Raw genomic sequence first — 72,089 nt, forward strand, 5'->3', positions numbered from 1 at the left:
GGTTTTCTTGGATTCTTTGAGGGCGTCTGTGAACCATTGAGGTTTCTTGGTGTTGGTCTGTCTTGGGAGGCGTCTGAGGGGGGCGAGGTTGTCAGCGCAGTTGGTGATCCACTGTGTGAGGCTGAGGGCTGCGTTGTTGGCGTCTGAGGTGATGGTAGGTTGGTTGTGGTTAAGAGTGGAGAGTAGCTGTTCTGTGGAGATTTTGTTCCAAGGTCTGCGTGAGATCGGTTGTGTGCGGAGGTGGAGAGTCTTGCATCTCAAGGTGAAGTGGACACATCTGTGGTCGGTCCAGTGTATTTCGGAGGAGTGGCTGAAGGATACGTGGTTGCTGGCGGAGAAGATGGGGTCGAGCGTGTGTCCAGCGATGTGAGTGGGGGTGTTCACCAGTTGCTTGAGGCCGAGGTTGGCGAGGTTGTCGAGCAGGGTGGTGGTGTTGGTGTCGTTGTTCTGCTCCAGGTGGAAGTTCAGGTCTCCGAGGAGGATGTAGTCTGGCGAGGCTAGGGCGTGCAGGGAGATGAAGTCTGTGATGGATTCGCTGAATAGGGCGCGTGGTCCAGGGGGCCTATAGACGAGAGTTCCTCTGAGGGTGGTCCTGGGGTCGGTGTGGATCTGGAAGTGCATGTGTTCGGCGGCGAGGGGGGTGTCTTCGGTGGAGGTTGTGACGTTGATGGAGCTCTTGTATATGATGGTGATTCCTCCTCCGACTTGGTTGGTGCGGTCTTTCCTGGCGATCTTGTAGCTGTCGGGGATGGCTATGGCGATGTCGGGGGCCGATGAAGCGTTCATCCAGGTCTCAGTGATGAAGGCGACGTCCGGTGCGGTAGAATCCAGGAGGTCCCATAGTTCAATGGCGTGCTTGTGGATGGAGCGTGCGTTGATGAGGATGCACTTGAGGTGGTTGTTGGCGCGTGGGCTGGTGGACGGGGTGCAGTCGCGGTGGAAGGTATGCTTGCAGGTTTGACAGGCGAAGGGTCCATGAGTGCGTTTCGGGCTGGCTTGATAGCAGGTTGTGGTACATCCCGGGTTGAGTGCGTGGAGGGAGGCGGCGTCATAGCAGTGCTGGGGGTTTTGGGAGCCCTGGGGGCCAGGGGTTCTGGCGCTGGGCGCGGTCCAGGCGTAGACGGGCGCAGACGGGCTTGCCTTTGGTGCGCCTTCGGCGCGCCAGCGGCGCAGCCGTGCAGCGGCCGCCATAAGAGGAAGGTGGGGGGGAGGAGGGGTCAGCTGGGGGCGGGAGGCGGGAGGGAGGGTGATGAATGGTAGCAGGGGGGGCGGGGCTGCACGGGAGGCAGCGGCGGGAAAGCAGAGGGCGGGGGGCGGGAGGCCAAAAAAAAAGGAGAGAAAGTGGGAAGAAAAGGGGAAAATCACAGAAGACAGAAGAAAAACGAGGAGCTGGACAAAGAAGACAGAAGAAAAACGAGGAGCTGGACAAAGAGAGAGAGCACAGAAGACAGAAGAAAAACGAGGAGCTGGACAAAGAGAGAGAGCACAGAAGACAGAAGAAAAACAAGGAGCTGGACAAAGAAGACAGAAGAACAACTAGGAGCTGGACAAAGAAGACAGAGGAAAAACGAGGAGCTGAACAAAGAGAGAGAGCACAGAAGACAGAAGAAAAACGAGGAGCTGGACAAAGAGAGAGAGCACAGAAGACAGAAGAAAAACGAGGAGCTGGACAAAGAAGACAGAAGAAAAACGAGGAGCTGGACAAAGAAGACAGAAGAAAAAACAAGGAACTGGACAGGGGAGAGCGCAAAGGAGCACTTACGGTCTGCTGGAGGTGGCAGGGGCCTGGGCAGGTGGAGCTGCAGCGGGGCGGGCCAGTACTGTTGCCATTGTCTCCTGGGAATGATGGTACGCTCCCATGATGTTGGAGAGGGCCTCGTGGAGAGTGGGTTCCCTGGGTCTGTCCTCCCCCTGTCGAAGAGCAGACCTCCCAGTTCCCCGGTTTTCCTGGGCCTCGGTCCCCTGAACCGTGTGCCCACTGCCACTGCCCCCAGGTCCCTGTTGTTCTTGGGGTGGTGGGTTAGCCTGGGTTCCCTGTAGTGGTGGACACACTGATGCTTGACGTGTCCTGGGGACAGAGGTATGGGCCCGCTGGGTGGGTGCTGTGCTGGTGTTTCCTGAGGGGGAGGCTGTGTGGTGGCCTGTGACTTTGTCAGGGAAACCGACTGTCCGAGGTCCCAGATGGGCCAGGCTGGTCATCTAGATCCAGTTGGACAGAGCTGCTGTCATCACTGTGGGCCTCTTCTGTGGGTGGAGTGGACATGTCTGGAACCTCCTGTCCGGTGACGTTGGGTAGGAGTCCTGCAGGGGTGTAAAGGCATGATTATTGCATCTGTGTGTGCCATGGTGTGCAATGGGTGGGTGACTCTGTTCCCCAGTGCTTACATTCTTGTGTAGGATCTTGTGTGTTAATTGTTTATGGATCTGTGTGGGTATGTGTAGTGGACATGCATTGGTGATGGGTGTCCATGCTTTGTTGTTGCATGCAGGGCTTGGTGTTGGGATGGGTGGTTTGTGATAGTGGGAGGAGTTTGAGTGATGGGGGTGAGGGCGAGGGTGGGGGTATGTGATAGCATGCAGGTAGGGTGGGGGATGAAGTATTTAAGATTTGACTTACCAGAGTCCATTCCTCCAGCTACTCCTGCGAGGCCCTCAGGATGCAGTATAGCCAAGACCTGCTCCTCCCATGTTGTTAGTTGTGGGGGAGGAGGTGGGGGTCCGCCTCCAGTCCTCTGAACCGCAAGGTGGTGTCTTGAGACCACGGAATGCACCTTCCCCCATAGGTCGTTCCACCTCTTCCTGATGTCATCCCGTGTTCTTGGGTGCTGTCCCACTGCTTTGACCCTGTCCACGATTCTGCACCATAGCTCCATCTTCCTAGCTATGGTGGTGTGCTGCACCTGTGATCCGAATAGCTGTGGCTCTACCCGGATGATTTCCTCCACCATGACCCTGAGCTCCTCCTCAGAAAACCTGGGGTGTCTTTGCGGTTCCATGGGGTGGTGTGGGTGATATGTGAGGTGGTGTGTGTTGTGATGTGTGGGGTGATGTTTCGGGCTGTGTAGTGTTTTGTGCGTGGATGTGTATGTGTGATGGTGTTGTGTGCCTCTATCTGCTGGTGTGGTCTTTGCTTTGCTGTCTCTCTGCTTCTGCCAAATTTTTGGTTGTAAGGGTTTGTGGGTAATGTGGGTGTGTGTTTTATATGGTATTGGGTGTGTGGGAGTGGTGTGTGTATGTGTATCAGGTGTGTGTATTTGGAATTGTCCAATGTGGTAGTCTTTTGTAAATGTGTGTGTATTTTGAGCGCGGCGGTGTGTACCGCCAATGGAATACCGCGTTTGAAAGACCGCCGCGTGGACTTGTGGGTCGTGATAATGTGGGCATATTCCTGTTGGCGTGACGGTGGAGGTTTTGTTATCGCCAGTTTTTCACTGACCTTTGGTGTGGTGGACTTGTGTGGCTGTCTAGATTTTGGCGGATTCTGAGCTGTGGGTCGTAATAGCTGTAGCGGATTTCCGCGGCAGTGTGTTGGCGGTCTTCTGCACGGCGGTAAGCGGGATTTACCGCCAATGTTGTACTGAGGGCCTTTGTTCCTTATAGCTTTATGACTATCCTTGATCCGTAGGTATCATTGGGTTCCCTTGTCTATTTGAAATGGTAACTGTGGGTAAGGCATTGATCCGTAGAATTGCGGTACAGCTGCGAGCCGCAGAGGGGACTGCTTGGCAGGCTAACCCCTCCTGCCAGGACATTCTTGCGGGCCGTGAACAGGCAGGGCAGGCGAGCAGGAGGCAGACGGCTCTTCCACGGGAGCACTGACGAAGGACCCAGAGGTGCAAGGCACAAGCTGTGAGTGACTGCGCAATTCCCCAGCAATACCCAAGCAGGGCAACTGTTTTTCCATTGCAGAGGCCTACAGGTGCGTTGAAGGCATTCCTGCATTCAGCCACCAACGTAAGGGGTTAGCTGGGAATTCAATGGACTTACCCTCCCCGGAGGTCAGACCCCCGGTAATAGCTGAATCTCCGAGCCTGGGCTTCGTATACCCTCTTGTCCACTCTGCCTACTGTACAATCAGTGCTCTATTGAACAAACACTGTGTAAACCCACAAAGAAGGCTAACTGGGAGTGTGAGCCACGAGGAGTAGGCGGGGTCCCCACTCTGTAATAGACACGGTTCAGGGGTGCTGGTGGGCAAGGGTACTGGGCGGTACCCCCATAGGGTCCCAAGAGGTGCAAGATGGTTGTCTCTATGAACATTAGACCCTTATAATGTTCACGTAACACAGACTAGGCAGGCCTGTAGAGCAAGAGCCATCTTGCTGCTAACTAAGCCTCTTTTTAGCTGTGCCCCCTCGAACATGGCATCCTCCATGCACAAGAAAGGTCACAGCCTATATGACATAATTACACAATCTGCAAATTCTTCGTCCAAGGAAAGTGGCTTCCACAGCATGAATAGTTAGGGAAAGACCTTGAGCGTGAAGAGGCACTGGTTACGAGGGTGTTCATGGCATATCTATTTGATTTCCTCAAATCCAGATTACAGACAGTGAAACGTGACCTGCCCCAAGAACTCAGATAAATGGAACAGGACCTCTGAACCCTCAGCAACAGAGTATCCTCCCTGGAAGACAAGAGATTTCCTGTGGAGAGGAGATTGAACAGATGCAACATGAAATACTACATCTTTGAGAATGGCAAGCTGATCTCCAGACGCACACTGAGGATTTAGAAAATTGTTCCTGCTGGAACAACATTAGAATATGTGGCGTCCCCACCAAGGCAGAAGGGAAAGATGTTCAACAATTTGGGCAAACATAATTTAGGCAAGCAAAGTGATGCCGCCCAGTCGGAATAACTGGAGAGAGGGTATATAGTGGGCCACCCACAGGGAAGAAAAATACCCATCCTCCCAATATCCTGGTGTGTGTACATGATTTTCAGCTGAAGGAGTATATTCTTAAGAAAGCCAGAGGCTCCCATATACTTAACTTCCAAGGTCACAAGCTGGCATTGCTACAAGATTTATCTGCCATTACTCCACAGTGTTGCTGGGACTTCAAACCAATTAAAGACTTTCTATGCAGCAAGGAGGTTTCCTATGGCTGGGGCCACCCTTTCTGGATTGTCTTCCATGGAGCAGGCCAGCTCCATCAAGTTAAAACTCTTAGTGAGGCCTGCCGCATATTGGGCCTCTCTGTAGCGGGTTCCCAAACCTCACCAGTGAAATCCTCCAGACATTCACCGCAGCAAGCACACCAGTGGAGGCGAGTTTCAGGTATGCTGTAGCAATTGCAGCCAGACCTGAACAAACCAAGAGCATCAAGTGGTACTGGACCGGCTGCTGGAGGAGACGGATCAACGCACAGTTGAACCACTCCCTTAAGTGACTCTGACAAAGTCTCTGCCATTCTCGCTTGGAACTGTGACTGCTACTCCATTAGGAGGACCCGAGGGGTGGGTGTGTCTGGCCCTTGCTTCAAAGAATAGACATCTCTCATGCTTCAGCCTTGGCACTGCTCTATGAACAAGGTAAGAGACTTCTGATTGATGATGGACCTTGTTTGGATAATTGTTATGTTTTTTGTTTTGTCAGGGGTACACACTCACATATGTCACCTTAACCTCTCCCGGTAGTAGCGACCACCAGCACTTTGCACTACTAGCATCACATTGCAGATGGTACTGGTATGCCTGTCATTGTTCAGAGCTTGCTGAGACTGACCCAACTGTCAACCTCTTATGACCACCAACCTAAAAATACTCAGCCTCAGTGTTAGAGGCTTTAATCACTCAAGCAAATGGACTCACTCTTGTCTCTCCTGAAATGAAGCGGGAGAGATATCTGCCTTTTTCAGGAGACACACCTTTTGGTGAAAGACAAGCCATGGATGAAATCGAAATCACACTAGTTTCTCCATCTGCTGTGGTCATCTGGACTGGTGAAAAGGAGGGGGTAGCCATTCTATTTTACTGATCTTTCAAAGGGACTGTTATCGCCAAGATAGCGGAATCCAAGGGATGCCTTCTAGCCTATCGCATACAAGTGGGTGGCCTCTCCTTAACGTTGGCATTGATCTATATGCGTAATGAGCAGTGGGTGAGCTTCAACACAAGTGCTATAGCAGATCCTATGGGCCCCAGATGCAGACATTCTAGTGGGCAGGGGGGGCTTAACCTGGTTATGAATCCCAACTTCAACAGATTTGGTCAACAGTATGGCCATACATGATCATTCTCCCCAGGGGGCCTGGCCTGGCTTCACAACTGTCATCTTGGTGACCACTGGAGAAGGGCACACCCAGATGTTGGAGACTACATACACTATTCCACAGCCATCAAAATCTATGTCTGCACTGATTATTTCCTGGGCACCCTTGCAATACAGACCCTTACTCACAGTGTGAGCATAATACTTATGTCCCTGTTGAACCATGCACCGATAGCTGTAACCTTTAGGGTACAGCAGGACAATTATAATGGCGGTGCACCACTCATAACCGGTAATCAAATTGTATATGAAAGAAGTCCAGGTCTCTTGTAATATGAATACATCAAGTCTTCTCTTTATTTTCTTCCATTATTTTCTTCCATATTGGTCCATTTCCGGGATGATATCGCTCACCTGTTCGAACGCCGGTGAAACGCTGCTGGTTTTCTCGGGTGACGAAAGGCTTAATTGTATCTACTCGTCGCTGGAATTTTCCCGGAAATGGATTCATTAGGAAAATAAATTTGAAGAATTTTTATCCATGACTAAATGGAAACTGCATAGCCCTGAAGAAGCCCTAGGTTAAAGGGTGAAACGCGTTGGCTGTTTTCATTCTCTGTACATTATGTTGCACCCAGACCAATATGTAAGAAAATAATGGAAGAAAATAAAGAGAAGACTTGATGTATTCATATTACAAGAGACCTGGACTTTTTTCATATACAATTTGATTACTGTTCATGAGTGGTGCACCGCCATTACAATTGTCATTTTGGTTTCTTTTAACCTCTTGAGCACCTTTGCAGCAGTTGCTCCGGTGGAGTTGCACACCCCGATATTTAAATATTAATTGTTTGATAGTTGGGAACCTATAGGGAATGGTGCATCTCCTATGAGCCTGCTGCGCTTTGTTGTTGTATAAGTACAGCAGGACAGGAGGACTCCTGCCACATAGTGATCGAAAGACTCCTTCCTCCAGTGCCTAGAGAACATACATAGGCTTAACACAGTCATAGCGCAATACCTGACTGACAACGAAGGGGCCAAGACTGCACTCTTAACATTATGGGAGCCGCTGAAAGTGGTAGTTAGAGGGGAACTGATAGCTATGTCAGCTAATGAAAACAGGATCAGGTATGACAAGTAAACTCAACTGGAGATCGAGGTAAGAGAGTTAGAGGCTATACGTAAGCGCACTGGAGCTACCAAAGCCTGGCAAACACTGGATAAGGCACATGCACAACTGCAAAGCTTAGACTTAGGCAGAGCTGAATACGCCCAAATACACCTTAGACATAAATTCTATGTGAGCAGCAACAGAAGTGGAAGGGTGCTTGCGCATCATCCATGCTCTAAAATGAACTATGACAGAGTCCAGCTGAGGCTTGACATGAAGTCACTGATGACACACACATTGCATCTACTTTGCGAGACTTCTACAGTACTCTTTACTCCCCAGAGGACTTGAATTGCTAGTTGAAAACACAAGTGATAAAACTCACATCAGAACAAGCAGACTACATCGAAAGGCTGATTGAGGCTGCTGAGGTGATCTCTGCCATTACTTGTTTGAAACCCTTTAAATAGCCTGGCCCTGATGGCTTCACACCCCATTTTTATAAAACTTTTTGCCAGGCTCTGGCTCCTGTCCTCACCATAGTCTTTAATTCCTTTGCAGGCAGCAGTACACTGACACATTCCAGGCTGAGCGTCATTTCCAAACATGGGAAAAATACCCAAATCCTTAGCTATTACAGACTTATCTTGTTGATTAATATTGATGCTAAGCTCTTTATGGGCATCCTGGCCTCTAGGTTAAACTCATGTATGTCCTGGCTATTAGACCCAGACAAAGCAGGCTTTATCCCAAATAGGAACTGTGGGGACAATATGAAAAGGATACTTCATCTTCTAGACAAGGTACACAGTTCCAGGTAGATATGCTCCTGCTGGCACTTGACACTGAGAAAGCGTTTGATATAGTTAACTGGCCCGATTTCATTACTATTATGAAACACAATGGGGGTCATTCTGACCCCGGCCGGCGGCGGCAGCCGCCGGCCTGGCTGGGACCGCCAGAAGACCGTACCGCGGTCAAAAGACCGCGGCGGTCATTCTGGGTTTCCCACTGGGCTGGCGGGCGACCGCCAAAAGGCCGCCCGCCAGCCCAGCGGGAAACACCCTTCCACGATGAAGCCGGCTCCGAATGGAGCCGGCGGAGTGGAAGGTGTGCGACGGGTGCAGTAGCACCCGACGCGAATTTCAGTGTCTGCTGAGCAGACATTGAAATTCAAAGTGGGGCCCTCTTACGGGGGCCCCTGCAGTGCCCATGCCATTGGCATGGGCACTGCAGGGGCCCCCAGGGGCCCCACGACACCCCTCACCGCCATCCTGTTCCTGGCGGTCGAAACTGCCAGGAACAGGATGGCGGTGAGGGGGTCGGAATCCCCATGGCGGCGCAGCAAGCTGCGCCGCCATGGAGGATTCCCATGGGCAGCGGAAAGTCGGCGGTACACCGCCGACTTTCCGTTTCTGGCCGCGGCTGTACCGCCGCGGTCAGAATGCCCGGCGGAGCACCGCCAGCCTGTTGGCGGTGCTCCCGCCGAACCCGGCGGTCCTTGACCGCCGGGGTCGGAATGACCCCCTTTGTCTTCTAGAATACATTTTGCTGCTGCCTTTCATTTGGGCACAGCTCCCCCAGGGCCTCAATGCAGGTAAGCAAAATCTCATCTGACCCATTTCCCATATGTAGAGGGACACGGCAGAGATGCCCTTTTCCCCACTTTTATTTGTTCTTTACATGAAGCTGTTGGCCCAACGTAACTGAGATGACTGTCACCTTTGGAGATGTCGCCCGCACCATTAGCATCTATGCTGATGATGTGATTATTGCACTGTCCAATCCCATGACCTCCCTGCCTGCTATGCTTCAAGAGATCCAAAGCTTGAGTCTGGTGTCAGGATTAGAGGTCAATTTAACAAAATCCCAGATCCTAAGCCTCACAGTCCTATCACTTCTCTGAGGTGAGCTCAGTTCCCGATACCTAATCTCTTGGACAGAGACATCTATACCATACCTGAGGATAACACTAGCCTCAACAGCGTCCAAAACATCAGAAATGAATTACTGCACACTGGTAAAACTAGTGAGAGTGGACCTGTCCACCTGGAAGCAGTCCCAATTGTCGTGGTTAGGCTGCTTAGCCACCCTCAAAAAGACTATCCTATCTAATATGCTGTTTATGTTCGAAGCCTTGCCCCTGTCCCCTCACCAGGTCCTGTTGCAAGCACTGCAGACAGATATAAATAAGTTTATTTGGGATGTCAAAATGCTGCACATGAACTGTCTTCTTACTTATTGACCACCATGAAAGGATGGGCTGGGAGTCCCAAATGTTACACAGTATTTCCAAGCAACACAATTAAAATTCATGTTGGAGTGGACCTGAGAGGCATTGGAGAAACACTGGTGTTTTATTGATCAGCCAGTTAGGAGGGTTCATATTAGAAGGACCCCTGGTTGGCCCACAAACACACCTTTACACCTCCCCCGTGACTGAAGTTGAGATGGCGGTCTGGGACATTGTTGCTATGCTTAGAGGCCTAATGACCTTACCATTCCTGATGACCCCCATTTTCTATATTCCTGACTCTTCCCCGGGCTCCACTCGGACTGGTCCATAGATGGACTGGGAGTTGAAAGAGATTAGACTGTCTGTTTCATGTAGATCGGATGTTCCCTTTACAGTTTTAAAAAAGATGACCTGCCCGAAGCCTCCTTCATGACATACATACAGATCAGACACAGGTGATGCAACCTACATTCAAACCGTTTGCGAGCAGGCATTTAACTCCCTTCGAGAAATGGTCTTTGGTGAAGGACAACGACAGGAGTCTTATTTCAGGGCTGTACTCTCTCTTGGCATCATCACCTCAGGAGAACAAAAGTGCTGGCATGGCTAGATGGGAGGCCAAGCTTAAGAAAACGCTCACTCACAAAAACTGGACAGACATATACCACAAAGCCCGCCATACCTCCTACAGTGTATCAGGCACTGAGAGTACTGTCAAGATAGTCTCCTATTGGCATACAACCCCCCTCTGGTTACAGAGATGGTGCCCTAAACACAGCAAAGTGGGCTGATCTGGGACTGTCCTGAATAATGGGAACAGGCACTTGATGCCATCGGCCGCTCCTTTCACACCCAGATACCACATTTCCCCACATACCTTGGCCACCCTATTCAGTTGACATTCCAGCTGAAACTTCTCTGAGGGCGACAGTTTTCCCTAGCTCTTGGTGCGGTGCAACAAATGGTCCTCTCTCTATGGCGAACAAACATGAACCCAGACTACATTAATTGGCTGCACAAACTATGGCATCTGTTAGGTTTGGAGGAACTGTCACTCTCCGAGACACACAAATTGGAGGCATACCAAAAAATATGGACTCCTTTCATTTGTATCCTTGCTTCAGCGTTCAATGAACTGACATGTCCTAAATATTTTAAACTCCTCCACCTGCTACCTATTGATTCAGGGGTCGCAGAGCACTGGCACCCTAAACTGTCTGGCTGCTGCCTCGTTTGTGGGGTGCATATACCACACCATGCTCAGGGGGTAATATTCTTACCATAGTGTCATGACAGTGTATGGTGGGAGAGTTTTCGTTAAGGGTGTGGGTACTTGGGATTTGTTTTATCTTATTGTTAATTATTATGACTGAGGATACACATGCTGCCGGCCTTTGCTTGTAGGCAATAAAGCTTTGTTTCCTCTCCACTTTTTGTTTACTGTGTTATTCTTATGGTTTCATTTTCTCCCTGTTCTTTTAAAATCAATAAAACAGAATTGATCCACAAAAATCGGAAGTATCCCACCTGATTTGAGTTTATTGACATGTATGCCCCTGATAGCTATTTAGGTAGCAAAATATAGCAATATTTAACAGTCAGTGAGCCCTCAGACCTCGGGGACCCAGTGCTACTATATGTGCTACACCTTTGACAGCCACGCCCCTATCTGAGTGCCATATTAGGAGCAAGGGGTACTTTTCAATTCCTACACAAACAGAAGTTTCTTTTGACATGCACTTTTAGTCGAGTTTTATTTACAACACATTTGCCACCTGGTGTTCGGTACATTCGGAAGTCCAAAAAATCTTTGGTCCTCATAAGACATGTTGTACAGACCATTGATTTTAAGACATGCCGGGGCCTAACCCATCTATGACCAATACTAGTCAGAACATTCTGCACCTCAATAAGGGTTTCCAGAACAGCAGTTAGAGCCCCATGGACTCATCTTGGGTCGTCAGGCGTCACAGCTGCGACCCCTAGCTTGCCCCTTGCGACCCCTGGCACTGCATTTGCGCCTCCTGGACTCAAACGTGGCAAAATCAGTGCCAGAAACAAAGAGGCACCTCGTCCAGATGGACAACGGTTGGTGCTCCAATCTCCTTGTTTTTTGTCTTTTTTTTTTTACTATTCTAATATTGTATAGCACTACATTATTCACTATTAGTGTAATGAAAAAATGGAGTACTGTTAGCTAGACTATAACCCAACCTGGCATCTGCGGTAAGAATTAACAAGCATTTGAAATGCAATGGGTCTCGTGCTTGCTCGAGTTACAGCTATTAGCGGCATAAATTACTAACTGGACTTTTCTTGCCATACAAACTGAAAATAAAAAGTGAAACAGTTGACATAAGCAAGTCGCTTCAGAGTGCCGCCGTGGGTATGAAAGAGACACACAAAAGGAAAAAGAAGTTCGCTTCCAGTCAAAGTTATCAGCAAATGTGCACTTATCCATGTAACAAGGTTGGTCCCCAGGGCAGTAACAAAACCGCCGTAAGGAGGGACAAACGTAAAGCAGTTACCAATGAAAAGAAAGAATTTTTGAAAGGCAAGCCCACGAATGAGTGATAGTGATGGGCGTGCAGTGGGCGTGGTTAAAAGCCCACTTACATACCAACACGTCGAAAAAGCAGAGCCTGCGCACTGCTATGCTCGACCTAAAAATGATGTTAAATATATGTTGTGTGCATGCATGCAGGTGAGAGTGTGTTTATGTGGGAAAGAGCGCGGTTATGTGTGATTGTGTGTTAATATGTAAGCATCTGTGGGTGAGTGAAAGTATAGGTCAATGGGGTGTGATGTCACTTCCGCTACCCCAGGCGTTTTGTTGAATTGGCATTCACGTACAGACTTAGCAAGAAAGCCTGTGTTTTTAGTTATACATTTTCCTGCATTTATAGCAGGGAGGAATGACATTTGCAGGCACCAGAAAATGTTTTATGTCAAAATAGTGATGGAATGAAAGAATTAAGGAACAAAGTAGACAAATACAGTTTTCATCTTTGCTTGTTTTCTACCTGTCTCCAGGTTGTACCAAAGGAGCTCTAGCAGAGTTCTCTTACCACATTGAAAGATGGAACGGTTGAGAGTTGGACTCCGTTCGGGGATGTGAATTTGATACAAAACGTTTCAGGTCAGGACATTGCCTCTTTTAGATGCAGACGTATCTCTTAGCCAGACCGATGCATCATGCCATATTCTCCTGGCAACATGAGCATTGCAAGGTTACCCATTGAAATGATTTTTTACCATTTAATAAAAATGCATTCTTACTATCCCTTGCGGCCTTTTTTCTGATTAATAGATCTAAATTGCAAACAAAGATGAGTTTGATGCAAAAAATGCACCACAGCACAGCACCTTCTCACTACTATTGGCACTAGGAGCAACCTTCTATTTTTTTAACTGGTTATATCAAAAGGTATACATAGGACAATACAGGAAGAAATGAGAGACAACATAAAAAGAGAACAGTACTGAGCAAATGCACATGAACGTTTGTGGGCCATGGGCAGATGGTAAATAAGGCAAGTGCATTGATCAAAAAGGAATAATAGTAGGTGGAATAGGCAATGATAAAGGGAAATGCATCCTGGAGAGAAAAAGGGTTGCAGGAGGAAATCACAAACAAGAGAAAGGGAAGAAGTGAAGGAGAAAAGAGAAAGGAAACAATATATCAAAAACAGAACAACAGAGCAATCGGCCACTGGACAGGCTAGCATTTGATTAGGAAATTAGAAGTTAAAGATAATGCATTTGTCCTGGGGGTATAGCAGTTGCTCGTCAGAGCCCATTCAAATACTAGACCTATACAGACAACGCCTGGGAAAGACTTAGGGCCAGATGTACGAAAGGATTTTACCCATTCTGTGTCTATGTGAAAAAGCTTTCGTACATATGGCCCTTAGTTGCAACTCACTCACAAAACAAACCACACTGGGGGATCGCAGTGTCCCAGCTCAATTGACAGTGGAATCCTGGTCGAGAGGAAGGAGCAACTGCCCACTATGACCAACTGTTGGGCAGTTGAAGAGAACCTGTTCCCAGGTCAGGGCATGATCAGGAATACACTGGCCCCTCTGCCTCAACAATGTACCCTCGCACTGCACCCATTGTTCAATTTACGCCACCAACTATGTAGGAAGGAGCGTGTGGCAGATTTCCAGGCCAAAGACACATGTTTTCTAGCAGATATAAGTGCTAGGTCGGTAAACCCAGTAGTGATCAACCTACCCTTGAGCCTGGGGTGTAGACCAAGCAACCAAACAGTCAGAAACACCTCCAAAGATCTGTCAGTAGCCAAGTTCACAACAGCGACCAATTACGTGTAAGCACTAGACAGTCCCACACCATGTGGTGAAAGGCAGCATCAACCAGATGGCAGCGGGGGCAAGTGAGGTGGGCCCCAGGAAACATCAGATGAATGCGCTTGAGGTCAAATATACTCAATGCAAACAATAATATTGAATCAACTTAAAGCAAGCATTAAAGGAGATCTGGGGTGTAGAGGACAGCACATTAGTGCAGTCCGAATTTGGTAGTGGTTGGCTCGTATCAGTTGATAATGCTCACAGAGGTTTCCCAAGATGCCTTTAGCATGGGCCTGGAGCACTTGGTAAAAAATGGTAATCACATGTGCGCATCCAGCAGTGGAACACACAAGCTTAAGGCTCTCATGTTCCTATGGCTTTGAGTCTTCGCAACCTAAAAATCGGCGGATGGACGATGTGATTGTGCAATAGAATAGATAATGACAGGGAGGAAGGTCATATTCCTCAGATAGGTGCCAGGACACTCCTCGGAGTAACAGGATGCTTTAGAAATAACTATTACATTACATAAGTCCTTAAAGGCTCCCTTTTGAATAGCAGTCACCGAGGGTGGCTTTGCCAGGATGACACCAATCATGCAAAACAGACAGACAAGTCTCCCTGATGAGGCAGGTGCAGTGGGACCCCTAGTGGGAAATTTTTAGCAAATAGAAGTGTTGTCTGGGTGCGCTGAAGAGCACAGCCCAGACAAACCATTGTACGGCCAATATCGGGTCTACCAGATGTGCACAAACACCAGGTCGGGTAGCGAGCAGAAGGCTCAGTAGGTCAGGGTGAGAAGGGATGAATCTGGAGTGTGGGGCTTGGATGCCCCAGTGTTTATCTCTCCAGTGATCTGCCCACTTGAGCTGTGCTGCTAGGCAATACAGCAACGTTCTGATCCCCAAAGGAGTTGACCTGGTAGACCATCTGCTTCTCTAAACAAAGATCTAGGGAGTGGGAGAGGTAATTCAGAGAAGTAATAAAGGCGCAGAGGGAAGAAGACCATTTTAGATTGCCAGCTTCACCGCTAAACAATAATGATTGCCAGATCTGTACCAATTGGTGCAATTAGGCCAGTGTGGCTTTCATATTGCCCTACAATAGAGCAGTCTTGGAGTGGTAGACCGTGACGTCACAATACTGAAGCATAATCTCCTCCCAGTGAAAGACATAGCTATGTTCGGGGGTGGGTGTCATGGGGTGCCTGGCTGAGCACTAGATAGGCGTTTGACTTGCCCTAGTTCATCCGTGGCCTTGACAGTGCACCAAAGTCTTTGAACGACTCATACGTCCCATCAAAATTTGAGAGCTTACCATGTAAGTATAGTGGCAGGTCATCAGCATTACAGAAGACATGTAGAGGGGAGCCTCCATCTTGCAGACCTCTATAGTGGGTACCCAAGCAGTGTGAAGACCAGAGGTTCCATTGTGATGGCGAACAGCACCGGAGACAATGGGCAGCCCTGCCGCGTGCCCCTCTGCACCATGCAGAGCCTGGATATCAGTGTGCCAGTTTTGACCCTAGCCAATGGAACAGTATAAAGAACACATGCCCAGCCAATAAAACCCCCACCGAGTCCCATACTTGTCAGCATGGCATAAAGGAATGCATAAAGGAAATCCCACCTTAGGAAATTAAAGACCTTCTCCATGTCAATAGCGATTGCAAGGGCCTTCGGGGAGTTTGGGAAGGAGAACATAAGCAATTGCACTAACTGGCAGATCTTAGGGTTTGTATTACACATTGTGTTGAGGAATAAAGCCAGACTGGTTGGGGTGTATGAGGCTACCAAAAAAAGGTGCAGTCAGTCTATTAACCTAAATTGTGTAATCAATATTGAGGATAGACAAAGATCTTTAGAATGTGACATTATTGCCGGGCTTGTTGCATTTCAAAAGGGACATCAAGAAGGCCTCCCTCAATGACTGAGGAAGGCAACCCGAAGCCTTGGCAGTGTTATACAATTTTGTGAGCATAGAGGCTGGAATATTAAGGTAGGTGGTGTGGAATTCATTAGGGAGTCCATCATATCCCTGAATTTTGCCCCAAGCTAGAGCTTTAATGACACCACGGACTTCCTGAATTGTAATCTCTCCACCCAGGGAGGCCGAGTCAGGTGGGAGCAGCCGTGGACAATGTAATTATTGATAATTTGAGAAGGCGTATCAACCGACTGAGAGTACAGTCGAGTGTAATACTCATTGATGTCTGTCTAGAAAAGGCTATTGTCAGACAGATGCATGCTAAGTATTGGGGAACTTTGGCGATTGGGGTTGGCCAGGTAGGCCAATAGCCTGCCACCCATCACATTAAGTGTGGCCCGCCATGATATGAGCTTTATAGTCATATAATTTGAGGCATTCCAGGAGTAGGTGTTCTCTTTTGTCCTCAGCCTTTCCTGGGAGGCAAGGGCAGCCACATGAGGAAGTTCTAAACTGGTAAAAAGTGCCTCTTGCTGTTTAATATCAGTATGAATTAGGCCACAAATCCCACTCATTTTGGGGATGAAATGGTCACTCACCACCCTCTTGAAGGCTTCCCACTCCATCAGAGTACAGGAGGCTATGACCTTTTTTTTAAAAGTACACACAGATTATGTCAACCATTGATTCGTTAAAGACTAGATCTTCCAGGACAGCAGTGCTAAATTTCCAGGTGGGAATATATGATCTGTGATTGCCCCATGCTATTGTTCCTAATAGAAGATTATGGTTAGAGTGGGTCTTAGCTTGGGATTTGTAATGGGAGACCCATTCATGTAATTGTGGGGAGGAGAGGAATGTAGTATGTGGCGGCATAAGGGTGGTGGACCACCCATAAATCATAAAATTCCATTCTGCAATCCAGTGGCAGAAAAGTGGGTGTTCTTGTGGATTGGTGAGGAAGGTAGAGGGGGATGCGCGCGATCAAGATGGACATCTGTGATGCAATTAAAGTCACCCCCTACTAATGTTGGATGCTGCATCACCAAGGAGATATGAGGTGCCAGGACAGGAAGGAAACCCTACGTCTTTTGCTCAGGGAGTTAAGCCCCTAAAACCTCAAAGTAATTACCTGCAGAAGAGAAGGGGAAATGGCCTTGGGGAGTGCGGCCAGATCCAACAGTGATAAAACCCTCCGACCCACAGCCAGCACTCTAAGGCAGGCCAACCTCTGCTCTAAGGATGTGCCTCTTCAGTGACCATAAACATATAATAGTGTCCGCCAATGTGGTGTATCAAAACAACTACACACCAACAAATCTCTCACCACTCCCCCCGGGACAGATGCACTACAACGTACCATCCAAACCTTATTGAAAAATTGTATAAGCACACCTTACGAAAGGTCAAAATGATCCATGTGACAAGGCTAGTGGTGAGGGTGGGAATCTTGTCCGGTCAATATAGTTATGACTCCAACTCCGCCTAGGGCCCCCGATACCAAATGTAGCAACATAGAGGATCAATTGCCAACTGCATCATAAAGACAATTAAGTAAACACAGAAGAAACCCCCTTATGGTTTTATCTGCTGAACGTGGCATAATCATTGGAAGCTGGCCGCTGGAGTCCGAGCCAGTGCTGCTAACGAAGCCCTATCCTGAGTCCTCTGCAGATGATGCTCGGCTCATGGTTCGCCCCCTACTGGCCCCCACAGAAGCAGTCACTGCCAATGCCTGCGTTCTGGCGGTTCGGGCATGCTGCTGAGTGGGACGGGGGCCCCTGCTCCTCTTAGACTCGAGCAAGGATGTTTATGTCACTGGTGGGGGTGGGGCGGCATTCCCGGCTCCCAAGTCATTCAAACCCAGGCCTGGAACAGGTTATTAAAATATGTTGTTTTGCTATTCAGCTGTATTTGTAGTCTGGCAGACAACAGGAGGGCATAAGAAATAGAAAGGTCACGTAAACGCTTTTTCAATGCAGTAAACGAAGCTTTAAGTTTTTGAACGTTGTAGTCTTGATAAATGAACACTTTTACATTGGTAGGGACCAGAGGTGTGGCCCTGTCTCAGAACATAGTCATGGTCCCTGAAACGCCGATGGCAGGCCATCACAGGACGTGGTGGGGCCCTAGGGTCAGGCGGCGGGGCTGGTACCTAATGGGCCCTTTCAAGAGCAAAGAATTTGGACAGTCCCTCTGGGACTACAACGTCCTGCGGCCAGTCCTCAAGAAGGCAAAGCATGGAACCGGCTTCCTCTGCCTCAGGCAGCTCAATACGACAAATGTTGTTGCATCCTACCCTGCCCTCTTGGCCCTCCAATTTGTGCACCAGGTTCTTGAAATGCTCCATGTTCCTTTGGAGCAGGTGCCAGTACATAGACCACTGTTTCAATATTAGGGGCCCTTTCAGACATTTTTCTGTGGTCATCCCTCAACAGGCTGATGTTGACTACCAATTTTTTATCAATCTTATGTCCCAGCACTTCCCTTGTAGAACTTGTTGCTGCTAGAATAATGTCCGGTTTATTACCAGGGCCTGAGGACGGGCAAGTGACCACAGATAAGGGTAGGTGGCCCAAGGAATCCACCACCTGGGATTGCGGGGGATCCTCCTATGGTTTATGTGTGCATTCCATTATGCTGGAGGAGAGCCCCGCTGACGAGTCTGTAGCAAGTGCAGAAGTCCTTGTAGTTCAGGAAGGAGAAAGCACGCATGGGAAGCTATATCCACAGCCAGGTCATGCAGGTGCAAATCACGGTGGCTGAAAGTAGGCAATGAGGGCACCTGCAACACACAGCCAATCAAGAGGAGTCAGGAACCATCATCACTACGGGGTCCCAGACCCAGCTACAAATCCAGAATGTGGTACTCACCACAATGTTCATAAAGGGATGATCCCAACAAAGCAGAGGGGAGAGCTTTGTGTGGCAGAGGTGGCGACCCTGGTGGACAATAAGAGAATCCAAAGCTGGCCGGCTCTGTGTGGCTTCCTCCAAAGGTGCAAGCGCTGCTCTAGCAGTGGGTGATGAGTCAGTGTAGGGTAGTTGGTGCCGTGAGGGCTGGCGAGAAGGAGATACTACTCTGAGCAGAAAAAGAGGGGGGTGCCGAGTGAATACGGTGGCCGCTGCCACACCTCCACACACCAGCGTGTCCACTACGGGTGACAGGGTGGTGAAGGGTCAAGTGTAGTAGAGGAGGGCAGTGCTGTCAATGCTGTGGCTCAATAGATGTTAGGGGGCACTACACACAGTCACTCCAGTGGCCACAGGAATCCACAGAGTTGCTGCAGTGTGTGCGGAACAGCCAGAAGGCCAGACACAGCCCCCAGCTCTTTGGGGGCTGCCATCTTGCAACCCCGTCCACAGCTGCCAAAGCTACACCAAGTAAAGCCCTGCAGCGGATGCACAGACTGTCTAAAACAACACCGGGCCTCAGGGCCACAGGCTCTCTCCCTCAGTAAAAACCCGCTGAGAGAGAGAGATGCAGCTGGGGAGAAGCAGCAGCGGGCCCCGACAAACAGAGGGGTTCAGAAAGATATCTCCCCACTCCATCGTGGTTAACTCTACCTGCCACTGGGAGCAACCTTCCAGCCTGTGAAATTGGTTGAGATTTGCCTTAACAGGGATTGTCTGTTAATGTTGTTGACATTATTGGTTTTGCTCATGGATGGTGAACCTAATTAAGTAGTGATAGAGCGTTCCTCCCTAATAATTTACCTATATTTGGACGCTCTTTAGGCCGATGAATCTTTTGGCTAAGTGGGACTCTCTTCACTCGAGATCAGTCAATTTAATGTAATCAATAACGAACATAAGCAATACCCTGATCAACATAACACTTAACAATTAATCCAGAATACATTTTGGCGAACCATGACCTTTCGGTCATGAATAACCACACCAGTTTATTCAAAGTTAATGAATTTATTTCCCTATATTAACAAAGCTAGCACAATATAGATGTGTCTCAACACCAAATGATAAACGTAAATGAACATTAATAGCTGTCCATAACGGCGAAACAGGTGCAATCTATGCAGCATTTGAATAACAAGGCATTCGATGATAGCAATGCAAATCACTAAAACTATAATCTGTAATGAACTAATCGCATACATTGGTCAGCATAGCAAGGTCTCAAATTGCATCGTGCAACAAAAGGAATCCTCATCTAACCTCAAATTAGCATCGGCATGTGGGACTTCATGCAAAAACAATTTAGCAACATTAATTTAGAAAAACTCCTAACTAGGGCTCTTATCAAAAATCAGCAGTTGGTTACCTAAAAGAAACACAATGCAATTGTACAATTTCCTTTCATATTTACAAATTACAATCAGCATTCAAGGAAGTCTTCGTCTCACAGGTACCGTTTCTCGGTCAGCATGGGACGGGGCAAAGGGGCAGGGGTGGACGGGGCATTCGCCTCTCAGCGGCAAAGGGACAAAACTATTACTTCATGCAAAGGGACGAATCAAAGTTAAAGTCTCTATGGCGAGAATTTCTTAAAGTCTCTTTCTCTCGATTAGAGAAAGCATCAAAGTCTCTTTCAAAATGACGTCGTAGCAAGATGGGCCATAACAGCTGCAAAATGGCGCGATGGGTGCAATGTCTGGTAATGGCTACTTTCTTCTCGTGCACCTGGTTTAAATAGACAACAGTTCAAATCCAGTAGGGTCTTCCATTGGAGGGTTCATAGGTTGGCTTCAAATTGTCCAATCAAAAACAACAGTTCTCAAGCTTTTACTTAAGCATACATTATCCTTGGAGACGGGTACGTAAGTTGCAACATTTTATACCAATTAACTCACTTTCAGACCTTCCATTGTCCGCACCTGCAGATTGACCTTGGAGCAAAGAGAAAAATGCCAGGCTGGCACGAAACCTTAAGATAAGCATGTGAACGATCTCAGTGGAAAAGTACAGCTTCAAGCAAAAATACACGTTTATTAGCACATTGGAAAAATACGAGCATCTAAATCGTGAGACCAGGCAACTAGGCCAAAGCCTCCACTAAAGTTATGCTAAGCTAAAACATTTCAAACAAGCAAATCATAGCACACGTTTATGATTATGTCGGATTAGTGCACTTCTAATACATCATGTTATATAAAGGACGCTTATAAATGTTGGCAAACTACTCTAAGGGCACATTTGTCCCCGTACAATCTTTATTAGTTCGGTTAAAGTCACACTTGATTATTGCAATACTACGTTAAAGCGCTAATAAATGTAAAACCTTCATTTCTGCGTCATCAATCCCTCCTCTGATGACTACTTGTCATCACACAAACTATTCCCACAAATTTTATTCCATTAAAATTCTGTCAGTTCTCTTTTCCTTTTAGTTCCCCTAGTTCTTGCTTTGTATTCTTCTGCCATTCTTTTCATCATTTTCTCTTCCTTCCTTCTTTTAATTCTTTCCATAATCATTATTATTCCCCTTTTTATTCCCCAAATTCCAAATATACAAATCACTACTATCAATATTCCCTGTATTATTTTTAGTAATATTCCATTCCAAATTCCACCAAGCCAATTTCCCACTGAAGCAAGTCCTTTTCCAACCTTCTCCCACACTCCTGGTTCTTTCAATTCCTTCAAGTCTGCACTCTCCTTTGTTAGATTAGCAAGCATAGTTTTAATTTTCACACTGTTGTCGGGAATATACGTGCAACAGTGGCGCGCACCAAGCATTTTGCAAACGCCGCCATCCTTTGCTAAAAGAATGTCTAAGGCAAGCCTATTTTGAAGAGTCATAGCTCTTTCCGCTGCAAGTTCAGCATCTATCAGGATTATAGCACCTGAAAACTTTGTCAACATGTTATCCACTATAGTAGACAACTTTCTTATTTTTATGGAATTCAACACAACTCCCAATGAAGGAATCATGGCTCCAAATATATCTCCTACCACAGCAGCTGCGGTCTCTCTTTTCTGGATACGATGGGATCCAGACGTCTTTGGAATCATCGATAAGTCATCCAGTCGATAAACCTTTGGGAACACTATACCCAAATAACATCTCCCCCACCACCCTTTTGGGAGACGATAATAGGCATTATACCCGCAAATGTAATATACACCTGGTATGACAGGGTCAAGTCCGTTCATCATGAATGTCCATTTGGCCTTAAAGATAAACGTATGTTTACACTCACTCGCTCCTACGAAAATGTTATCATAATAAGATTCACCTCGATATATACAAAATTTCCCTACATGCCAAGCATCTAAAGCTATTCTCCCTTGTGTTTTTATTGCGGCAAAATCATAATGATCTACTGAAGTCCTCTTACTTAGCTCCTTTTCTAATTTCGCATTCATTTGTGCCCTTCTATCATCTGTGCGATCTAAAACGCTTATTTCTACTGCAGAGAGCAAGCAGGTAAGGTTTTCCCTATGAGCGTGAGCCGTTTCAAAAGGTTGCATTGGCTCGAAAAATTCCCTCATTATTTTAGCATCCCAATCTCTAGCAATCTGGCTTAGCTGCGCTATTATAGGAACATATGCAAAGGTAACATCATAATTTGAGTAAAAATACTGTATGTTTGTCTGACCATAAAATCTAGAAGTTACTATACTACATGTAATCCCGTATGTAAGAGGCATGTGGTGATAAGTCACCCCTTCCTTTACTGATGTCGGTATCTGTGTACACACATAACAATCTTTCGCATCCATAGTCTCAACATATTCTGTTAGCAAGCAATAGAAAACATTATACGAAAGTTCCTTCTTATCATGCAAGTGTCTCTCATCTAATTCTAGTCTTTTCAATGCAGTTAGTTCAGTGACAGTAACAGGAGCAAAAGTAGAAGCATCAATTCTCTCATTCTCACCCTTTCCACGTGTAGCAAGCACTATTCCCATTATTATTAGTACACATGCAATTATCAAGCCTATACACGCATATTTACAATATTTCACTCTACTGTTTTGTGTAGCCATGATCTGTATAGAATCAGAGAGCTAGAAGCACCTATAAAGAAACTATTTAGCAATTCAGTTACAAAGCTGAACGAGCGCAATGTTCACACAGTTTTCTTCAAGAGGCCAGTCACTTATCGGTTAGCAGCATTTGTCTCAATTCGGCAATTGTTTTTTTTTTTTTTCAATTCGGCAATAACTCAATTCGGCAATAACTCAGTCTCTATCAGTTCAGCAAGTGTCTCATCTGGTTTAGCAATGTCTCAGCTGGTTGTTTGTGTCACGTTAGATTGTAGCAAGCAATGTCATTTATCACCCTTTCAATCAACAGCGTCCATAAAACTTTTCTTTTCTATTGGTATCTCTTCTTCTTCGTTCTCGAGGCTAAGAGATACAAATTCGTCAGTCCAATCGTCATTGACTACATATGCCCATTCTGGACCGGAATATCTCCTGTTCGGTATCCTTTTCCTTTTCAATTTTGCTTCTCTTTTCGATTCTGCTTCGCTGGTACTTTCCTCTTTGGCCAAGTCTTTTCCCTCACTTGAGGTTGGTACCACGACAGACACTTCCTTTCTTTTCTCCTTTACTTTTGGCCTTTCTCCATCGTTAAAATTTTCTCTAGTTCTTAGTTTTATTGGCGATATACTTAGTCTCCTCTTTGCACCATGTCCACTTGATGGACCTGCGATCTTTTCTGTGGAAGCTTGAACAGTTTCGTTCTGTCCTGCCTTGTCCCCTCCTTCTGGGGAATCAATCACGTTCTCTTTTTCTTTTTCTGTATCGTCTGCTTCTGGGAAAGCCCTCCTCTGATCAGGCTCTCCTGCTTCTTCACCTCTTTCGAGCCCTTCGTCACCGTTACTTTCGTCAGGCTCTTTATCACTTTCAGCTGCTTCAGGCTCTTTGTCACCTTCCGCTGCTTCAGGCTCTTTGCTACCCTCAGCTGCTTCAGGCTCTTTGTCACCTTCAGCTGCTTCGTCGCTGTCTGAGGTCTCTCCTTGGTCTTCCCCAAGTGAGTCGGTCGTTTCGTCCTCAGAGAATACTTCTCTCTATTCTGTTCCTGCCTGTTCGCTTTCAGTTCGGTTTTGCTCTGTCTCAGCGCTCAGCACTGTTTTATCAGGCACTGGCAGTTTCAGCGCTTCAACTTCCTCATCTGTGGGACACAACACTTTTTTTGTGTGACTGGCGTGAATCCAGTTGGGAACTCCCGCACACTTCACAGCGGTAGTTGTCGTCAGGATCACTTGGAAAGGGCCTTTCCAACGGGGTTCCAGACACGACTTCCTCACGTGCTTCTTTACCACGACCCAGTCACCTGCTTTCAGTGTGTGTCCTGGACCTTGGATCGGTGGCAAGGTGGTTGCTTCCACCTGGTGAGAGAAAGAGCGAACCACGTCAGCCAGACCTTTGCAGTAGTCTAACACCATATCATCTGTAATATTCAAAAGCGCGTTTGCGGGAACTGCAGGAAGTCTCATGGCCCTGCCCATGAGAATTTCGTGCGGGGACAATCCAGTCTTTCTGTCAGGGGTGTTCCTCATTGACATTAACACCAAAGGCAATGCGTCAGGCCATTTCAAATTTGTCGATGCACATATTTTCGCCATTCTTGATTTCAGTGTACCATTCATCTGCTCCACCAGTCCTGAGGCTTCAGGGCGATAGCTACAATGCAGTTTTTGCTCAATGTTCAGCGCTGCGCAAAGTAACTTTATCACCTCGTTATTGAAGTGACTTCCTCTATCTGATTCTAAAGAGATCGGGAATCCGAAACGTGGTATTAACTCCCTCAGCAATAGCTTTGCAACTGTAAGGCTGTCATTCCTACGTGTGGGGTATGCTTCAATCCAGTGACTAAAAATGCACACAATCACCAACACATACTTCAAACCTCCATGCACAGGCATCTCAATGAAGTCCATCTGCATCCTACTAAACGGGCCGCTCGCCCTACCAATGTGGCTCGCGTTCACAACCGTTCCCTTCCCTGGGTTCATCTGCTGGCAAATGACACATCGATGGCAAACTGCTTCTGCAGCTTGACGGAATCTGGGGTTAAACCAATCAGTTTTGAACAATCTTATCATGGCATCTCTCCCTAGGTGAGCCTGCCCATGATAGAACCGCGCTAGCTGCGATAAGAGACTATTTGGCAAAACAAATTTTCCCTCATTTGAAACCCATAACTCATCTGGTCTCTTTATACATTGTGATTTAATCCAGGAATCTCTTTCATCCTCCCTGACGTTATTCTGTAATGCTTTTAGTTCATCTATTGTATCTACGACCTTCAAGGCAAATGCTTCAGCTGGTTCGAGTTCTGGTTCACTTATCGAATTCCATTCATCCCTGAGTAATATACAGTTCAAGGCACAAAATCTTGCGACTTGATCCGCATATGCATTTCCCATAGAGAGACATAGTCCTGTCCTTTTGTATGAGCACTACACTTTACCACTGCAACTTCGGCTGGCATTTGAATGGCGTGTAACAATTCCCTTATTCTCTCCCCGTTTTTCACTGGGGATCCTGAAGAAGTCAGGAAACCTCTCTGTGACCATAGTTGTCCAAAGTCGTGCACAATTCCAAACCCGTACTGACTATCAGTGTAAATGGTGACTTTCATCAATGCAGACAGTTGACATGCTCTTGTAAGGGCTACAAGTTCTGCTACTTGTGCGGAATAGACTCCTTGAAGCCAGGACGCTTCCAAGACACCTGTTACAGTACATACAGCATATCCTGCTTTCAAAATTCCCATCCCATCTCTTAGACATGAACCATCAACGAAAACAATTTGGTCATTTTCATCAAGCTTAGTATCCTTAATGTCAGGTCGAGGTTTTGTGCAAAATTCAGTCACCTGAAGGCAGTCATGCTCGACGTCTTCAGCGTTCTCAATTTCAGCATTTTCACCAGGAAGCAAGGTTGCTGGATTCAACGTAGTGCACCTTTTCAGCTGCACGTTCGGTGAGCCCAGAATTACCGTTTCATACCTTGTGAGTCTTGCTCCAGTCATGTGTTGCGTTCGGGAGCGGGTCAAAAGTATCTCAACTGAGTGAGGGACCATGACTGTTACTGGGTGTCCCATCACTATTCCTTCACTCTGAGTGAGGCTGATACCAACTGCTGCTACGGCGCGCAAACACCCTGGAAGTGCTGCTGCGACCGGATCCAAAGTAGCTGAAAAATACGCTACTGGTCTGTTTATGCCACCATGGGCTTGAGTCAAGACAGACAAAGAACATGCATCACGTTCATGACAAAACAATGTGAAAGGCTTTGTGTAATCAGGCATACCTAAAGCTGGAGCCCTGCACATGCATTCTTTCAATTCAATAAAAGCATCCATCTCATCTCCTTTCAGCTCAATTTGATCCAAGGCATCCTTCTGGGTCAGTTTCAGTAAAGGCTTCGCTAAAGTTGAAAAGTTGGGGATCCACTGACGACAGTAGCTCACCATCCCCAAAAACTTCCTCACCTCCCTCCTTGTCTTGGGTGGACTCATTTGAAGTACACTTGTTATTCTTTCCTTCATTATTCTCCGTGACCCTTTCTCTATTTGGTGACCCAAGTATTTCACTTTCCTCTGACAGAACTGCAACTTTGAAGGAGACACCTTGTGTCCATTCCTTCCCAAATGGTTCAGTAGCGCAATGGTATCGGCTGTGCAGCCACTTTCTGTCTTAGATGCAATCAGTAAGTCATCGATGTACTGTACTAGAGTTGACTCGAATGGCAATTCTAATGCTTCCAAGTCTTTCTTTAGAATCTGATTGAATATTGACGGTGACTCAGAAAACCCTTGAGGAATTCGACACCAACTGTAAACTCTGTCTAAGAATTTGAAACAAAAGAGAAACTGGCTGTCCTCATGAAGAGGCACCGAGAAGAATGCTTGTGACAAGTCGATGACTGAGAACCACTCAGCATCGCAAGGGACTTGAAACATTATCACAGCTGGATTTGGTACGACAGGGCAACATTTGATTATGATGTCATTTATTTTCCTCAAGTCCTGTACAATTCGGACCTTTCCACTCGGCTTTATTAGTCCCATGATTGGTGAATTACATGGACTGCTTAACACTTCTTTCAGTACTCCCTGCTTTACAAATTCGTCAATGAGTTGGGCAACTTTCATGAGGGTGTCTTGTGCCATGTGGTATTGTGGGGTCTGGGGAAAGATTGCATTGGGTTTTACAGTCACCTTCACTGGTTCCACTCCTTTCATCAATCCCACCTCTTTCCCTGTCATATCCCACACTTCCTTTCCGACTGTTTCCCGTAATTCAGCTGGAATATCTTCTTCAGTTATCATCGGGAAAAGGCAAATCAGAGGATACTCTTCATCGACAGTTTCCATCTCATCCCCCTCTACACTGTCCTCTTCTTCCCCATCACTGCTCGTCTGAATTTTAATTCCATCGTTCGAACACATAATCGAACATCCCAATTTGCACAATAGGTCTCTCCCTAACAGTGCTATCGGGCTTGAGTCACATACCACAAATTTATGTAACCCTTGATAGTTACTGATGCTGACTGGTACCGGATCTGTAATTGGGTTTGTCAGGTGCCTGTTTGCTACTCCCACCACTTGAACTGTTCTCCCTGAGAGTGGCAAATTTGGTACTTCAATGCTCTTAACAGTTGAACGTGTGGCTCCTGTGTCAACCAAGAATGAGACACGATGACCCATTACTCTTCCCTCCACGTACGGACCCTTTTGATCAACTTCCAAGGATGCTGCAAGCACACAATCTCCTTCCTCTCCTGAACTTTCACTCTCCCATACATTGTTTATTCCACTCTCACTGTGTAATGGGAACTGTTGTACAGTGCCATTTGTATTCATTACCTGACCCGAGACCTGTGGAGGAACCATCACTTGCTGCTGACTCATTGGTGCCAAAGGTATTTGCATTTGCTGATTAGGTACCATGGGAAACTGCTGTTGCATTGGCTGCATTTGCGTCATCTGCATACGGGGCATCTGCATCTGCTGCGGCTGCATAGGTTGTAATCCCTGCAACTGATTTATGGTCTGAAAATTTGGGTTTGGACCTCTCATTTTCGGTCCCCTCATTGTCTGAAATGCATTGACATCATTGTTTTGCTGACCAACACCTGCACCTTCCTGCACCACCATCGGGCACTCGCGTTTCCAATGTCCGACAATTCCGCACACGTGACACGGCATCACCTTTTTCAATGCCTGCACACCATTCGGAGTCACAACAGTGTTCAAATCCGGACCATTATTCCCAAAACCTCCTCTGCCTCTGCCTCTCGTCTGTGGCTGAAACATCATATTTCCCTGCAACTGCGGTTGCGGTTGCGGTACCTGCTGTTGGAACCCTTGCAACCCTTGCAAACCTTGCAGACCTGTCTGAGCTGCTTTAAGTTGCATCATCATCACTTTCTCTTTCAACCTTTTCTGTTTCACTTCAATTTCGTCGCTACAGTATTTCGCATAATTCAACACCTCATCAATAGGTTTCGACTGCCAACAAATCAAATGCGACTTTATCATCTGACTTATCTCTGGTCTCAGCCCTTCCACAAATCTAAACACAAAATGAAGCATGTCCTTCGCCTCTATTGTTTCCGTGCCACTGTAGTTCTTGAACGCCTTCAACAACCTCTCATAGTAACTATGAATCGACTCTTTAGCCTCTTGGGCAGTTCGATCAATCTTCTGCCAATCCACATTTTTCGCGGCAACCTTCGTCTTCAAATGCTCAATCACCTTATAGTACAAGCTCATCACCATAGGTGATGGTGCACCCGTATCCCTGTCTCTCTCTGGTTCACTTGTCGGCCAACCTACAGCCCTTTTTCAGTCTTCCCACAAATCTGCCGGAACCACAATCTCAAAGAGGGTGTTCAGATCTTCCCAAAGACATTTTGCAAGCTTCACAAACCTATCAGTCTGTTGATACCATTCAATCGGTTTCTCTCTCAGTTTGGGAAAATCATCCGTAAAAGACTGAATGTCGCTTCTGTGCCACGGTACATGTATTAATTTTCCCCCTGCTGTCTCCCTCATTGGTAACATGGTTACTGCATCACTACTCTGTGGTCTTTTCTCGTTGAGCTCTGGAACACTGTCTTTCCTCTTTTCCTTTCTCTTTACCCATCTGCTTTCCCATTTGTCTAAGCACCTCCACACTTGTGCACTCTGCAGCAATTCTCTAAGGTGCGCCTTCATGCCTGCTGACCTCATGTGTTCAAAATCCGTGGTCCCGAAATCCAACCTGTAGCTCCTGCTCAAGTGTTTCGTCTTGTCTATATCAACCCCGTTTTTGTCAGCTATTTCTTGCAAGCTTCTATGTACCTTGTTCACTTCTCTCGTAATCCTGGGACATAGATACCTCAGCTCTTCTTCCGAGTAGGACTCTAACCTATTCACACCCATAGTCCCTTCCACCAATTCTTGTGCTTCCATGTTCAACCTGACCCTATTCAGATAGTCTTCTCCCTTCCCACTGGCTGAGCTTTGTGTGGAATTCAGACTGTTGAACCACTGTGTCAGCTGTTGCGCATTCAACCCCATCAGTGTAGCATTCACATCGACTGCCATTGATGGTTGCGGCAACTTTTCAGTGTTCGATGATAGCGGTATCATCAGTGGGGGACTCGACCTCACCACTGTTGACTGAGCACATATGGGACTAAACTCCATCAAGGACCCAGATCCAGTTGGCAGAGCCGCTATCGGAGTTGCCTCTGGAGTGTTTTGAATGCACCTCCTTTCCATCCCGCTCTGCACCATTGATCCTTGACTGCCCATACCTGAATTAGGCTGAATGTACAAAGGTACCGGTGGACCTACAGTAATGGGTAGGGATATCGCATCTGCGTTCTGTCCATTCCCCATGTTCTGAGACATGTTCATTCCCAAACTATGGGTCATCATTGCCGGCATGCCCGTCTGACTCCCCGTCATCTGAGCATGTGCGTTTCCCCCCTGCATCTGCTTTTGAGGCATCAAAAATTGGGTTGATTCAGCATGTGCCAATGTTGGGTTGTGACCATTCTGTCCTCCCATTACGGTTGGATCTAGAATCATTCCCGTACTGTTATCACTGCTGTAGTACCTTGGGACCTGCGGCTGATAATTTTCTGCTGGTTTCAACATGGGCACATCTGGATATATTCTCCTAACCTGCGGTATCTGCGGGGTGAACAGTAAACTCGGGTCCTTAGATCCCGATGACGCTTCTGAACCCGGAGTTTCATTGTTCTGTACCGGTGCCTGAGGGGCAGAACTGGTACTTGGACCTTGTCCATTCTCTGCATAAGGTGGTGGACGGTCGTTCAGCAATTGCATGATTAACTCCTCATCCTCTAACTCCTCTTCTCTTCTCAACTTTTCCTCTTCCTCTCTATCTTTGGAACACCTCCCATTTGTCTTACAGGTAGCTTTCTTGCCTGTTGCCTCTTCTTCCTTAGTGATTGCGGGAAACAGTTTTATCCCCTGCAATACATCTGACCTCCACACCTTCTGTGCATTATCCCACCTAGCGTCCGCTAGTGTCTTTTCTACCTTTCTTATCCTGGTCTCGAACTTATTTTGCTGTTGCTGTCTAGCCATCAGTTCCCAAATTGCTAGAGCCTCAAACTGTGCTGGCCTTGGAGGTACCTTCATGTCGTACATCGCGAATCTCAAATTCTCTAGGATCCTTATATTGAATGTCCCATGGACCGGGAACGCTACGCTCCCATGTTTCTCTGTCAGCTTGTGCCATTGCTTTAGCCAAAGGCACGGAGCTACCCCTTTTTCCTCCATTACAATGTAAGCTGGTGTACCTTCGGGTGGCGTCTCCTCTCCTATGCTCGCTTTAATGTAAGACTCCCCCTTCATCGCACTCTTTAATGCTTTACAAAATTTCATTTTCTCGTCTTTTATTTCACAAAGTTTTTAATCAATAGGTGACTTTAATTCCCGGAATACTCTTCGCTTGCCTTTCCCCTTCCAATCGAGCCCCACGGACTGCGTCCAATCCGTGCGCGACCCTTCTTTGCAACCAACCTATCCCAGCGCGGCTACTAGTGACGTCACACTCACACACACTGCGGCTGACAAAGCCTCGCAGCTAGTCCTCCTTCACTCAGCTCCTCTCGTAACAACTTCTTGCATGTATCGCGAGCTACCAAAAAAAAAATAATAAAACAGATCTGTCGGTTTACTACAGGAAGGGTAACACAATCGCTTCAGGACCTTAGGGATTTTTCACTAGCCTCGGCAGTTATTCCATCTTTCTCGGTCCCCACTTTCGCAAGCAAATCTGACCCGCAGACTCTGCTCTCAACTTGTCAGTGATCTATTCTAGTGCACTTAGAATTTTGTCAGAGCCCGAAGTCGAAGTTTTCTTTCACTCCCTTAACACACGTACCGACTCGTTGACCACGCCCGATCAACCTATTAAACCGACCAGACCACAACATAAAACAAGTGTCTCATACACTTTTCAACATACTCCGGAGTCTCTTGACCTCGCAGGGCCCGTCTCAACAACAACAACCACGTGGACCTTTTTCTGCACAAAGCGCCACATGCACATGAAGTTCGACGACTTCCCTACTCTCACGCTCGGAGTCGCACCTCCGCTATTTTCTATGAAGTTCGACGACTTCCCTACTCCTACACTCGGAGTCGCACCTCCGCTATTCTCTAAAATCCTCGCAACCTTTTCACACAATCTGCGGCAATAAGCTGTGCAAGCGCAAAATCCTAACTTCACTCATACCATCACTAGTACCGCCAACGCCGATCTCATACCTCCATTCTCTCCATTCGCAAGCTCCGAGATCCCGGGAAAGTCGCGGTGGACCTAGCCCATCATCATTTTCTCAATCTGTTTTACCCAAGAAAATCTAATTCAACACCATATACCTCTCGAGCGGGGTCCCAAAGTCTAAACCGTTAATTCAACACCATGTATGTCTCGAGTGGGGTCCCAAAAGTCTAAACCGTCCTCTGCTACCATCTACTGATAGAGCGTTCCTCCCTAATAATTTACCTATATTTGGACGCTCTTTAGGCCGATGAATCTTTTGGCTAAGTGGGACTCTCTTCACTCGAGATCAGTCAATTTAATGTAATCAATAACGAACATAAGCAATACCCTGATCAACATAACACTTAACAATTAATCCAGAATACATTTCGGCGAACCATGACCTTTCGGTCATGAATAACCACACCAGTTTATTCAAAGTTAATGAATTTATTTCCCTATATTAACAAAGCTAGCACAATATAGATGTGTCTCAACACCAAATGATAAACGTAAATGAACATTAATAGCTGTCCATAACGGCGAAACAGGTGCAATCTATGCAGCATTTGAATAACAAGGCATTCGATGATAGCAATGCAAATCACTAAAACTATAATCTGTAATGAACTAATCGCATACATTGGTCAGCATAACAAGGTCTCAAATTGCATCGTGCAACAAAAGGAATCCTCATCTAACCTCAAATTAGCATCGGCATGTGGGACTTCATGCAAAAACAATTTAGCAACATTAATTTAGAAAAACTCCTAACTAGGGCTCTTATCAAAAATCAGCAGTTGGTTACCTAAAAGAAACACAATGCAATTGTACAATTTCCTTTCATATTTACCAATTACAATCAGCATTCAAGGAAGTCTTCGTCTCACAGGTACCGTTTCTCGGTCAGCATGGGACGGGGCAAAGGGGCAGGGGTGGACGGGGCATTCGCCTCTCAGCGGCAAAGGGACAAAACTATTACTTCATGCAAAGGGACGAATCAAAGTTAAAGTCTCTATGGCGAGAATTTCTTAAAGTCTCTTTCTCTCGATTAGAGAAAGCATCAAAGTCTCTTTCAAAATGGCGTCGTAGCAAGATGGGCCATAACAGCTGCAAAATGGCGCGATGGGTGCAATGTCTGGTAATGGCTACTTTCTTCTCGTGCACCTGGTTTAAATAGACAACAGTTCAAATCCAGTAGGGTCTTCCATTGGAGGGTTCATAGGTTGGCTTCAAATTGTCCAATCAAAAACAACAGTTCTCAAGCTTTTACTTAAGCATACATTATCCTTGGAGACGGGTACGTAAGTTGCAACATTTTATACCAATTAACTCACTTTCAGAGCTTCCATTGTCCGCACCTGCAGATTGACCTTGGAGCAAAGAGAAAAATGCCAGGCTGGCACGAAACCTTAAGATAAGCATGTGAACGATCTCAGTGGAAAAGTACAGCTTCAAGCAAAAATACACGTTTATTAGCACATTGGAAAAATACGAGCATCTAAATCGTGAGACCAGGCAACTAGGCCAAAGCCTCCACTAAAGTTATGCTAAGCTAAAACATTTCAAACAAGCAAATCATAGCACACGTTTACGATTATGTCGGATTAGTGCACTTCTAATACATCATGTTATATAAAGCACGCTTATAAATGTTGGCAAACTACTCTAAGGGCACATTTGTCCCCGTACAATCTTTATTCGTTCGGTTAAAGTCACACTTGATTATTGCAATACTACGTTAAAGCGCTAATAAATGTAAAACCTTCATTTCTGCGTCATCAGTAGCACCAATTGTTTCAAGAGCTGTCCCAGATCATTTTGCTCTCTTGCGGAGTGTTCTCTGTGTCTGCAGTGTTTATGTGGATTGACTGATTTGAAAATGAAGGTATTCTTCTAAACCCTAGTTAAAGTGGTGAGAAAATGTATATTTGTCCATCTCAGCAATCTCAGCGATTGTGGTTGTATTGGTGGATTGGAAATCAGCATTACTCTACTTTCTTTGACCAATGTCTTAATTTCATCCCACAAGGACTGAATCCTTTGATCACTCTGTGTGAACATGTCTGAAAAAAAGACCAGAGACACAAAAGGAATCTTACACATTTTCTCTATCTAGTTTTGTCTATTAGTCTTCTGCATCCCTTCCTGCAGGAAGGTCTTTTATTTTCATGTTAGACTTTGAGGAATGCTAGTGAAATCTCTCTGCAGTGCTACTGTTATCTCCTGTGTTTCTTAGGTGCTTGTCGGACTTATAGGTTTGCATAGGCTTGTAGGTTTTTTGGGTGCCATCCTCATGATTGCTTCATGTTTATTGTGCTAAACCTTCCAATATTAGGGGCATATTTATACTCTGTTTGCACTGAATTAGCGTCATTTTTTTTAACTCTAATTCGGTGCAAAACTATCTCCATATTTATACTTTGGTGCTAGACCCATCTAGCGCCAAATTTATGGAGTTAAAGTCATTTTTTTGGAAGTGGAAACCTACCTTGCCTTAATGAGATGCAAGGTAGGCGTTCCCGTGCAAAGAATGACTCTATGACCTTAACACCATATTTATACTCCCGTGCAAAAATGGTGCACGGGAGAGAGCAGGAGTCAAAAAATGGGGCAAAGCTTGCTTTGCCCCATTTTTTTAATGCCTGGGTCAGGGCAGGTGTTAGGGAACCTGTGGGCCTATTTCCATGGTGGAACACCATGGAATAAGCCCAAGGGTGCCCTCCCCAGGGACACCCCCACCCACACCAGAGGGACAGTGGAGGATGGGAGACCCCATCCCAGGTAAGTACACGTAAGTATTTTATTTTATTTTTTAAAGTGCCATTTGGGGCCCTGAAATGGCCATCCCTACATGGCACTGGGTGCATTGGCCATGCCCAGGGGACCCTGGTTTCCTGTGCTGGTTATTGGGGTGGCGGGCATGACTCCTGTCTTTTCTAAGGCAGGAGTCATGTGATATGGATGGTTTTGCGTCAGAAAATGCCTCTAGGCAGGTCAGAGTCATTTTTTTACTCTAACCTGCCTAACGTCATTTTTTGGTGTAAAACTCTTCTTCCATACTGCCAGCCCAACCCGACTAAAGTCATTTTTTTTTGCCACTAGCCTACCCTTTACACTGGGCTGCACCATTCCATAAATATGGTGCCCGGCTGGTGCACAGAAATGGTGCAAGCCGGTGCTAAACCTTTTGGTGCAAACTGAGTTGGTGCAGTTTTGCACCAAAAAGTATAAATCAGGGCCTTAGTCCACAACATCTCACTAATGTTTCTTTGGATACAAGTTATTGAGCCAGATGTACAAAGGGTTTTAGCATTCACAACCCCTCTAAGTACCTACAATTAGAGGGTTTGTGAATGCTAAAACCCTTTTGCAAATGTATTACACCCATTTAATGGTTTGAAAAAGGTTTGTATGCATTACATTTTACAAACAAAATCTGCTCGCAAAACACTCATGTTTTACCATAATTTCAAAGGAGGTGGTAACCCTTTCATAAAAGGGGAGGTACCCTCTTTCCCTTCATGAAGGTTGAAAATGGGACTAGAGCTTACTTCTAAAAAAGTCTGTGAAACGTTAATTTATTTGTAACACATCCTGTTTTCCTTGAAGGAATATGAGCTCCATTTTAAAACAAAGAATTCCTTTATTTAAAAGCAGTCACTTACATGCTTCTCAGCAGACCACCAATCCAAGTGATGGCAATCAATAATAGTAGGTCACAATTTGTGACCTACTTCATTAATAATAATGAGGTAGTTTGAATTGAAACTTACTTTTTTGTGAACCGACCTATTAGTACATAGGTCTGCTCGTAAAATACCAATTAATTCTATAAAAGTCAGTGCCAAAGTTATGACCACTTTTACCCAATGTGTTGTATATACATCTGGCCCTTAGAGTGTGAACCTTGGGTGCTTCATGTAAGGGACAGAGGTGATATTATTTAAGTGATGGATATTCTCAATTTCTCAGTATACAAGCAAGGTGCTTACTGCCTTCCCTTGCTAAATATATTAGCGGTAACGAGAGACCAACGATGCAATGAATACGAGGCAGTCTTTGGTGTCTGGCAACCCGAGTGTAAGACTTTGCCATGGTGGGCTCCTAAGAAAAGCTTTTGTTCCCTACACTTTTTTTTTTTTTAACAAGATACGCATTGAGGCTAAGTATTTTATGATCAACGGAAGTAATCCTTTTATCTCGCAGCAAGGAGTGTAAGGTCCATTTACAATAGTTAGGTATCTGGTATCTCCTTATGTGCAAATTACCACCTTAAGGTTAAAACGATATATTTATTTTCAATATTTACCAAGTCTCTAAATTTTTTTGAAGTTTCCTGGCATGAATTGTTTTTAGGTCTGGCTTGACATCACAGCTGACTGCAAGATGTACTGCTACCAGTTCTTTAGAATATACATAGAATGGGCTTTGGCTCCACCCACAGGAGAATTATTTTTTGACCTCATGCAATTGGATCTTTGATCCATCGATCATTGAACCTTTAAGGAAGAGTTTACGGGTGTTTTTCCATTGTAATAGGGACTGTTTTACATGAGAAAAATGCAATCAATCATCACGCTCTTTGTCACATTCATGTATTTATGTCCTTTTTTGCTACTTTTCCCCAACATTGGAAAAGATAACAAGGAAGGGTTTAAAGTGGTATGCAGCATTTATGCTTGTAATTCACGAAAACAGTATTTGTGAATTCTTGTGTTTATATATGTTGGCACATTAAAACTAGAGCTATTGGCTTTGCCAATGCTTGTTTAAATATCACTGTTAAAAGGGTTAGAAATAAATACGCTTTAAAGCTACTGAAAAGCAAATGTGGCTTTTACCCATAAGTGTAACCACTAAACTCTGTTTTTGCAGCTTTTCATATAATGCGCATACCTCACATTTTAGTCTTTTCACCTGGGATAATCGCTGTGAATGCTTTTATTTCATCACTCGTTCATTACAGCAGTAGCGCCATTTGCGTGTTTTTCAAACGCAACCTTGGAAAGCTGCAGAGGATACAGAATCCTGTGGCTCATTTTCTGCTGAAACTGCAGATTAAAGATCACAGCTGAGATGCGCAAACTGGTTTTACCTCAGCACAGCACTGTGCAAACTGTCCATTTCTCAGCGCTGTGAAGAAGCTAGTCGTTTCTCCTCCAGCCGATATACTAATTAGGTGCTGAGAAAAAGGAGCTCTGTTTCATGAGAGGAATATGGGAGCCAGTGCTTAATGTGTACATAAAAACGTACTGGTGCTGAAAGCTCTCCTCTGAAACAAGCGACTGCTGCAATTAACTGTGCGAGCACGGAATACTGAGGCAGCGTAATCCTAAAGCCATCTCGGACCTCTTTATCATTCCATTTACAGCCAGTCCCTGCTCCTTCACCTCACTCTTGCAGCTTTTTGCTTTCTCCCTTTGTACGCTTTTCAGTCTTTCTCTTCCTTCGTCTTTCTCATATGTGCCGTTTTCTTGCAGTAAATGCTTGAGGCAGAAAAATAAGTGCCGGCCCCCCAAAATAAGTGCAGGACCCCCTACCGGAAATCACCGACATAGCTTCTGCCTAGTCATCTCCTTGGGCACAGCAGCGGAAAAAAAGGATGCTAGGTTGCAAGGGCCTGAAGACCTTGGTCGGTACTTTCTGAGGTTTTTTAGTTAGTGCACAGGTATGGTGACCCAAATCTTTGAAAGGAAGAGGGTCACATTTCCGACCGAGTCATGGTGCAAACATTACGTGGAGCAGAAAGCAGTCCGCTTTCTACTGTCTGCTCCCCCATATTTGGATGCTGTACCCTGAACAGTGGAAGGGCCTACAAAGGGCACTTTTAATTTTCTAAGGCTTTAATGACTGTCCTCAGCCGGAGATACAAATAAGACAGGACGCAAACGGAGGTTGGCATAAAAATGTTGCGAATAACAAAATGTTTTAAATGAGCCCTTTTTCTCAGTCGACCTCCAGACCAAATTAGAGCAATAAAAATGTGTCCCAATTCGCTTGACAGAAGAGCCAGAGAAATGGGTTTTGGGTGGGGGAGGTTCAAGCAGATCTGCCTGTTTAAAAAAGTAAGACACATGTAAAAGCATGTGAATTGAGAAACTGCCAGCTGGACTGCTTGCTTTTCGAGTGCCTTTGGTTGTCTTCCTCGCCTTTTTTTTTAGATCTTTTCTTATTCAGTTTTTATTCTCTTTCCATTATTTTTCAACCATAGAAGTTGAGAGTGATCTGAACCTTCTCACAGGGCAATAAATAAGAAATAGCTCGACCCCTCTGTCGCAAAGTGTTGATACATTGTTATTGGTTGCAAGTCACTAAGGCCCTGATTACGAGTTTGGTGGTCTGAAAACCTGACCACCAGATGTGTGATGAGGAGACCACCACGGTGCTGGCGGTCTCCCCACCGGCCCCATTACGAGTTTTCCAATGGGCTGACTGGCAGAAACCTAGGACAGCCCAGTGGAAAACATGAGGCGGCATCGGGTCACCTCCACATGGAGCCACATCCAATGGCATCGTACAGGGGGCTCCCTAGCACCCTCGGAATGGGCACTGTCTGCACAATAGACAGTTCGCATTATTCCGACAGTGCTGGGGGGGGGAGGGGCTGCACTGATTACAACAATGACGTGGGAAGTGCAGGGGTGGACCTGTGGTCCCCTACACTTTTTCCCCACCAGCCTTTTCATGTTGGAGAACATGGTTGTAATCAGCACGGCTGTGCTGCCTTCAGCACCGCTGTGGCTGATTACAACCAAGACCAACGTCATCACATCTTATAATGTGGCGGTCGGACTGCTGTGGCAGTCGGACCACCATATCTGCAGCAGTTCGACCCCTAGCGCGAATCTGGTTGTCTTCAGACTGCCAGACTTGTAATCGGGCCCTTAGCTCCCTTTTAGCCCCCTTTTAGCCCCCTTTTAGCCCCCTTTTCCTAGAGGCTTGCAAAGGGCTGAAATGTGTGGATTACAATGTAAGATAGTTTAAAATCACGGTGCACATCTATGCTTTGTCCCTTTGCATTTTCAAATACTCCAACATAATGAAACAGTGCTACTGTAGCTACAAACGAGCTTTTTCCATCTTGCCAGTTTCTCTCCAGACTTAGGGACTGATTACGACCCTGGCGAATGGGATACTCCGTCACAAACGTGACGGATATCCCGTCCACTGTATTACAACTTCCATTATATCCTTTGGAACTTGTAAAAAGGCGGTTGGGATGTCCGTCACGTTTGTGATGAAGTATCCCATCCGCCAAGGTCATAATCAGGCCCTTAATCACGTTAGTCTGGCTCCTAGGCGCTTCGCATATTGAGCGCAAACCATGTGTTAGTGAACAAGCCAATATATTCTATACCCAAAGTCTTGCCTATTTGTCTGACAAATTGCTACTCTGTCATTCTTCTGATAAACTCTGTTCATAAATCCCACTGGGTGGTTGCTCTCGGGGCGGCAAGATAACCATTTCCTTTAGGAATGATTATCCTATGACTCGCAGCTGCAAAATGTATGTGAGGCATAGACGATCATCTCTGCTTCATTAGGCCTATAAAGTGTAACATGTAAAAATATATACTCCAACACATAAAATACCACATTATACACCATATATAAATATCCATCAACACAACCTTATCCTGCAGATGATCACACTATAACTCGTGCTTTCGTGCACGCTAGGACTAGCAATATAATAGTAAATTAAATGAATCCTAGTAAATGAGGACAGTGTGCTTTGCTAGATTTAAGAATTCAATGGTTGACAAACTTTTTGGTGGGACATAATAATGCAAGGTCGAGATTTCTGTAGTCAATATTGTAGAGCATGTGTTTTTTGCAAAAATATGTTTTGCAGTCTTTGTTGTGATTTGGAACCCCATAAAAGCCTGGTGATTTCTGTAGGTACTGCACACCAGTCACCGTAGACATTTCATCAAAGTTGTGTCTGTAGAAGCGGGTGTGCAAAGCTGCAAATTCTTTTCTAGAATTTCATGAAAACTAAATGACACACAGCTTTGCAAAATGAATTTCATATCTTGTGTATAGATTGATGGCAAGGGCCAGTGTCTCATGCAAAAGTCACACACGAATCTGGAAAAGGGCTGGCTCGAGGAGAACGTGTCTGCTGGAAGTCGTTTTCTTCTCAAATCAGTCTCGTTTAAAACATCTTGTGCTCGAGCCAGTCCCCTGCTAAAAACAAAAGTGTGCACTATTTTACATCTGCAAAATTCTCAGAATTTTAGGAATTTCCCCAAACACAAACTTTGCTAATTTTGCCAGTTTGGTGGTTGAATGAGGTGGAATAAAACACAACCACAAAGGATTAGAGTACATTGTGGGTATTTAAAAAAAGCCACACACCTTGTTAGAGTTGAGCGGGTGGTGAGTATTCAAAGAAAAAGAGAGTCTGTCTAATCTCCTAGGCTTTTCATCCCTCAAAATTCTAGAACATGGGTACTCGCAAACATTTTCCCAGGGGCCACAAAGTTTGGTCAGTGATGTGATGGAGGGCCACATTGATGCCAGAAGGGTGGCGGTCAAGGTTTGGGGCAGGGGTAAGAGGGTTGTAGGGAAAGCATATTATATACATCTAGTGTCTGAACTGTGCAATGTGAAACCCAAAACCTGGGATTAATCCTAGCTTCTCCACTTAACTAAATTGTGTGATCCTAGCAATTGCTTTATTTCACTTTTCCTCCTTTTTTATTATTACCTACGAGGATTTCAAAATACATGACTTCATAATGTGTGCTGTACAAAACCTTCGCCTGTGTTTGATTTAATAAACCATAGTCTTACCTATGTATCATATAATATATACCCAGTATAATATAAACCCAGACTACCCAACAGTGCACATAACAACTGACTTGCCTTTTACAGACTTTATCATATTTGTATTCTTTTGCTGCAAGATGTCTTAAAAAAATAAAGGTATTTCTAAATACATGCTGTTTCTTTAATTTAAGTTAATCTTTGAATAAATGCTTGTCTGTTTATTAACACCTTTTTTAATGTTCCTGCTGAATCAATCAAGAGCTGCTATTGCTTAGGTTTTATGATATGTGTAAATAATGTTTGTTTTCCTTTAAGGGCATTGTAGTCTTTAATATTTAGTCTTTACCCAGCCATTTTGGGTATATGGGTTACCCTCTGTGGTCTATGAGTATTGCTTAGGGGGGCGCATGTAAAGGTCAGGAGGGCCGCATGCGGCCCCCGGGCTGTACTTTGAGTATCACTGTTCTAGAACATGGACAGGAGGTACTCAAGGGAGGAGGACCACTCAAGATAAACAGTATTAGAGTGCAGATGGAAAAGACACCATGAACACCACAGGGAACAGATCCTGATTACACAATGTAGATTTGGAATAGCTGGACCACCAGTGCATACTGTAATAAGAATAAAGAGAAATAACCAGTGTCCACAAATCACTAAAACACCTGCATGTGTAAAGTGGCAGGGGGCATTGCCCTCCTTGCCCTCATATGACCTGCAGCCAACTCAGAATTGTTTATGATATTATTGATTGCAAAGGTTTTAGGTAACCAAACAATAAACATTATTATTATTATTATTATTATTATTAATATTATTATTATTGTTATTATCATCATCATCATCTCAGAATTGGCCCAAGGGCACACTGCTGAATTTCACTCAGCAGTAAAGGGAAGACAGAGCAAGCCACAATTTTCCAGGAGCAATTCAGTGATTTTGATTGAATAACACCGTAGAAAGTTGACATGATAATGAGATGCATAAATCAAGATCGATTAAGCCACTATCTCCATAAATGATCGCAAAAAATTGGTTACAAAGGAAAGTGCCTGTCATTTTAAATGTTATTTTGTTATTGTGTGAATATTTACCCCACCAAGGAAGTAAATCTTAAGACAATGGAAGTGGAGGCCAATTTGAAAGATTGCTTTTTCAAGAACCAGCTAACCTTGAATGAGAAATTACATTTTGGTAAAGGTAAAGTTAGAAAAAGTAGCCTGCATAGTATATCTTCTTCCCATACATAAACAGGACTTTGTAAATCTGCAACAATCATCTTGACCTCTCCTGTCAATTCAGTCAGCCTTTATCCAAGAACTCTGTGTGCTACATCTGGGACTATTGAACAAGCTACTTACCTGTGTTAACGCTTATCTGGTAGATACAATATCTAGCCACAAATTCTTTAACTTTGAATTTGCCTAGGTGTCAGACTGGATCTGAAAGATTTTAGTGAGCAGCCACCCTACACACTGGTAGGTGGCGTAGATTGGTTCTGTGCGTCAGCAGCTATGTCCATACCAGAAGTGACATCCACATCACCTATATAGGCGCCACCTCGGCGCACTGACGTCAGTTACTTTTCACAATTTTCCACACCAGGAGCACAGAGCCATGAAGTGCACTGACACTGGTGTGTCCAGACTTGGGTCTAAAAGGGATCTTCCCTAACCCTAGATCTTATCCGCAGAAGGGGGGATGGGTGGGTCAGTAAGGAATCTGCAGCTAGAATATGTTTCAACCAGATAACGCATCACCAAAGGTAAGTTCATCTGATAGAGACTTCTAGCCGCAGATTTCTTACCTTTGAATAGATACCCAAGCAGTACCATCCCCGGTGGTGGGACTGCCGACAAATTTAAACTGGGAAGCCTGCAGGACTGAACAGTTGAAATGCTAATCCCTTCGGACCTGGCTGTCCAGTAAGTGGTGTTTCATAAACGTGTGCAAGGAGGCCCACGTTGCTGCCTGGCAGATGTCCAGGACTGGGACTCGACATGTTAACACAGTGGTCACAGCTTTGGCTCTGCTTGAATTAGCCTGCAAGCCCTCTAGAGGTTGCTTCCTGGTCAATGCATATCAGATTGTGATGCAGAGAACTACCCACTGGTGGATGGTCTGTTTCTGCGCCGCTTACCTTTCTGCCCACCAACATACTCCACGAAGAGTTGGTCATCCACTCAGAACTCTTTTGTGCGATCAAGGTAGAACAACAACACTCTTTTTGGGTACAGACGGTGTCATCACTCCTCTTCTTTAGAAGGATATGGAGGAGAGTAAAAGGCTGGCAGGGTGACAGATTGGCCCACATGAAATGGTGTTACCACTTTCGGTAGAAAAGAGACCTTAGTGCAAAGCACCAGTTTCTCTGGAAAAATGGACTTGTAGGGAGGCTTTGATGATAAAGCCTGCAGCTCACTCACCCTCCAGGCAGATGTAATTGCCACAAAAAATGCTGTTTTGCTCCTGAGCAGCCGGAGGGTACAATTATGAAGAGGCTCAAAAGGAGTACACGTCAAGAAAGTGAGAACCAAATTAAGGTCCCACTGAGGCATAATAAAAGGAGAAGGGGTAAAGATATGTACAAGACCCTTCAGAAATCTATTTATAATGAGGGGTTTAAATAAAGAGGGTTGGTCAGGCAGAGCAGAAAGATAGTCCTTCAGAGTATCCAAGACAGAGCCTTGCTAGGCAAGTAAGAATAAAAAGAAGGACTTAGAAAGAGAAGCAGAAAGAGGGTCAAGAGATCAGTCTGTACAATATGATACACATTTTCTCCATTGGCAGGCGTATATCATTTTGGTGGATGGATGCCTGACTGCCAGAATAACATCACAGACTTCAGGAGGAAGGTTGAAAGCTGTCAACTGTTGCCACTTAATCTCCACGCAAGAAGGAAGAGAATTGACAGGTTCGGGTGGGGGACCCTCCCCCGCTGCTGTGACAGACGATCCTTCCAAAGGGTCAGCCTGGTTGGAGGATAGATGCTCATGCTCGGAAGCTCGGGATACCACACTCTCTATGCCTAGCCTGGAGTCACGAGGACGACTTGGGCCTGGTATTCCCCACCTTCTTGAGAACTCTGGGCAGGAGTGGTATGGTGGGAAAGGTGTACAGGAGGCCTGGGCTACACTCAAGATGAAAATTGTCTGTGAGTAAGAGCGCCTTGGAAACTCCAGTGCGCAAAACTGCTAATGTGCATTCTCTGCAGTGGTGAACACATCTAAACAATGCTCTTCCCACTGCTGAAAGAGACTTTGCACCACCTCTAGATGGAGACACCGCTCATGATCCACTAGACATTGATGGCTTAGTTCGTCTGCTCTGGTGTTCAGGGAACCTGCTAGATGTTGAACCACCAGGGATATGTCCTGCTGTCCCAGCCATGTCCAGAGCCACAGAGACTCTTGACATAGGGTCCATGACCCCACCCCGCCCTTTTTGTTGCAGTACCACATGGCGGTGGTGTTGTCCATGAACACCTGCACTAGCCGTCCCTTGATGGAGGGTGTTAGAAATGGAGTTTCTAGTTGGCAGAGGTATACACTCTTGTCCAAATAGGGACTACAATCCTAGTCAGAGTAAGTCACAACACAATCCAAATTATCCTGTGCCCAACCTCTGGTAGTTTGGCACTGAGCAGTCAGGCTTAACTTAGAAGGCAATGTGTAAAGTATTTGTGCAATAAATAAGAACAGTAACACAGTGAAAACACCACAAAAATACCCCACACAAGTTTAGAAATATAGATAATATCTATCTGAATAAAGTAAGGACAAAACAACAAAGATCCAACGAGCAAAAGTTGAAATATCATTTTTAAAAGGTTTAAAAGAGTCTCAATCCTTAGAAATCAATAGTGTTGCTATTATAAAATAAGGTGTTGCGTCAGATTTTCTGGTGCAGCACAGATGATTCGTTGTTTTTTCCATGCTGCAAGGTGTTGCATCATTTTTCAGGCGCGCAGTATCGGTTACTCACTGGGATGCATGGATATTTTGATGCCCAGGGATAATGCACTGAAAATCCATGAAGCACTGGTAGAAGGAGCAGGTGCTGTGTTGATCCAGTAGGTGATGCGTCAAATTTTCTGTTGCAAGGCAGAGGCTGCATCATATTTTCCATCGGGAAGTCGGTGCTGCATCATTCCAGTTGGCGGTACAGCGACTTCCCAGTCGTGATGCAGGCTGTGTGCCGATTTCTGCAGGCGTTGCATCGATTTTCGATGCACAAGTATTTTTTTGAAGATGTGAAGTCTTTGTTGTCCCTGAGACTTCATAAACAGGAGTCAAGCTCAATCCAAGTCCTTGCAGAGCTCTTCAGGAGGAAGGCAGAGTCCTTCCAGCAGAGTGAAAGGTCAGCAGGGCAACAAGCAGGGCAGCAGTTCTCAGCAAAGTAGTCCAAGAGTCCTTTGGGCAGCCAGGTAGTTCCTCTGACAGAGTGCAGGTGTAGATCCAGAAGTGTCTGATTTGTTGGGGTCAGAGACCCAGTTTATTTTCCCAAAAATGCATTTGAAGTGCACAGGTTCCACTTTCAGTCCACTCCTGTCTGCCAGGATCCCTGTAGGGGGTTATCAGTCCTTTGTGTGAGGGCAGGCCACTGGCCTTTCGAAATGTAAGTGTGAGCCCCTCCACCCTTCCTGCCTCGGAAGACCCATTCAGTATGCAGATGAATGCAGCTGTGACTGTGTGTCCTGTGTTTGTGGTTGTCTGGGTGGAATGCACAAAGGGAGCTGTCAACCAGCACAGACCAGACATGGATTGGAGACAGGCTGTAAGGCACAGATGGCAGTAAGTTCAGAGAAATGCTCACTTTCTAAAAGTGGCATCTCTAAAATAGTACTATAAAATCCAACTTCACCAGTAAGCATGGCTTTTTATTACCATTCTGGTAATACTAAATATGACAGGGCTACTCCTTCCAGATCAGAATCTACCACTTAAAGTAAATGAGGGCAGTTCTAATGCTAGTCTATGAGAGGAACAGGCCTCAAAGTAGTGGAAAACACATTTATGAGTTTTTCAGTACCGGGACATGTAAAACACATAAGTACATGTGCTGCCTTTTATTTACATAGCGCCCTGCCCTATGGGTTACCTAGCGCCTACCTTAGGGGTAACTTATATTTAGAAAAAGAGGATTTTAAGGCTTGGCAAGTAGTTTTACATGCCAAGTCGAAGTGGCAGTGAAACTTCACACACAGGCCTTGCAATGGCAGGCCTGAGACATGGTTAAGAGGCTACTTATGTGGGTGGCACAATCAGTGCTGCAGGCCCACTAGAAGCGTTTAATTTATAGGCCCTGGGCAAATGTAATGCACTTTACTAGGGACATACAAGTAAATAAAATATGCCAATTGGGTGGGAACCAATGTTACCATGTTTAGGGGAGATAGCATATGCACTTTAGCACTGGGCAGCAGTGGTAAAGTGAGAAGAGACCTAAAACCAGCAAAAACAAAGTGTCAGAAAAATGGAGGGAGGCAGAAAAAAAGTTGGGGAATGACCACCTTAAGGCTGTCAGGTCTAACAGAAGGTAAAAAGGCTTTCAATGCCAGTCGGATCGCACAGAGCTTCAACATGTTTATGTGGAGTCCAGATTCTGCCGGAGACCAGAGTACTCTGATCTCCACCTCTTCCAGGTGACTGCCACATCCCAGGAGTGATGCATCTGTCACTACTGTGAGATCTGGTTGGGGAAGGGAGAGAGGCCTGCAGGTCTTTCGCAGTGCCCTCTGAGATCTGGACCGTGTTGGAGAGATTTCCCTGAAGCTGCTCTCACTGGAACTTCAGGTCCCACTGCAGAGCCCGTTTATGCCATCTGCCATGTCTCACAAGCAGGATGAAGGAGGCCATGAGGCCCAGAAGCCTCAGAGTCAGTCCACCAAAACCCACAATAGCAGCTGAAACATCAGTATCACAGACTGAATATCCCAGACTCGCTGAGTGAGAGGATAAGCCCGAAATTGCACTGTGCCCAGCACAGCTCAGATGAAAGGAAGCAGCTGAGAGCAAGTGTGGTGTGACCTGGGCACGTCTATAGTGTACCCCAGTGAATGCAGGAGGTTCACTGTAGTCTGGAAGTAGGAGACAACAGCCAGGGGCCAGCCCGCCTTCAGCAGCCAGTCTTTAAGGTAGAAGAAGACTGACTGACACTCCTGTTCTCCACAGATGAGCTGCGAACACCGCTATCACCTTGGTGAACACCATAGGGGCGCTGTTAGGGCCGAAGGGGATCATGCTAAACTGAAAGTGCTTGTGGCCTACCACAAGTAATGTCTGTGGGCAGTTGTTGGACCTGGCCCTTTTTGCAGGGTCATTCCCAAACATTTTGCCTCCTTCCTCCTATTTTTGTCTGACCTATTTTTGTTGGCTTTAGGACTCTGGGCACTTTACAACTGCTTACCAGTGCTAAAGTTTAAATTCTGTCTGTCTAAATTGTATTGGTGATTGGTTTATCCATGATTGGTATATTTGATTTACTGGTAAGTCCCTAGTAAAGTGCACTATGTGTGCCCAGAGCCTGCAAATCAAATGTTACTAGTGGGCCTGCAGCACTGATTGTGCCACCCACATGAGTATCCCTGTAAACATGTCCCAGACCTGCCACTGCAGTGTCTGTGTGTGCAGTTTTACACTGCCAATTCGACCTGGCAAGTGTACCCACTTGCCAGGGTCAAACCTTCCATTTTATTATATGTAGGTCACCCCTAAGAAAAGCTCTAGGTATCCCCATGGGCAGGGTGCAGTGTATTTAAAAGGTAGAACATGTACTGGTGTGTTTTACATTTCCTGATAGTGAAATACTGCCAAAGACGTTTTTCACTATTGCAAGGCCTTTCTGTCCAATAGTTTAACTTGGGGATTACCTTTAAATATCTTTTAAGTGCAGTTTCCAATTGGGAGCAGATAGATATTTGGAGTTTGGGGTCTTTAAAATCACAATTTAAAAATACATTTTTTGGTAAAGTTGGTTTTCAGATTGTCATTTTGAAAATGCCACTTTTAGAAAGTGGGCATTTTCTTATTCAACCATTCTGTGGCTCTGCTTGGCTGCTGAATACACATCTGAGTCAGACTGACAGTTGGGCTGTTTGTGAATTCACTCTAGACAGTGACACAAAGGGAGCTGAGGTTTGTCCTGCATATCCTGTTGAGACTTCCTGGGCTAGAGTGGGAGGGAGGAGCTGGCACCTGCACTTGAATGGGCTGTGTCTGTCGTCTCACATTACAGCCTCCAACCCCCTGGTGTGTGTCCAGGGCAGGGCAAGGAAGAGGCAGGGTCTTGAGCACTACAAAGACTTTCTTTTGAAGTTGGCCTACTTCAAAGTCAGAAATGTATAGGTATTGGACTGCTGACCCCACAATTTTAGATTACTTCTGGATCACAATGAACACCTGGACAGGGTGTAAACTGATTGCCAACTAGAGTCCCTATTTCTAAAAGCAGGCAGATGGGTATGTGAAAATAGGCATCCTGCAAGTTCAACGCTACCATCCAGTGTTAGGGATCCAGGGCAGACAAGACTTAAGCCAATGTTAGCATCTCAAATTTCTCCTTTCTGTGGAAGAAGTTGAGGGACTGGAGGTCTAGGATAGGTCAAAGAACCTTGTTTTTTCGGGGACCAGAACGTAGCGGGAGTAGCAACCATAGCCTACTTCTGGATCTGGAACCCTCTCCATGGCTCCCTTGGCTAATAAAACCTTGACTTCCTTGTGGAACAAGGACAAATGATCGGCCATCAGCCGGTCGTAAGATGGAGGAATTGAGTGAGGAGTAGATTCGAAGGGGAGGGAGTAACCACTCCAAATGAGCTTTAAGATCCACCCGTCCGATGTTATATACTGCCAGTGGTTGAGATGATGGCGTAGTCTGCCACCAACTGGACACCCATGATCTTGAAGGGCAAGATTAGGGGGCTTAGTGGCTACAGCTGCCAGGGTGGTGGTGGTTGTAGCAGACCGCTGGATACCTGACCCATGGGGCCGGTAAGGACCGTGCCCTCGCATAGGCTGTGAAGCGTAAAAGGGACCATGGCTGGGATAGGGCTAGTACAGTTGAATGCCCCTTCCATAGCTAGAAAAGGAGCAAAAGACAGACTGGCGTTGACACAGGGCTACTGAAAGACTCAAGGACTTGGCCGTAGCCTGTGAGTCTTTAAAGCGCTCTGGCATCGAGCCTGCCTTGTCTCCAAAGAGACAGCTAACATCAAAAGACATACCCAGGAGGAAGCCTGGACATCCCCCGAAAAGCCACATGTTCTCAGCCAGGCATGGCATCTGAACACCACTCTTGTGGAAACCGCTCTGCACAGCCACAGCGAATAGTGAATTTGGCTGCTTCTGTCCCGTACTTGACTGTTTGGGATAGAATGGCCCAGACCTCTTCTGGGACCTGTGGCAGCACCTGCACAACCATGTCCCACAGCGTGTGGGAATAACAGCCCAATAAACATGCAGTGCTCGCTGATGCAAGGCTGGTGGAAGAAACCACCTTCGAACACCTCTCTCTCTGGTACCAATCAATCATCCCGCCAGGGCCTTCAAGCTAATCGCAGGCTCTTTTGGGTCAGCATAACCTTAACAGTATGTCTCCCTCAATCCACATGTCTTCGCATGGTACAGTAAACACAACACCTTGGCAGAACATATAGGCCCTCATTATGTCACCGGTGGTATTGACCGCCTACTGCAACGGCGACGGCCGCCAAAACACTGTCACCGCGGCTACCTACCGTCCACCATATTATGACCGCAGCCAGAATTCCACCAGAAGGATGACGGAATTCCGGCTGCGGCCATGCCGGCAGACGGTGGTAAGGTGGTACTGCTGCTTGCAGCAGCGCCACACCAGTAGACCGCCGCAGACAGTATCATGACACATTATACGCTCTGGCGGTGTTCTGCTTGCGGATGCTGCTGCTGGCAGCAGCGCCCCATCCCGTCTCCTGCCAGAGGACCACCTGCAATCAGGTAAGTCGAGTGCTCTGACGGGGGAGGGGGGTGTGGGTTGTTGTGTGTTTGTGTGTGGGGGTGTGGGTGTATGTTTGTGTGTGCATGCATGAGGGTGTGTGGCGTGTGGAATGCATGTGTGCATCCCTGGTTATGAGTGTGCGTGTATGTTTTGTTGTGTGAATGCGTGGATGCTTGTATGTATGTGAGTGTGTGTGGATGTGTGTGTGAATGGATGTATGGACGCATGGGTGAATGTGGGTATGAGTGTGTGTATGATGGTGCGTGAATGTGCGTGTCTGTCATGGAGGGGTCTGGAGTGGGAGCTGGATGGTGGAGGCGGGGGAGGGGGGAAGGAAGGGGGAGAGGGTGAAGGGATTCCCTGTCACTGATAGTGCCTACCGCCATGATTTTCGTGGTGGTAAGGAAGCCACGAAAACCATGGCGGTAGGCGGGGTCATAATCCCGTGGGTGGGACAGTGACGGCTGCCTGGTTGGAGACTGAAGTCTCCAGCCCTGCGGCTATTACCGCCCTGGCGGACGGAGTGGTAAATTGGCAGTTTGGCTTGAGCCAAACTGCCTATGTCATATTTTGGGGGAGTGTACCGCCAGCCTGTTGGCAGTACTCTTCTAAAAAATACCGCCGTCTGCCAGGGTCATAATGAGGGCCATAGTTTTGTCTATTAAGAAAGGAAAAATAAGCATCATGAGATCATCTGCTATTCCTCCATGGTACGTGGGTTTTTTTGCATGCATTTTCACTCATCAACACTGTCTAAGCTGCTAAACCCTTCTGCATCACAATGTCCTCTGCACACTATGCCCTATATACTGCACAGGCACACATCTTTGAAATCATACCGGCATGCTATTTTCTATAACTCCAATACCTAACCTCAGGTAGAACCCACATATTTCTCAGGCTGGCCACTTTGTAGTCTGCAACTCACACAGTTTCCTTTGTCACAGGGTCAGGCAACTGTGTGGATCCTACTAATGATACATAGGTGACAGAACCTGTGCTTGGATTTGTTACAGGCATGTGATCAAGAGCTCTCTTTCATAAATCATTGTTTATGAACTGCCTGAGGATAACTCTGGACAGCATCTACATTGCCAGTTCAAAAATGTCATTCATCAGCAGACAGGACACAAAGGTGTAGGGCATATTCTGATCATCAACAGTTCATACTTATCTAGACACTGTACCTCCCACCAAAATGGTAAAATGCAGCTGCATCTCTCCCACAACACTCTGGTATACAAAAGACCCTTGGGAGCCTAAAAGCAGTTGTAAAAAGATCAACCAGCTGTGGAGGAGTAAATATGATCATAAGGATGAATCTCAATATAGATCGGCCACTTTGAATTACAAATTGCTAGATAAAACTGGTAAGGCTGCTTATCAGTCATCCTTGATAACTACTTCTAAAAACTCTGCAGTGCTCTTTTCCATCTTGTAAAACAATGTACAGACACAATTATCAGCAAGAGCAAGATCATTCCTTCTCACCTTCCGTGTGATAATCTTGCTGCCTTTTTTAAGGGCATAATTCTAAAAATCTTTACCAACTTCTCTCAGGTTGCACCCAGGATGCTCCTTTGGGAGTGACAGCTGTGCTCTACAAATGCAATATTCATTCATTCTAATATCTCTTGTTACTATATTCTGACAAAGTGTAGCTCAGTCAGCACTAAAAAGATTGAAGATTTCCCCACCCCCTTTGAACACCACGAAATGCTTACAGATATTCTTTTCTCCATCAAATCTGGCTCCCTGCTAATCCTTGTCCTACTTGAATATCTAAAGTAGAAGGGCCTATCATTAATGACTTTCTTTACAAAAAATGCCTAGTCCCTACTGCTTGGAAAAGCACAGGGATTACACACCTGTCAAAAAAGGATGATGCATAACAATTCTCTAGTTTCATACCCATCTTTATTCTTCCTCTCCCAGCCACAATCCTAGACAAATGAGTCAGTAGACAAATCTCCTCATAACTGGGATAAAATCTTCACCTAGACTCCTTAAAGTCAGATTTGTAGACCCATGCACAGTACAGAGACAGCCCTCTTGCAGTCTCAGGTGACATTTGATCTATTTTAAATAAGATGGAGAAGCAGCTCTGGCCCTTATAGGCCTTATCACCTCCTTTGATACATTCAAAATTGCTAGGGAGGCTTGCAGATTTTGGAGTCTGTAAACATGTCTGTAAGTGAATACTTCCATACATTACAACAGGCATACAATTGTGTACCTTCTAGCTTTTAGCACCACTCTGTTTACCCTGAACCGTGCAGTGCTTTAGAGATCATCTCTGAACCCCACTCTTTCTAACATCTTTGTTGCACCCTTTGCCTCTCTCGGATCATTTGGTCTTACTGGTGTCCATTTCCAATGACAACAATCATACCAAGCAAAATTGTTGCCAGTGCATGGTTGAGTTGGCAAAGTGGATGGATCTTAACTGTTTGAAACACAACAGGGACTGTCAGAAGCCCTTTCAGAGGGCCATGGGGCAAGCAGAGGTTACTTGGCCCAACCATGCGGGATGAGACCTTTTACTCCTGATGTCCTGTGACCTGACCTACGATGGATTCTGAGCAACTGAGCCAAGTACCCCTTCAGCACTTGACTCTCAGGAATAGCATGGTCCAAGCAGTCTGAGGCGTCCTTGGGGGGAGGTGGATGCACAACTCAAAATACATGGAGTAGCAACAATAAATGATTGCCCAGTCAAATACTTGTTTTTATGATATGAGGAGTATTTTTTATTTTACTTCTAACACTACAGACTGAAATATGCCATTCACAAGCAACTACACAGTCCCCCTGAGGTTAGAGTACTGTAGTGTTTCATAGGCAGTTCCCTCTGTCCCACTTCCTCCTGGTTCTAGTTATCGTGGTTATTCCCCATTCACCTTAGGCAACATCCAGGGTAAGTCCCAATAATAGGCTGAGTCTCAAGAGTCCACTCCATTTCTGTATCAAATTCAAAAGTGTTCCAGTGCCACAGTGCCACATTATCTAGCAACCAAGTTCCCCTGGGGCCAACTGGCCTGTATTCAGTCTTAACCCACCTGCAGGATAGGAGCATCCCGAATTCCTGAGCGTGCCCCCTCTGCTGGCACAATAGCTACAGTGGCTGGTTCAGATTAGTTCATTGCAGGTGCCCCAGGCATATCCCTGATTTTTTAACTCATGGTCACGCACCCTCAGTAACCAGAGGTTCCTCACAGCTCCTCCTGGCAGGGTAAGTCTTTGGTAGGGGAAAATGGTGGAAAGCTCCTAATGCTTACCCCTCGTCCTGGTGTCGGTGCGTAGGAGTTCCTATGGTGGACTCACTCCTCTGGCGATGCTCTTGGTAAGGTCACATTTTGTGCTAATTTTGGTGACCCCTATGGCATACTTGGTCTCTGCATCTCTACTGTACACAGGCACAAACCTGACTGGCAAACCAGATACCTGCACGGCAGCCCCTCCAGGCCCACGGGCTGCTAGCTCTTGACCACACAAGAGCTCCAGCCCACTCTGCACAGCAATCCATCTACTACAGCCTGTCCTGGCATACAAGGTCACCAGCGTATCACTGCACAAGTGACTCAAGCCTGAATGGCAGAGTGAAATGCACGGTCCATTTCACAAAGGCCCTCTTCTGGCATACAGGGGTGCCAACTTTATCCTGCACATGGGCACTAATCCGGTAGGTGCAGCAGCTGTTTCCTGACAACTCGCTCAGGTAAGCAATTTGACAGGATTCCACACCAGACCTCACACTCTCCAGTGCTCTTTTCTTCCTCACAGGGCACAATGTTCTTGGCAAGAAGGCAGGCGTTGGTGCTCTAGACTCCTAGGCAAGTGGTCTTGGACTTCCTGGATGGTGTCCCCTGAGGAGGGAGACTAGCAAGCCTTGGCCCCATTACTGGTCACACGCAGAAGTCTTGCAGAGCTTCTCCTCCTTTCACAGCCCAACTAGCTGCTTAACACTTGACCTCTCGACAGTCTTTGGGATCTCAAGCTTCCCTTCATATAGTCCATTTGTGGATACCAAATCTGATTTAGGGTCTGTGTCTTTGAAGTCTATGTTGGGGGTCTGCTTCCTTTTGAAGTGGCCCCTCCTCTGCCCTCTCTTTATTTTGAAACCAGTCTCTCGCAGCAGGAGCAACTCAAGAGCATATAGTTCCACAACGCAGGCCATGGGAGGGACTAGAGTTCACATCTGGATGTCAGCCACAGTGATGTGTATTTCAAAAGGTTAGCCGAGAGCACCAGCCCTACTCTTTATGATTGTCTTGTCAGTCCCATCTCCTTCCTGAGATGTGCCCAGACCCCTTCCATATGACCTCTCTCTGAATCAGACAGCACCTATTGAAGTGTATTGGGAAGCCTGGCACTCCAGTCCCCAGTGTGTCCCAGCCAGCTTACAGAATTGCAGCAGTACACAAATCTGTTTCAGAGGATTCCTTTACTTCCTTTCTCTCATGTTTGCGGCCACTGGAATTATGCAATTGTATAGCTGTGCATTTTTGCATAATCATAGGTTTGCCACATATGCAACATAATCCACTGTTTGTTGCAGACTCTGCAGATTTTAACAACAACAAAAAATTTGTTTAGAGCTTGAACGGTTCAAAAGTTACTAAAAACACAGCAACACATGTTGATGTATATTTGAGTGTTAAACTGTAACAAATGAGGTGCCACCAATGCCCAGACAGTGTTAACAAGTGTATATATGACAAAGTAATGACGCAAATCTATCATAAAATGTGCTGTCTTATGCCGCATAATTTGCCTTTTTTTGCCACATATTTAACTCAACCTTGCCATATAATTTGGCCCTCCCCTGCTGCATAATTCCAATGGCCCTGCTCATATTCACCATGCAGCCCTAGGTCTCCCAAAATGTACCCTATCATCTGCCATGTATTGTACCATTCACAAGCACACATACACACAGCACATCCAGTTAACATACATGCACTGCACAGTACTACTTCATTCATGTACTGTACCGCTCACAGGCACATATACACTCAGCACAACATGCACGCACTGCACAGTCAGGGCTGGCTTTATGGCAAGTGGCGCCCAGGGCGAAAATCATTTTTGTCGCCCCCCCTCCATCACCTCCTACTCGGATTCCTCTACTACCATTGGGCAAAAGTGTCTATCATCTCTCCAGAGCCCCCCCCCCATCTACATTTCATTTGTTTTATTGCATTGAAAGGCTGGGTTTACTGATAAGAATTTATATCACTCAAACAAACCCTTTTTAGCAACATGATAATGACAAGCTTGGTAAAAACATAACGTCCTAGCATATTTTATGCAGTTTACATGCAGCTCTTTGATGACAGTTCCTAACCGTTACTGTTCTGTACTAGGACTGTATCTTATGAACTGCAGTAACAAAAGAATCTCTGAGTCAAAAATAGTAATCCACTAAACTATCTACATACAATACAAATCTGGAGCTGCATGGTACATGTTCTTTGCAGCAGTCGTATGAGCTCTCTGTACTACTTTATGACGAGTCAAATCTGTCACTAGACAAAACTCAGATCTTTTGCTCTCTAGCAGGAACAGTAATCGCAAGAGTTATCTTTACATTTTTGTTACTGCCTGAAAACTGGATGCATAAAGGAACCCGGCAGCAAGTGTTTATAAATCATAAGTTATTGCTAAACACAGCACCTCCTCCCCCCGAGGTCAGTGCACTCCTCCCCAGGCCAGCACCCAGTGCGGCCACACCAGACGCAGAGACCTAAAGCTGGCCCTGGGCACAGTACTGCATTATCCTGTATTGTACTCTTCCTGGGCACACATATACCCTGTGCAGATACACCGCTCATGTGCTGCGCAGCACTCCACATCAAACTGATGCAAGCCAAGAAATGAGTCAAGCACACAGCTTAAAATTAAATAAACATTTTTCTGAAGTTTAAATTAAAAAATAAATTCTCACCTAAAGTAAAGTAGCATTCATTCATATGAATTAAAAGTGATGTATAGAATCAATTAAAAGTAATGTAATCATATTATAATAAATATTATTACATTAATTCATTAGTTTAAAAACGTACAATCTTTTATAATGAATTAACAAATGTTTTATTTTTAGATATGGGTTTACCATTAAATTATATTTATTTATATCAATAAGTTTTCAATAATTTAATTTCATTTAACATTATTTTGTAGGAAGTTTTATTTTAAGTCCCTACCATCTTTATTTTCTATGTGTGGCTGTTACCAGTGGATGGCAATGTGTGATGCTGGACTTAGTAGTTGAAGTAATTTACTAAAATCGTGGGTCCCTTTTTGTCTGTAGTAACTTTAGAAGTACAGTTAGTGAATGCCAATAAATGTACTCTTTTATTGGTTGGTTTATGTCCCTCCCTGAACCCAATAACCCTCCCATTTAGGAGTATGTATGCCCCTTTTTCCAGTACTCCCCTGGTCCCTCCCATATTTTCTATTACGTAGTAAACTTACATATGTGAGGATCGGCCCATAGAAAAATAGGAGGGTGAAGGTTAGATTTACACTTTTAGATTTGTAATTAGCATTTTGTAGTACTTTAGTAGTAGTATTGTAGTACTGCTAAAAATAATGCAGTTTGTAAATCAGCTCCACTGTGATCAGCAAGTGTTTGCATGTTGCAATGTCTGCTTCAGCTTTCGGGTCATTACAGACCACTTTTAAGTGCAGTTCTTCTGCCAATATCCATTTTTGTGCTTGATGATCATGGAATATTTCAGTGATGTTGCTTTAAGTATTGTATGTCTGTCCTTTCTCATCTCTAAGTGCTATAACAGTTTGTCAGTTTTGTTGATGTTTTAGCAACCAGCCTAACATTTTGACTGACCAATCTCTATATAGTTTATGCTCATATGAGGTATATTTAAATGTATCTAATATATCCCATTGCTGAGCATGTTCCCATGTTTTATCTCTCAGGTATCTCTCTAAGTTTGGTGTGTGTAGTATCTCCTTTTGTAGTGTCACAGCACCTTGCTCAGTCTCATCCATATGTTATGTCAGTTTTTTCACCCTTCACTTTCATGTTGGCACTTTGGGTCTCATGTGATACCATGACTATAACATGCAATGTGGTGAATAGTCCGGACATAATTTAGCTAGATAATTCACAACTGAGCATCCTGCTGCAATGACTTGAGATGTAAAGTCTATTCTACTATTGGTGTTCTGGGGAGTGAGTAAAAAGAACAGACTTTGTCATTGGCTCCCACCAGACGTATGGTAGGTCTAGGTTCTCTATTACTTCTCTGAATTGTATGGTCAATCTACTTTCAGCCCGCATTCTAGACGTGTGTCTGAAGAGTGTTAGACAGTATACTGTTGAAATCTCCTGCCCACAGTATCAGCTTATCAAGGCCAGGAGTGATAAATACCAAAACACAGGCAGGAGTTCCATATCTGGCATATTTGCGGCATAGGTGTTCACTAGGGTGATATACCATCCGTCGTATGTACTTTCCAGTGCCATACATCTGCCCTCCTCATCTGTATAGAGGTGTGCTTTTAGTGAACTTCACATCACTCGTTACCCATATTGCTACCTCTTGAATATGTTGAATATGAGGATTGGTATAGTTCCCCTCTCCACTTTTTAACTTTTTGTGTGCTACATTTGTTGACTGGGTCGCTTGCCACATGGCAATGCCCATCCTCTGGCTTTCTGGATAAGTGAAGGCTCTATGTCACTTCTTTAACTTGTTTAGTCCACGTACAATCCAAGTTATCATTATGACAGTGCCTGTCATGGCGGTTCAAAGATTATATTCTACATTAACCAGTCCCTGCTTTCCAGTAACTACTGCTGCCCGCTATTATCCTGATACTATGGTGCAAACATCCTGCTACTAGATCTCAGTGCTGCCCATGCAACAAATTGATTCTGGTCACGTATCCCAATTTCGATAACCCCTGTGACACAACCATAGCTTCACTCCCTTTCCCCTTACAACTTTTGCAATAGTTCCTACTCTTCAGGAATGAGTTAAATTAACATCTATTGTGATAAACGTCTTTAATGTCAACAAAAGTATATATTTCAAATGGGAAACAGCTTCCAAGTAGACTTCCCGCCTCCGTCTGCCTCTTCGCTGCATTCAGCAAAATGCATACGTTTCTCTGGGGCTGTAGCAATGAGTCTACATTTCTGCCATTGTGTGTTTATGTTCATCTTTACCTCTATTGTCTCCCGATCCCATTGTGTGCCCAGGGTCCGCCTACATTCACTCTCACTCTTTCTGCCTCAGTCTCCTGCTCTATTCTTTCCTCGCTGGGCTCTGTAATAGGCAATGCTAGTTGTGGTTCCATCTTTCTTCAGTCTTCCTGTGTCCTACCAAGCATAAACGTCTTTCATGGCTTTTCCCATCCTCGAAGCCAGTCCCATGCCACTTTTGGTGTCGTTAAGAAATATGCCCTGTTCTGTGGTATTACTGTAAGCTTTGCTGGAGGAGCAACATATATTTCAGTTTCTGTTTCACAACTTCAAATAAGTGGCGTTGACTTTGAATGAACTGAGTGTAGTCAGGAAAGAATTGTATCTTTGTACCTTCATATTGTGGCAGATCATTGTTTTGTGTTGCTTGTAGGATTGCAAACTTATTCTGGTAATTAAGGAACAGGGCTATGATTGCTCTTGGCTGATTATCAGGTCTAGGCCATGTGAACAGCGTCCAATGTCCTTGTTCGGTTGAGAGTTTGGAAATGTTTTTTGGTCTCAGTATTTTAAAAATCCCTTATTCAATGAATAGCTCTTCGGACGGCCCTTCTGCCTGTTATGAGATACCTATGAAGAGGACGCTGTTTCTGCTTGGATCAATGTATTCAATGTTATATATTCTAGAGTATTTTTTGTTTCCTCGAAGGCTACCAAAATTGTGCATTTATGGTTCCAGGGTTCAGGGCTGGTGCTCCTTTTTTCCATTACATCTTCCCTTGCAGAGGCAGTGTACTGCGTTGTTTTCTTGGCTTGCACAAGTCTTGCCTGCTTCTCCTTACCATTATGGGTACTTATTTCCATCCTCACCTTTCATTTTGTAGTGTCTGTCTCTCACATGTTTCAGGTACCCGTGTGTTGCATTCCTTCACTTGCTGTGGCATTGTTGGGTTCTGCCTTCTGAATTTCAGGTCAATTTATCTCTCCTTCAACACTGTCAGCGAAGGTTCTGTTTTTCTCACAGTTGCAGTCCCTATTCACGCAGATGCTGCTTTACATTTCGTCTCAGATGGTCCGCAAAAGAACATCTAACATTCTTTTCCATTGATTCTCAGCATCATTTCACAGTTTACGAGCATAGGCCCAGCCCAGCTTCACCGTCTTTGGAGCCACATTCCAGGCTCTTCACTGCCCAGCAGGTGCCTTTGTTTCAGTAGTGTCTCCCTGTCGGTCTGGTGCTGCACTTAGCACAGGTTTCAGTGGGTCTGAGCAGGCCCTATTCTTTCATGTCTCTCTGGCCTAGCTGCTGAGGCCGCCATGTTGCAATTGGTTTGCTCTTCATCGTCCAGAGTGTTTCTTCATTTTCACATCTTCTGTAACATTCTCAAGTGCTGTTCTAGTCACAGCAGTCTTCTGCAGACATTATATTACCACTTTTTTCACGTGCATGATGGTCAGATTTTTCTAAATATGGCCAGAACTTTTTGTATTACCTACTGGTCGCCATCCTGCCCTGCTACAATCCCTTCAAATAGTTATCCCTAATTACACTCAATAAAATGTAAGCCAGGGGAAGCTTCATGTTCCTTCCATTATCTAATAACAATGACCTCGGCCCTTCAACTCAGTAATGCCACCCACGATCATCACCTTTTGGAAATGTTCCCTGGTTCTAGGCCCCTGCTCCTTTTTCACGCAGAGTCAGTGGAAGAGGAAAGGGAAAGAGGCGAGACCAACAAGCGCAGACCACAGAGAAGGCGAACTCACCACAACCAGGGTCCAGCAAGTAGCTGAAGCAGTGATACACCTGAGCGAACACACCTTCTCTAATATGCAGCTAAAACAAAGGTTTGGGATTTTTCCCCACTCCAAAACAGAATAATTTTGAACCACGAAAATAAATCACAGATTTCTTTTGAAAAATTTGTTTAGAGATTCTCTTTTAAAATAAGCTGTGTGAGGAAAAATATATCAATATTGGGTTAATGGGGTAAACGAAAAAAATCGTGTTTTAATTCCCCCTCCCACAACTTCCATGAGGCACGAAGTCCTGACATTTGAGCAAGCAGTGCAAGACAACCTCCTAATAGAGCAATTCCCTAGACTACAAAGAAATTGCACCGATAAACGAGACCTTAAACATCACACGGGGTAACTGCATAAGAAACTGTGCGAGAGAGAACACCTGGTGAGATCATTTCAAAGGGTAGAGAAAAGGGCTTTGAATAGCCAAAGAGACAAATTGCTTTAATTCTTTCAAAAAACGAGCCAAGACCGCCTAATTTATGTAACGATTTATGGGGTCCATTTGAATTTCATGAGAAAAAAACTGGAAACAAATATTGGCGAATATCTAACTCAGGATCTTTGCAACTCGAAAAACCCATGTTTCCTTCAAACATGGAAAATCATTAAAGGAGGAACTGGTTCACACAATACCCAAAAATGCAGGTCTTTGAATTTACTGACAACATGGAATCTCACTCCGATTTTAGATAATGACCGCTGTGGTCATTGCAACATTTGCCCCTCCACAAAGAGAACCAAACAACTTTACCTGAGGATGAGTACCCCGTGGGTGCTCAAGAATCCTACCAACTGCGAATCCAACAATTTGATCTATATGATCATTTGTCTTTGTAGGATAAGATACATAGGCACGACACCTCGTAAAGTGCAAACCAGGATCAAGGACAACTGCAAAATTAATGACACTTTTGTGGAAAAAGGGCATTCTAATAAAGACATCTAAGTTATCATAGATAATACCACACTGGAGACATGGAATTAAAGCTATTGTATTTCGAGCATTATTGGATCAATAGTTTGAAAACAGCTACCTTTGGTCTCAATTATAAAGTTCAATGGACCCACCTATGAACCGAATTCATGTAACTTGCGATAAATCCCCTTTGGAGCATTGAAAACCATTAGTCGATTTTGGCCCTGGATAAATTATAATAATGAGAGAAGATACTTATACTGTGGACACACTACCAATGGTGTGTGCGCGGCATACTCTCCACTGTCGCTATGCGAAGGTTCTTTCTGTAATTTAACAAATTACATTGATAGTTTCCCTAGTAACTAGTTACTATAAGGAGTAGAGCTGCTTCCCCTGACATAGGGCAGACACTACTAACATCCAATAAGTTGTGCTTTTATGAAGATCACACCCGTTCTACACTATACTAAAATGAAATGACCAACAAAGCAAAAACAAATTCTCCACAAGAGTATACAACACTAATGCTTGTTAGATGGTTCTGCAATATTAGGAATGCAATGGACGCGCACTCCATACCTGACTACAACTCCCAGGAGTCCGTGTGGTATATGCTGATGCGTGTGTGTCTCTCTGCACCAAACAAACCAACATTTGTATTTTCAGACTTATACTGGGAGAGTGTTTACAGCACGGCAGATGGGAAAGACATAGGTATTGCTGGCCACACTGACCCCTTGAAAAAGTAAGTGCAAAAGTGGGGAACCCAATACACATGGAAACAAATGGGATGCTAGGGAAGGACGTCTCTTAAGGCAAAAAACGTTTGAGTGACGCAGACTAGTCAGCCACGCGCATAAGTCTCAAGAGCCATGCTATGCAATAAGGTAAACTGTCTGTCGCTGTGTGTTTGCATGCCACTTACATAGCCACTCTACGACAACAGTTCATGATCAGTGCTGCAAGGACATTGTGACTAAGGACCTCAGATAATAACTAAGGGCCTAATTACATCCTTGGCGGATGGGATACTCCATCACAAACATGAAGGACATCCTGCCCGCCGTTTTACAAGTTCCATAGGGTATAATAGAACTTGTAATACAGCAGACGGGATATCTATCATGTTTGTGGCAGAGTATCCCATCTGCCAAAGTCGTATTCAGACCCTAAGATTTTGTTTGAAGCCGACGGTTTGCTGGGGAAGGATGTGTTTTAAGGCTAAAACTGTTTGAGTGGCGCAGACTAGTCAGTCATGAGCATACGGCTAACAGAAGACTTGAGAAACACACTCAGTTCTAAGGTTGACTGACTGTCTCTTATAAAGCACTATGGTGCAAGGGTGCCCGTGCTTCCTGTACAAAAACAATCCTGGGAGGCTTTTTCCTCTTTTTATGTGTGCTGCAATCTGCAGCCCACAAAGAAAGAGGAAGAAAAACAAGGAGAAATAGTGATATTTCTCCTTGTTGCACCTCTCCTGGGGAGGCATAAGGTTTTGGCGCATCCCCAGGTTTACAAGATCGTGTAAAATCTGCGTATGTGTCAAAATCCATGGGTGTTGCATGGGACCACCCACTGCAATGCCCATGGAATGCCCCCCTTGCGCAGGGTATGGCAATGCAGTGATTTTTGCTACCTTGCCTATTCCATATTTATGAGGCCGTTAAAAGCCATGCAAAGTGGCTTTGTATGGCTTCATAAATATGAGTTGGTAGTGAGTGCCACTGTTGCATCTCAAAAAATTACTCAACGGCGGCGCAACAGACTCTTAAATATGGCCCATAGCCTGTGACTATAGCGTGATGTACCCCCCCAGTCATGATATTTGAAAATACCCCTTTATTGTGAGTGTAGATGAAGAAAGGTATCAATGACATTTCTTCACCTGCAGACATTTACATGGATTTTTATCCTGCAATATGGTATGAGACAAGAGAGAGACACTCTTTGCTTCCTATTTTGCAGTGCCCACGAGTGGAGCTGAGTATGCTAAAGCAATGTTCGGTTTCTTTGGGAGGAGGGCACATCATTAATAACAATTAATTGGATTTACTAGTTTTTATTCAACTATATTGAGTTTAGAAGAACTCGTTAATTTAATTTGCTTCACTATATGATTATGTTACCTGAAGGTGTCTAAATAGGATATCCATTCCTGATATACCCTGAGCTATTTTTTACTTCCAACCTGGATCCGTGCTTTGATGCAGATAAAGAATATCCCATAATTAATTAATCTGTTGGAGTCGTATCCACCTACTCCAGTGTAGGGGAGTCTCCAATGATGAAGCATGCCTCGATAAACTGAGGGTAAGACAACCTCTCTAATATCTATTTAGATACCTTCAGGTGACACTGGCAGGTGATTACTAGCACATAAAAGTTGTGTTGTAGTTGCAAATCTCTACTGAATGACCACGTGCTTCTCTCTTCCTCTCTGGTTGTGAAAATAAGGTGGGAGAGAGAAAACAAAATGCTAGCGATAAGACATCACATGATCTATGCAAACCCTTGGCAAAGTTATGTTATACATATTTATGTAGCGTGAATAGTAACTTAAAAAGGTGATGGGAGAATGTTTTTGAAGTCCTAACCACTGGCAATTGCCTGTCTGCATTCCAACCCATCAATTTGTTAGCTACTGAACCACTACAGACAGTGAACAACTCTTGGTCCTACTCCAATAAGAACAGTCCAGCCTGAACTAACAGGCTATGTCACTCTGAGCAGTACACCAACTACCGCAGATTGGTTTCAACTTGGCTGGTCCTCACCAGTGAAGTGCATCTTAGTGTCCATTTTGCCATTGGTTAGGGCTTGCAGCATCAGTGGGATTTGATGTGGTCTCTTCCTGGTTTGGTAAATGAGAGTGCAAAGATGTGATTTCCCTTTTAAATATGGCCATTTTGTGTTAGATGGATATTGAAATTGAGTACATTTCACATTGGAAGTGATGTAGTTTTCCTAATTCTGTCCATAGCTATGAAATTCTAATTCAGAGAATGCAGGTCTCTTTATGGAATCTACATGTGGTCTATATCCTGTAGCCAAGATGGAACAATAGCAAAGGTCTCTTTGTAGGGTGGTTTAATTGTTTTAATTTCGTTCTTGTCAAGATAGATTTGATTTTATAATTTATAGAGTGCATCTTATACCCGGAAGCATCTTGGCGACCAGTGACAGGTGAGTTGTTGACCAAATCAATGGCTAATCATGCCTAAACAACCAGATCTTCAGAGCTTTCCTATTAGGGAGGTGGCTTCTTTTAACTCAGGAAGCAGTCGATTCCACTTTTGGGCAGTGCAGTTGACAAAGATCCTGCCTCCCGAAGAGGGCAATTTGCAAGTGGGAACTAGTAGGTTTCTGGTGGAGCTAGAACGGAGAGCCCTGCTGGGCTAATACCATCTACACCTTTCCCTAAGATAAATGGGACCAAAGGCGTGAAGGGCTTTAAAGGCTTTAAAGGCTTTAAAGGTGGTATAAAGGCTCTTGAAGACTTCTACGGGTAACCAGTGCAGTCTTCTAATGGCTTGTGAGGCCGAGCTGAATCTAGGGGCCTTCAGCAACATACGAGCTGCTGTGTTTTGCAAAATTTGCAATTTAATAGATTTTTTGGGCAAATTGTGGTATAGACCATTACAGTAGTCTATTCTGGATAGAACTAATGCAATAACGACCATTTTTATCATGTCAAATGGTAAGAATTGAGCAATTTTCTTCACAATGCACAGGGAGAAGAAGAGTGCACAGATAACTTTATTGACTTGTTCTTTGAACGTAAGTCTGTCATCGACCAGGGCGCCTAAGTTTTTTACCTTCTTAACCGGCATCGAAAGGGTACCCTATTCATCAGGCCAACAAGCATGGGATTCTTGCTGAACAAAATGACCTCTGTCTTTGACAAATTTAGTTTAAGACAGTTTTTGTCCATCCAAAGGTTCATTGCACTCATGCAGTTCCGAAAGGTGTTGCCATTATCAGAACCCTAATCAGATAGTGAAACCACAATCTGGGTGTTGTTGGCATAGGAAACTAGTGACAACCCAAATGATTTAATTAAGGCTGCCAGGGGGGGATAACATAGAGTTTGAAGAGCGTTGGGCTCAATGATGAACCCTGTGGTCCCCCACATGGCAACGTAAATGGTTCAGATGTAAAGTCTTTAAAGAAAACACTTTGAATGTGTTCTGTGAGGAATGATTGCAGTAGGTTAAGAGCAACACCCTGGATCATCCCCAAGCTCTATAATTGGTCAATCTGAAGGTCATGATTGACTGTGTCAAATGCTGCAGTTAGGTCAAGCAGGATAAGAGCGGCATTGCCACCCTTATCCACTAAGGCCCTTATTTCCTCCATGGCCACAATGAGTGCCGACTCTGTACTAGGGCCACTACAGAAACTAAAGTGTGTGATTGAGCAGACCATTGTTCTCCAAAAATGCAGCCAGTTGAGTGTGTATGGCTTTCTCCTCCAGCTTTGCTGGGAATGGAAGCCTGGAAATAGGCTGGTAGTTACTCAGGTCCTGCTTGTCTAGGTTGGGTTTGTTCAACAGTGAAAAAACCATAGCAGCCTTCGACTGCCTTGGAAACACACCCGAGCTAAACATGGCATTGAAGATCTTGGTCAGATATGGGGCCACTACATCGGGGACTAAGTGGAAAATCTTAGATAGATAGGGATACAATGGAGATCCCGATCTTGTCTTGGAAATAGCACACGTGACTTGATCCTCCGATAGCGGGGCAAATTCAGTAAAGATGGTTTTGTCTGAAATCCTTGAACTGACCTCCTTGTACTTCTGGCAGGTAACACCACTGAAAGAAAATCTGTTAGAGATTACCTCCACTTTTTGATGAAAAAAATCGCCAGGGAGTTGCAGAAAGCCTGACTTCTTCCTGCTAGGTTACAGGTGGCTGGAACGGAAAGATCAGTGACAGCTATTTGCTCAATAAAGAACAATGGGATGCCAATGCAAATGCTCGTCAACTCCTCTAATGTGTAAACATTTACCCAAGTCAGTTATATGCTGAAAAGACCAAGGGGGTTATTACAACTTTGGAGGAGGTGTTAATCCGTCCCAAAAGTGACGGTAAAGTGACGGATATACCACCAGCCGTATTACGAGTCCATTATATCCTATGGAACTCGTAATACGGCTGGTGGTATATCCGTCACTTTACCGTCACTTTTGGGACAGATTAACACCTCCTCCAAAGTTGTAATAACCCCCCAAATCTGCAGTTCTTCCTGCTTGCTTGAAAATAGCTTAATGTCAGTAGAAGTCTTTGATGAGGAAAATAAAACAATACTACTTCACAGAAAAGATGGTATGCATGAATGTTTGCCATTTGCTTTAGCTGAAGAAGTAAAAAAAATCTTCCCTTCATAATTTCAATACACTTCCAAATGGATTTTGATAAATACCCTGGGCTAGATGTATAAAGCATATTTGAGGTCGCAAACGGCCACGACCACATAAATGTTTTTTGAGATGTACAAAGGGAGAATTGCAATAGGTAACTTGTTACTTCATCACAATTTGGATTTTTGCACTTGGTATTTGGAAGGGGCATGTTGAGGGCATCCCTTCCTAATACTGAATCGGAATGGTATGTACAAATGTTTCGTGACCGAAATGCGGTCACAAAACATTCACAATGTACCGTCAATTGAAAGTTGGTGGTAATCCATTTGCAAATGGGGAGCGGTCCCCAGGGGACCCCTTCACCTTTGAGAATGCTTGATAAAATATTTATTAAGAGCTAGCAGTGGTTGCAGGGACCGCTGCCTACTCCTAAAAAATGAAACATCCAAGTTTCTTTTTTTGTTAAAACATCCCATATTCCTTAAAGGAAAACAGGCTGTGTTTAAAAAAAAGAAAAAGATTGCCTTATCTAAAAGCAGTCACAGACATGGTGGTCTGTTGACCCAAGCAGGCCAGTATCCCTGTGATGGCTGTGATTCCTAATGGGTCACAAATTGCAACCTACCACATTAATATTCATAAGGTACGTCTAATTGAGACCCATTCAGAATCACTAGAGAAACTCAAAAGAGTGTCATACCTTAAAAACAGAGATTTCCTAAATGCGAATCACAGGAAATCGCAATTAGGAAATTGCTATTTCTAATCTTTGTACATGAAACCCCTTATTACCTACTTCTGCTTTATTTTGTATCTCTTTCTTTCAACTGCCCATTTGCCCTGAAAACTCCTGTGTTCTCATATCTACTGCTCTTTTATTTAGCAACCAGGCATAGTAGGCCAAAGGTGGGCTGGCTTGCAGATTAGAATTGTGATGAGAAAAACTAGGGGCCTCATTTACGAGGCCCTTCCACCTCCGGAGCTTCACTTATGGCGAAGCTCCGGTGATGAAGTGCCATTAAGCCACTTTCTGTGGCTTAATGCTGCCTTGTAAATACGGCCGTTTAACACGCATCAATTAGCGGGAAAGGGGCGTGCAATAGGAGTTGTTGTGGGTGTTCCACTGGAACACCCATTGCATTTTGACATTGCCCCAGATTTACTATAAATCATAAACCTGAGGCAGCACGAAAAACTAATGTCAGCCCAGGTGTGGCATAAGCATGGAGCAACGAGGAGAAACACTTTTATTTCTCCTCATTTTTGCTTTTTCTATGTGTGCTGCATTCTGCAGCTCACACAGAAAGAGCAAAACTCCATGAATGATTGTTTATGTGCAGGAAGGTGCCTCTTCCTGCACATAAACAATCATTAAATAATGACGACTTGCTACTTCTATTTGTGCTGCAGTCTGCAGTACACATAGAAGAAACAAATCACCATTATTGATTGTTTATGTGACACCTTCCTGCACATAAACAATCATTCCCTGCAATGCAGGCACCCTTACACTATGGTGCCAGGGTGCCTGTGTTGGTGCTAGGCCGCTAATTTTAGCATCAGCACTAGGGGAAACACAGGAGTGCACTCTATTTTCGTAACTACAGCGCATCCCTGCATTTCTTAAGTGATGCCATGCAGCACTTCCAATTTTGGTACAGCGCCACGTTGCACCACTTTCTTGTAAATGAGACCCTAGGGTTCATTCCTAGTCTCCAGTGGGACGTCTTCTGGATTCCCCGCGGGGGGTGGCCTTAAAACTATAGTTTTTACCCACTGAACCCAGCAGACTTATGATGGCTGGATATGCCTGTCGCAGAAGTCTCCCTGTCTGATTTTAACAGGACCTCACCATTTTGTGTAGCACAATGAACACAGGTTCCCTATATCAACAAACACTTTGGTAGCTCAAAGTATGTAGAGTAGGTTTTATGTTAGCATAACATGCCATTGGGCAAGTATGAAAGCTGACCCACTTTTCACAAACACCACACTTTTATAGGTTTGTAAAGCAATCAAAATCCCTCCTGGTTTCACCATATATCCTGTTAAATGTCTATCCTTACTTCAAGGCTGTACAGAGCAGAAACTTCAACCCTACTAGGAAATGCCTTAATCTGTAAAGTCTGAATACTTTTGCAAGAGGTCCATAATAGTATCAGTTTTGTCCTTTGTTGTCAAATGGTGGTCCTGAATTACTCTGTCCAGCAAGGAAGTATTGTGCAATGGTAGTCCTGAATTATTCTATCCAGCAAGGGAGTATGTTTTCTTGTCTGATTTACTGCTCCAAGTTAAGGGAGAAGAAGTGCCTTTATAGGCTGCAGTTCTGTTCAAGTTCAGCTGATACTTGACCTGGTGACTGTTGTAGTATTTGAAAGAACAAGAATATATCTGTCTCAGCTAGTGCTTTAAATGAGGTATATTGTGGTTTTGCTGTTAAATAACTTGACACTCAGAATAAAAGTGAAAATAGAAATAGCTCAACATGTGGAAAGGGATGCAAGGTGACATTCTTGTAATATATCGTCTTTAACCCCTTCGCTGCCAGGCCTTTTCCCCTCCTGTGCCGAGCCTTTTTTTGGCTATTTGGGGCAGTTCGCGCTTAGGCCCTCATAACTTTTTATTTACATAAGCTACCCACGCCAAATTTGCGTCCTTTTTTTCCAACATCCTAGGGATTCTAGAGGTACCCAGACTTTGCGGGTTCCCCTGAAGGAGACCAAGGAATTAGCCAAAATACAGCAAACATTTCGGTTTTTTTTAACAAATGGGAAAAAGGGGCTGCAGAAGAAGGCTCATTGTTTTTCCCCTGAAAATGGCATCAACAAAGGGTTTGCAGTGCTAAAATCACCACCTTCCCAGATTTCAGGAACAAGCAGACTTGAATTAGAAAACCCCATTTTTCAACACAATTTTGACATTTTAGTGGGACATACCCCATTTATACTATTTTTTGTGCTTTCATCCTCCTTCCAGTTAGTGACATAAATGAGTGAGAAACCAATGCTGGATCCCAGAAAGCTAAACATTTCTGAAAAGTAGACAAAATTCTGAATTCAGCAAAGGGTCATTTGTGTAGATCCTACAAGTGTTTCCTACAGAAAATAACAGCTGAAATAAAAGAATATTGAAATTGAGGTGAAAAAAACAGCCATTATTCTCCATGTTTTACTGTGTAACTTTTTCCTGCGATGTCAGATTTTTGAAGAAAGTGCTTGAGGTAGTTATCCTACTCTGAGTGAACTTTTGTTGAGTTGGTTATCAGGAGATATCATTAAGTTACATCTATTGACTTTAGCAATTTAGTGCAGCACTGTCGATATTGAGGGGGAACTAAAGGGGGTCCAAAATTGCAGTTCGCAAAAAATCATTTTTAGGCTGACAAGTGCAGCAGAATTTGTATCAGCATAGATGAGACAATGCTGGGTGGTAGGAATTTTGTAGATTCCTGCAGATTCCTGAAGGTTCCCTCACAAAAACATGGAAAAAATGTGTGATTTCCAGCAAAGTTGGAGGTTTGCAGGGGATTGTGGGTACAAAAATGGTGCGGGTGCATGTGAAACACACCACCCTGGAATCACCCAGATGTTTAGTTTTCAGATGTGTCTAGGTCTTGTGGATTTTTCTACATGGCAGCGTCCCAAATTCCATAAAGTGCAGCCCTCACCATTCCAAGTGGGACAATTTTGAGAGTTAGCCAAGCTCTCATGGCCCAAATGTAAAACTAAAAACCAAAATAATCAAATGTCTTCTTTCTTGCTGTGGGATAAGATGTTTCAGAGTGCGGGGAGAGCTGAAAGACTGTTATCCCCTTCAGTTGGGGTGGGAGCGTAACCAGGCCCATACTGGCTGGTAGCCACCACCCCAATATATATATTTTTTTAAATTCCCTGGCATCTAGTAGACTTTCTGCCCCCCCGGGGTGTGGATCAGGGGTACTTGCCCCATCTGCCCACTGGTGGCCAGAACAACTTTGGCCCCATTTATTTGGGGTGGGGGTATGGCCATACCCCCACCCTCTTATTTTTTAAAAGAAAACTTCCCTAGCCTCTGGTGGGCTTTCTGCCCCCCCTTGGGGGCAGATAGGCCTTCCAAAAATAGGCCCATCTGCCCCCGAGATGTGCAGATATGGCCAACAGTAATGTGCCTCCATGGGGAGCAACCCTTATCCAAGGGGCTGCCCCCTAAAGAAAACACATGCATACACGCACACCAATCCCTGGTGCCTAAGTGGTTTCTGACTCCCTTGGGGGCAGATTGGCCTAAAATAAATTTGCCCCACCTACCCCAGGGAGCGACTATTGCCTGAGGGGTCGCTCACCACCTCAAAAAAAAAAAATATGTATCCCTGGCGCCTAGAGGCTTCTGCCCCGCCTGGGGGCAGATAGGCCTAATAACAATAGGCCGATCTTCCCCAAGGGGGGGCCCCCGCACCCCCAACCCCTCTCGGGGAGCGACCCTTGCGAAAGGGGTCGTTCCCCTTGCGTGACATTGGCACAAAAAAAAGATCCCCGGAGCCTAGTGGTTTCTACCCCCCTTGGGGGCAGATTGACCTAACAAAAATCGGCTGATCTGCCCCCAGGGGGGCAGAAATAGTCTAAATACAATGTGCCCCCCAGGGGAGGGACCCTTGGCTAAGGGATCGCTCCCCACCTCTAAAAAACAAAAAATGTATCCCTGGCGCCTAGAGGCTTCTGCCCCCCGAGGGGAAGATCGCCTAATAACAATAGTCTGATCTGCCCCCAGGGGGCAGAAATGGCCTAATATAAATGTGCCCCCCACCCCCCTGGGGAGCGACCCTTGCCTAAGGGGTCGCTCCCCTTCCGTGAATTTGGCGTAAAAAAGATCCCAGGTGCCTAGTGGTTTCTGCCCCCCTTGGGGGCAGACTGGCCTCATAAAAATAGGCCAATCAATGGCCTAAATATAACTTGCCCCATAGGGAGCAACCCTTGCCTAAGGGATCGCTCCCCCCAAAAAAAAAAAAAAACACCCAAAAAAAAAAAGAGCCCTGGCGCCTAGTGGATTCTAACAATAGGCCGATCTGCCCCCAGTGGGGGCAGAAAAGGCCTTGAAAAATATTGCCCCCCAGGGAGCGACCCTTGCCCAATTGTGACAATTTCAAATAAAAAATAAATCCCTGGTGTCGAGTGGGCATTTCAAAAGCCGAATCGCTTTACAATTAAAGTAACAGTTCTTTGCAAGTAAACCCTGAATCTGCCTAGCAACGTAGTATTACAACTGCTTTTCAAAGAGAAAGTGGGCCATGAGGGAAGCTACACCCAGAAATCCAAGATGGCCACTGCACCTCCAAAGTATGATGAAGTTCATGGAAATGCTGTTTATCGACTGGGCTCTGTCTTAAAATGCGTGCCTGCTCCATTACGCAAGACTCTCTTCAGACAGCTGTGAAACTCTGAAAGGGCTGCCTGCCATTTCTTGTATGAGCTGGACTGTTAGAAATGGGGTCTCTAGTTGGCAGTTGGTTTGCACCCTGTCCAAGTAGGGACCCTCACTCTAGTCAGGATCAGGGAGATACCCACTCAGATAACCCCTGCTCACCCCTTGGTAGCTTGGCACAAGCAGTCAGGCTTATCTCAGAAGCAATGTGTAAAGCATTTGCACATAACACACAGTAATAAGTGAAAACACTACAAAAGGACACCACACCAGTTTTAGAAAAATAGCCAATAGTTATCTATATAAAACAAGACCAAATACTATAGAAATCCAACATACAGTAAGATAAATATGAATTCTGCAAGATTTACTCAAAACTACAGTTCCTTGAAGTCGATAGCTCCACCTGGGGCTATCACGGTGTCGTGATCAACAAAGCCAACAGTTCAGGACAGCCACGGCGTTGCGGGCCAGCTACGGTGTCGTGAAGACCCGCAAACAGTACCTTGGAATTGCAGGGTGTCGTGATCCCCGCGGTGTTGCAGATTGAGCTCCAGGTTGATGAAGTCAGGTTCCCCAGCGTGGATGACGTCAGGGCTGCGGTGCGAGGCGGGACGATGCAACGTGCGGTGCCCACAGGTCACGGTGAAGGCAGCGGCTCGGTGACGGCGTCCAGCGGCATCGGTGAGACCAGGGCTGCGGTGTGAAGTGGGGCGGTGCGACATGCGGTGTCCACAGGTCACGGTGCAGGCAGTGGTATCGTCGTTGCTGAGGCGCTGTCCTTGGTAGGCCCAAGCCAGTGGTGCGGGACAGGACAGTGCTTTGTGACCCTCACGAGAGGTGTCCACAGGCCACGGTGCAGGCAGGATGCCTGGTGACCACACAGGCGTCGATGGTGCTTGCGTCGGTGGACCGAGGCTGCCGTGCAGGATGGGACGGTGCTTTGTGTACCTCACGAACGGTGTCCACAGGCCACGGTGCAGACAGCGGTGCCGGTGTCAGCAGGAGCGTCGTCGTTGGGGATGCCCATGCTGCGGTGTGAGCAGGCGATGCTGGAGTGCAGGCCCACAGGTCGCGCTGTGAGCAGCGGCTCGGTGAAGTCGTCTGATGACGGCGTCAGTGAGACCAGGGTCGCGGTGTGAAGCGG

The sequence above is a fragment of the Pleurodeles waltl genome, chromosome 3_1 (assembly GCF_031143425.1).
Source record: "Pleurodeles waltl isolate 20211129_DDA chromosome 3_1, aPleWal1.hap1.20221129, whole genome shotgun sequence".
Lineage (NCBI taxonomy): Eukaryota > Metazoa > Chordata > Amphibia > Caudata > Salamandridae > Pleurodeles > Pleurodeles waltl.